We start from the raw sequence: 72,089 nt of genomic DNA, 5'->3' as shown, positions 1-72,089 counted from the left end.
GTTACTAATTGTTCTTAAAAAAGTAAAAATGGTCACATGCTGTTAAAGGCCAAATCGACAGGGGGAATATCATGCACAAGTTTGTCATCATCAAAAAAGGGGAAATTGGTATATTGAAGAGTTACGACATTTCATAGTTTTGATGATATGACAAACATGCCAAGGACCAGTTCCTCCATCAGGTCCCCTACACTGAACGACCATGACAATTGTAAAGTAAAGCATACTGTTTCGAACGAGCAGAGTCACAGCCGAACAGTAGCTGCATTTTGGGCAAAAAGCAAAGGACTAAAGCAACTTTCCTTTCACAGTCACATGCCACCCACATGAGTCCTACAACTTATATGAATTTGCGAAAACTCATCCTGCTAAAGCTGACTATAAAGAGGAACCTTGTTCTCAAGGGGAACATCTCTTACAAGTTTGTCATCATCAAAAAGGGGGAAATTGATGAGTTATAAGATTCCATAGTTTTGATGATTTGACAAACAAGCAAGGGACCAGGTCCTCCACTGGTTTCCATGAGAGCAGCACAGCATAATAACAACTGTAAATCTACTGCACTATTCACGCAGAACTGCAGCAGAACAGTTGTGTGTTTGCCAAAAGGCTAAGGCTTCTGTAAGGCCACTATCCATGGTCACATGTTCCTCACATGCTCATTGATTGGCCTCATATATATACAAAATGTTGAGATCATTTGACCTAACACTTGAAAAACAAAAAAAGGGCAAAATCTTTACAAGTGAAGCCGCCACCTTTCTCAAAGTGCTCTAAAGAACAAAGTCTCAACAAGCCGAAGGACCAGATCCCAGAACTTAAGATGCTTAAGTCTTTAGGTTTGTTGAGAGTCTTTGTTCTTTGTTCTATATATTGTAAACCTACATTCCTTTAAGAAGGGTTTGTAGGTATTTTCTTGTTCTTTGTTTTCAAACAGTGTGTTAACACTTTGGCTAGAGTTAGTCGTTGTGGTTTGAATTCTCAAGGGGTGCCCTTGAGTAGTACACTATGATTGTACTATAGTCTAGGTGTATTAGTTTCTCGGCCTAGAGGAGTAAAAAGGGGTGAAGATTGTAGAGTTATTTGTGAGGGGAGATTAGTGGTCTAGATTCACCTACAATAGAGGTGTTGTGAGGGGTAGAATTAGGAACTAATTCCGAGGACAAAAACTTGTAATCTTACACTTTGCTCAGTCTAGTGAAATTGAAATCCTATCGTTGTAGGTCGTGGTTTTTAATCCCTTGAGCAAGGAGTTTCCACGTAAAACATCTTGTCTTATTTACCTTTCCGCACTTAACTGTTAAACAGTTCAGGGACCTAGTCCCCTAGACTGTTTTGGTGGACGCATCGGTTCTATCAAAAATATAATACAAACAGAATCTAACCTAATACATAATCGACAATACATTATGACATAAGCATGCTCCGTCTCCCTGTTTTGTGATTTTACTTTTTACGTTTTAATTAAATGAAATTGATAAACTTAATTAAGGCTTCTCTTACTAAGGATTTCGAGTCATATAACCATTTAAATAAAGTTATTCAAAAGTGAATCTTTTTTTTTTTGGTCGAAGTGGAAAATTTGTTTCAACCAGGTAAATAATTACAATGCTGTCATTTTTTTTGTACTCTAGAACTGGTCCTCAAAATTAGCCTCTTACTACTAGGATAACCGTTTAACTATCCAAAAATCTTCTTCCACCGCTGTTTTTGATTGCCCCTGAGGTGTAATTGGACCACAATATCTCAAACTCTATCCATTCTATCCCTCTATTTGTGCTGAAATCTTATGGAATTCCGCTCAATACAAATGTGATATATTGAGAATGAGAACTTCAAAATGTTTGTCTTTACTCCATTGTTGTTCACTCGTTTAGCCAGCCAAGCAACTTCTGTGCTCCAATCCATTTCAAGAAGGATTTCCAGACACGTTGTGCATGTAAACAGTCAAAGAACGATGTTCCAATGATTCATCTGCCTCTCCATGGCATAACACACAGTTTTTGGAGAAATGAATCCCCCATTTTTCAAGTCTGTTCACAGTTGCCAGTCTCCTATTAATAGCTAGCCAAATGATGAACTAGTGTCTTGGTAAAGGCCCTAACCTGTGGTAATGCTCTTCCAAGGCACCTTAGCACTTTGTGGTATAAGTGATATGTAAGCCCTCTTTATGCTGAACTTTCCTTCTATGCAATAATTATGCGATTGTGCTAACTGAGTGCCATTGTTTAGCCATTTCCTTGCATCAAACAACTTTTTCACAACCCAACTTGCCTGTTTTTGAGTTGCCATATCCGTGATGTCCCTATTCTTTATATAAAGGTTTGCACCCGTTTTATCCACAGTGCATCCTTTTTTTTGAAGCCAGGGACCAAAGTAACTCGCAGATAGTTGGCTTATACCATTATACACATCAATAATGTTTAGACCCTTACTGACCTTGGTATACACACTCTATCCAAAGCTATTAAAGCTTTTTTTGCCAGTCCTGCAAATACTTGTAACCAGCTTAGTAATCTTCTTAGAAAGAAGAAAAATATGTGCTCGATAAGTTTACATTTCAAACATCACACTCTTGAAAACTGCGATCTTCCACCATATGATGAGAATTTTGTTGTTCAACACTTTACCCCGGCCATTATCTTCTCTACAAGAGGCATACACCATTGAATACTAAGTTTCTTTGATGAAAGAGACACCCCCAAATATCTAAAGAGAATCTTTACTCGTCTCTTCCGTAATTTAACATTCAAAAACACTTTTGAAAGATTAACAGATTATTTTTATGACATTAAGAAGAACACTTAACAAATAATTTAACAAAATACAAGATGTTACAAGTCAAAAGTACTTCTTGAAACTCAATTTGACCAAAAATATATTTTAAAATAAGTACATTTTAAAAACACGCTCATTTTTTAACAAATAATATAACTTTAGATAAGAAAATGTATCTAGTATTTCATCCGTCTCAAATTATCTTTCGTGATTTCTAAAAATAATTATCTCAAATTATTTTTCATCTTAGAAGTTCAAGACAATTTCTTTCCATTTTACCCTTAGTAGTGAGAGTTTTTTAAGACATAAACAACTCAAATATGGGGGTGATGTTATACTTGTTCAAATATCAATAAAGGGTAAAATAATTAAAAGTTCCTCTTAATTAATATTTTAAGAGGTGTGTAAAAAAGAGAACTACGACAGATAACTTGAGATGGAGGGAGTATAACTCAAAAAAAGAAAAGAAAAAAAGGAAGCATATTTTCAAATCGGAAAAGGCCAAAAATACCCCTAAAATATGGGAAATGGCTGGGTTGGACTGAATTTGAGCGAGTCAAAATGGGCTGAATTAATAAATTAACCAGCCAAAAAGATACTTGGGCAAAGATGGGTTGGGTTGAAATGGGCTATAAAGCGGGTCATAACCCAACCTGTCCAATTTTTACTAAGTTTAATTCCTTTGCGTGTTCTTTTATAATGTTTTAGTACCTAATAAAATTGTGTTTATTCTTTATTATGGTATATATAACATATCAAATAAAAAAATGTATCTTTGAAAATATTTTGACAAGATTTTTCATGGGAAAATTTTGGCTCCTTATCATAATATCATCCCGATTTTTAATGGGCTGAGGTAATAATCGGGCACAACGATCAGCCCAAACTTGAGTGGGTTGAGCGGGTCATATTTCATGGGGTGATTTTACCACCCCTTTCTCCATCCACCTATTGATCTAAAAATAGCCAACCTATTGATATTTGTGAGTAGGGGTAGGCGTTCGGGCCGTCGGATTGGATATGAAAATTTCGGTTGGATTTTCAGTTTTCGGATTGAAGAAATTACAATCCCAATCCAATCCAAATAAGCTTGAATTGGATTGGATTTTTTATGTTCGGTTTCGGATTAATCGATTTGGATATTTCGGATTTGACTTTTGAGTCTTTAAGACAGGATTATTTGTAACTAAATTCATGTGTCCAGTTACCAAGTTACATGTCTTATGATAAGGTGAAACCAAATTTGAACTAGAAACCAAAGCAGTCAATATACTTTCTACATAAATTCAAAAGTGCATCTTCCTCTACTTCAACAGAAGAATATTCTGCAAGTTTGAGTTCGATAGAGGAAAATCTAAATCTTAATTACTCTGTAATAGTAAGAACAATAGAAAAGAATTTCTTTAATAACTTGAGCTAATACGATCACCTGGCATAGTGGCATTTGTTGCGAAAAGCATTCTGGGCAATGCAAAGATAAAAGAATTATAAAAATGTATCCAAATGTAAAGAGAGTCCGGAACCAAAATGACCCAAAAAAAAAACTTATGAACCAAAATACCCCAACAAAAAAAAGGTTACATAAGTACCTTTATACTGCGCTAAAGCACTAAACCGTGACAGAGCCGTTAACTGCTTTAGCGCAGTATTTTACTGCGCTAAACCAATTTCTCTCCCCCCTATAGCGCAGTAAAATATTGCGCTATAGGAGTCCACCATTTTCCCAAAACAGCCACTTATTACATTTTCACACATTTTTACATAGTTTAGCCGTATATTAATCGTGCTTTGAGACTCCGAAACTTCAATATTTTATATAGAATCCTACTTATATTTGTACGATTAATAAGGTAGGCTCAATACTTCAAGGATACGCAAAAGTTTGGATTGTCGTTTTAATTGTTGAAAAGTGCTCGAAGTCCTTTTTTATTTTAAGACTTGTAGTCATTAGCTTTACGTTATTTATCTTTTAGGATTTCGCATTATTTTCAAATTAATGCTTAACTTTATTTCGAATGTGTCACGTTTTTTTTTTATTATCAATTTAGGATGTGAAACTATAAACAATAATAAAGACTAAGATAATATTTATAAATATAAATAGATATGCAAAAAATATATAATATTTACGATAAACTGTACAACACTAATATATATACACTATCGTGGATGGGTCCCACATGTGGTATGCCTGAGACTATCCTTAGGCCTAAGGCTCATACCATCCCCACCGCCCTCGCCACCGTCTCCATCGCCCTTTTTCCTCTTAATAACCGAGCGCTCCAAGTCATGATCATCTCCTCTTCTCCTGGCCCGTGTGCCCTTGACTAGAATGTGCTTCTTCTTGGGATCTGGTCCCGCTAGCACGGGCAGAACCTCATGCTGACCTGGGTCTGGAAACTCGACCTCTTCCTCGTCGGGAGTCGCCACCGCAGGCACCGAAGGCTGAACCTGAAAAGTATATAATAATTAGTACCATTTCTTATTTATATTGAATACATTAACGTTTGTTGAATAATCAAACCGGTGTATCAACGGGCGCCTGAGTAGGCTCCTCAGATGGGTCTGGTGCAGACTATGAGGTAGTCTTCTGGACGAGATGCTGTTCGAAGTCCAAATAAAGGCTATAAAAATTAAATAAATATTTACCTTATATTGAATAAAATTTATTTTAAGTAAAAATCTTACCTGCACCTCAATAGTCTCATGAGAAGACACCTCTGCCTCAGCAGGCTGATGAGAAGGCTCCTGAATGGGTCGCTCCTGTGGACCCACTGGCATCGAATCCTAAAATATGAAAAAAAAAAAACGAAATAATAAGTAACATACATATTTAAAATAAGTACTTTAAATAATCAAATATGTATTTTAAATATTGACCTTATATTGAATAAAACTAATTTTAATAAAAAGCTTACTTGTGGCTCGACAGTCACATGGGAAGACACCGTTGACTCAGCAGGCCCATGAGAAAACGCCTGAGTAGGTGACTCTGCTGGACCTGCTGGCGCCGAATCCCAAAATATAAAATATTACTAAATAAATGAGTAACATATATATTTAAAATAAGTAATTTAAATAAACAAATAAGTATTTTAAATACTAACCCGGATAAAAAATCTATCGAAGTCAAGAATCCTGGCTCCCTCTAAATTCCTCACAGGCCGCTCATCAGCTAATGAAGCGCGTAACGCCGCCCAATCGACGTTATCACGCTCCTCCATGTATGCATTCTGGCTCGACTGTGATGAAGACCCAGGTATCTCAACAAGTAGAAGCGCCGGCGTAAACGTAGGTGAGTCCCCAGGTGAGCTGCCACCGGCCTGGAACGGCTACGGATGGACTAGACCGGGAACGTCCTCTAGAATGGGATCGGCCTCATCTGCCTCATCTACCAGATGGTGTCCTCCTCCACCAGGTCCTCTAGCAGCAGCACGGCGTCCTCTGCCAGCACGGCCTCCTCCTCTGGGAGCACCCAGTCCTCCTCCCGGCGCTGGCTGATACTCAGCCTCTGGAACAGGATCCTCCATGCGCCTAATCTCTCCTTCCTGCCGGATACCATCCTCGGATATCCGTACCAGCTCCGACGCAAGCCCTGCAAGCCCGGGGTAAGGCATATGCTCTAACCCCAACATGCGTAATCGTTGTACAGCCACCAGCTGCATTTGTGTTCAATAGTAAAAAAAAGCAATTTTTTAAAATGTAACAATTAATGCAATTAAATAAATTTAAATACGATAAACTTACCAATGCCTCATACTGCCCCGCGAGTGCTGAGTATCCTACATCCCTAGCGGGACGCAAAGCTGGGTTGCGGATCAATCTGTGTGTGATCTGATGATACCAGTGCATGTAATCCTCAATGGGAGTCAAATGGCCAACCACCGCTAAAGTGCCCAACCTGTTCTCCCAACGGTGGAGCTGGACAACCATGAAAGCCAGAAAATCATCATCAACGGCAGCCCGATCGTTTCGCTGGTAGTGTCGGAGCTCATGGCATACGTCAGGGGGTATACTCTGTGTATGCCATAACTGTCGTAAGACACGCTCGGTCATGTGGTCCTCTACGATGTCCAGGTGTATCAATGGACACTGCGACATCCAAACCCCCTGCCCTGCCCTGCAAAAGGCTGCAAACCATCTAATATAGCAGTGTATGGCGTCCATATAAATAACTGCATAACATATCAATACAAATCAGTGATCACCAAGTAGAAAAGACGTTTAATTAAATTAATAATGTAAAGTTAAATAGTTTTACCGCATCGTTCGTAATGTGATCAAGCTGGTCCTGGAATGGAAGAATACTGTGGTGCGTATCCACATCCCGGTCAAAACCCGCTATCCACCTCCTCGCATAAGGCATGTCAATCTTGAGGTGATGCTTATGTAAGGGCTGAAAATCCAGTATCCTCTCCCACGCCCATAACTGTACGCGATATTAGAAAATACGATGTTTTAATTGTCGTTTCAAGAGGTTTATTTACATTAAGGAACACACACTTAAAATATTACCTGAAGAAGAGCAAAAAATCCACACACATTTCTGCCAGCACCAATAGACGATCGGCATAGGCATTTATAAAGATACGCCAAAACAGCACCGCCCCAGCTGTAGTCTCCCAAGCAGTCCAGATGTTCCAAGAAAACAAAATAACGTAAACTGACAAAGACACCCGATGAGTTCAGGAACAAGATGCCCCCGAATATAATAAGCAGGTACAAACGGACATGACGATCACTATCGTCCTGCTGGGTGCCGTCCACAACCGGATCCAGACCCTCCAAATAAATGCAGAGTGCACTAAGCTGAACCCGAGTCTGTCCCTATATATGGGCCGCGGCATCAGGCACGAAGTGGGTGATCCTAGTCAACTCTGTCACCCATGTCCGACCAGGAGGAGTCTCGTACCGAGTGTATAGTGGCTCTCCATCTACCCGCAATCCAAAGAGGACCTCCACATCCTGAAGTGTAATCGTGGCCTCACTAGTGCGAAGATGGAAGGTATGTGTCTCCGGCCTCCACCGCTCAACCATGGCCGTAATGAGCGCCCAATCACGCTGTACCCGACCAACGGACACGCAACGATAGGTGCCGCCCCAAAACAATATCTCTAAGACGCGAATGTGTGGGGGGCGCTCGTGTAAAAAAGTCCATGTTGTCTGCAGCCTATGGGGACGGAGCCTAGTCGATATCTCTATAGTACCAACCCATAATAACTCTGACCTATGATTGCCTTGCAAAGACAATGCTGATCTATCAGCGGGCCCTGGGTGAACAGCCGGCCCCGGGTGATCATTGGGCCCTAGGTGATCATCAGGCACCGGGTGATCATCGGGCCCAGGGGGAACATTCGGATCCATGAAAGAGTCCGGTCTGTACAAACTAAATTAGTCATTATTCTTGAAATGAAAGTTAAATTATATTAACTAATTAAATCTTTATTAGATAGTTTTTTCCAAAAATTATTTTCACTCTCCAACCAAATATTGGAATAAAAATAATTATTTTCAACATAATTTTCGTCATATTAAATGTGCAGTAAATTTAATATGTGATAGTAAGGACACATATGTGATGGCAAAGACTTTTAAGTTAATTAGTTTTGAATTATGTGATGGCAAAGATTTTTAAGTTAATTAATTTGGGAATCAAAATTCAGCAGTAATGTTTGTTTAGAACTCTATTTTGAATATGTGATATATTTTTAGTTGACCCAATAGCCAACACAACTATGATAAAATTAGATTAAAAGAGTATATTCTTCGACCACATATTTTTCTACAAACTTTACATTTTTATCGTTAACTTATGTATTTATGAAAAGAAGAACTTTAACTATTCTTTTTTTAGATAATCTTTTTTTATTTAACATATATATTCATGCTTTAAAAATAATATAGATTAACAATTCATGATCATTTACAACTTGTTTGGATGGTTGTTGCCTATTGTATTATATTGTGTTGTTAGTTTAAATACAATGTTTGCTTTGATTATTACTTTAATTTTATTGTATCGTATCGTTAAATCCATCGTTATGTAACGACGAAAGGTTCTATTTTATGTAATGATTGATTTGGTCTTATACAGTACAACACAATACAATACATTATGAAACAATACATAACAATCATCCAAACAAAGTGTTAACAAAATAATAATTCATTACCAATCAACTTCTTTCAATTCATAACCAATATTTAACAACTAATTAATTCATAATCAATATTTAACAAATAATCAATTAACAAAATAATAATTCATTAATAATTAACAATTCATAAACAATTAACAAATTAACAACTCATAAACATATAACAACTTAACAATTCATAAACATTTAACAAATTAAATTCATACACATTTAACAATTAATGAATTTCCCAAAAAAAAAAAAAAAACAACGGAACAGTGGCAAAAGACACTGCCCAGCTGATCAAACCAAAAAAAAAAAATTGACTTTTTTTTTGGAAATTAACGACGATTAAATGTTAAACATGCGTACAATATAATGTATATAACAAATTAATAACAAAAGTTCATAGTAGAAAATCTTAATCAAAGATTTTTTGTAGAGTTGTGTTAATCGAGTTGTACGCCGCTTTTTCCACAATTCGAGCTTAGAATCTTGCTCCTTGACTTGAATATACCGAGATTCTAAACTTTCCCGACAAAAATTAATAGAAAACGACGTATTTTGATGTGGGGACCACCTTGAAATCGCCTCCAATGGCGTTTTTGAATTTTGTTTTTGCCACTGGAGGGACCAGTGGTGGAACCTGATGGGTTTTTATGTTGGGTGTAATAGCGCAGCATTTTACTGCGCTATAGGGGAGAGAAAATATTGTTTAGCGCAGTAAAATACTGAGCTAAAGCACTTAACGGCTCCGTCACGGTTAAGTGTTTTAGCGTAGTAAAATACTGCGCTAAAGGTACTTTTGTAGCCTTTTTTTTTGTTGGGGTACTTTGGTTCAAAAGATTTTTTTTGGGGTCATTTTGGTTCCGGACTCATATAAAAAAACCCTATACTATATTTGATTTAGTAGAAAATTTTATATTTGGACTTATTACTATAATGAGTAGGGTCATAGCCCGTAGGGCTTAATCTATCAGACCTTTCGAAATTGGATTTATTAGTATTATTGGCCTATTGGACACATATGACATAGGCAGGGTTGATTATAACGTATAAAAATTTTGAATTTTCGAATATCCAAATATCCGTAGTACTAAATCCAATCTCCAATCGAAAAGTCATAAATTTTAAAAATAAAATCTGAAATCCAAAAATCCTAACCAAAAATTCAAAAGTTTGAATTTTGCGTTGGCCCAAACTATGCCACCCTTATGAATTATGAGCCATTTTCTATATATTGGGTGGGGGTATTTTTGGCCTTTCCCGTTTTCAAGCATTGTGGGTTTTTTTTTTTTTTTTTTTTTGTACTGGAAATCAGAATCAAGCATTGTGGGTTCAAATTTAAACTTTATTGTGTTGGTCAATCAAACCGTTATAACCTGCTGAAAAACAAAACGCAAAAGAAAAGTGTACTCATGTTGTTCACCCAATTATTATTGAACAAACAGAATATATAATATATACCCTTTTTGCCTCCTATTTGAAAAAAAAAAAAAACAATATTTTAATTTTTTTAATTTTCTCCAAAACAAGATCTTCAATTATTTTTTTGAAACTCAACACCTTCCCGCCCACAACACACACACACACTCTATCCTCTCTCTTCATTTCCTCACAAATCTCACTAAAAATTCATCTCAACTTTAAATCACTAAATCTCTGTAATTTAGCAAACACAACAACTATAATACTTTTAAATTTCAGATTCAAAAAAAAAAAAAAGTAAAAAAAACCCTAGCTAAAATTTTGGAATATGAATCAATATCATATATACGAAGCTATTGGTCGTGGAAAGCATTCGGTAATGGATTTATCTTTTTTAGTTTATTTTTTGGGTGAAGTATGTTATTTAAGTGATTGATTTTTTTTTTTTTTTTTTTTGCAGACGGTATATAAAGGAAGAAAGAAGAAGACGATTGAGTATTTTGCGATAAAGAGTGTGGATAAATCTCAGAAAAATAAGGTTCTTCATGAAGTAAGAAATCTTGCATAAAAGTTTGTTTATTTTGACTTGTAATTGTAATCATTTCAGACGACAGAAATTGTTTTCTCAGAAATAAGTGGTTTCCCTACTCAATTTCTTTTGTTTGGTATGCTAAGTTGGGAGATGGGGGTCGAGGGGTAAGGGTAGGTGGATAGGGCGGGTGTGGGTGTGGGTGTGTTTTTGTTGATCCGGATTTTTTTTTTTCCTTAAATTCTTAAGGATAACATTTTCTCCTATTTTTGAGGAAAACGTTTTCCATAACCAAGATGATTCTAGGAATTGGATTGTTGAAGTTTTGAATTTGCTTTCACCTCTCGCAATAAAATTGTGGAAATGTCCGATTTATGCTTTATATTCCAAGATATAGAATTTATTAGCTCTCTTAGAATTTTGGCAACTTCATAATATTGATTTTTAGAGGAATAGACAAAAAGGAAAAATGTGTATGCATTAAGGGTGTGTTGGGTATAAAGGAAAATGTTTATTGGGAAACAAGTGAGTTTCTTACTTATTTTCTAGTGTTTCGTATGTAAGCAATTTTTTTTATTTTTATTTTTTTTATATCAAACACATTTATATGTAATATAGCTAACACTATGGGGTGGGAGGCAATTTTTATTTTTTATTATCAAACACATTTATATGTATAGCTAACACTATGGGGTGGCGGGGGGGAATGGGGTGGGCAGGGAGGAGACATGAACTTGGAATATCATGTATGGAAACTTGTTTTCCCTATTTCCACTAGGGAAGTCATTTTCCTCATTTTTAAGGAACTTTTTTTCCTAGAGAAAATATTTTCCAAAATCTTTGACCAACCAAACGTGGAAAAGCCAGAAAATATTTTCCTACCAAACACCCTCTAAGTATTATAGGGGTTATATTTCATGGACCCTCCTCAGTATGGAATTTAGAAACCGTCTGCTGGCTGAATATAGTTAGAACACGTTGTTGTGTAAGTTGTTATGCATTGACTTGCTAAGTAATTCTATTGTTGCTGGCTAAGCTACAGTTGCTCAATGGATCTACTCAATTGTTCTGACGTTATACGTAGTTCTTGCAAATCTTCAAAAGCAGCTGAACTACTTCATAAGCTGAATGTCTATGCTTTTAGTAAGCGTGGTCTTAGAAAAGCAACTTGCCGCGTCATATTAGCAGATGTTTAGGATTGTTGATGCTTGTGACTATTGAGTTGTGAGATTATTGGTAATTATAACGTAGAGTCATAACAAAATCTGTTTATTCTGTGTTATTAATTTGAAGTCTCGCGACCAAAAAATCATGAAGCACAGCTTTTTCATTATTTAAATCTATTTCCTTTCACTTTTCTTTATGCCTCTATATAATTCTTCTGTCGGCTGCATTTGGTGCAGGTCAGAATTCTTCATTCTCTGGATCATTCAAATGTGCTGAAGTTCTACTCCTGGTAAGATTTATCTTTTTCCTGTCTTGCATACAACTCCTTTTTTTTTCAATTTCGTTTCTGGGGGTGAATGTCCTTTTGGCGTTTAACAAGAAGATTTCTCTGACTTATTTTCTAATTCAACCGATCCATAGGTATGAAACATCCGCACACCTGTGGTTGGTTTTAGAATATTGTGTTGGAGGAAATCTTATGAGCTTGCTGCAGCAGGTAAACACTGGCAGGTCTGCTATATTTTATAAATAAATTTCATTGTTCCAGTGCTATAACTGCTTACCAAGTTAGGTGCGTGTTGCATGTGTTGGCATATAGGACGCCTCATGCAGACATTAGACATGAACATCCAAATTTGTGACGTCACTCTGATTCTTCTTGGTCTCTTTTTCAATAGAGGCATGGGATATTGAGGTTTCTCGGTAAGTTTGTTGCACGCCTACAGTGGGGATTCCCCAAACAGGCACTAAGGACAACAGTGTCATGTGCGATTGAGCACTTTAATTTAGATGATTGTTTGTAGTCTCACAAATAAAGTTTGCCAGACTTGAGACTAGTTTTTTGTGCCAGCAAAGTGAGGTGAAAGAAGTAGGATTTTCTTTTTTGATTTGTATTTAAAGAGTAGTCAAGATGACCACAGTGGACTGTAGTTGGTAATGTCACATCTGCATCACCTTAAGGGGTCGTTTGGGTCAAAAACAAATTACGCTGGGGTAAGTTATGCTGGGATTAGTTATTCTGGAGTTATTTTTTATTGACTGTTTGGTATGTTGGACTAAAAGTATTATATATTGGATAATTTCTAAAAAGAAGAGGTTTCTTCCTTATCCTGGGATAAGTTATCCGGGGATAACTTATTCCACCCTGTGGCAGGTATAAGTTATCCCAACACTATTTTTACTCCTGGGATAACTTATCCCATGATTACTAACCAAACAAGGGATAAGGAATTGCTAAATTCTTATCTCAGGACTATTTATGTTTTTCCTTCGTACCAAACGACCCCTAAGTCCTTACCTGTATTTTAGTTTTAACCACACCTGGGAAAATTTTGACATCATCTAATTTCTGAGTTCAAGGATGGTAAGCTTCCTGAAGATTCAATACATGATCTTGCTTGTGGCCTTGTTAGAGCTCTTCTGTAAGTAACTTTAACCTTCATTGTTCTTTTTTAACGCTTGTTGTTTGGGCATGAATTACCTTTTTGGTGTTGTGTCTACTATACCAGATACTTGCATTCAAAGGGAATAATCTACTGTGACTTAAAGCCATCAAACATCCTATTGGATGAAAATGGAATCACAAAGGTATGGTGATCTTTATGTTGTGACTTTTCCACATCATGATGAGTGCCTTTGACCAATTAAATGACGTTGAAGTTTAATTTGTTTCCTGGCAGCTGTGTGATTTTGGATTAGCAAGAAAATTGAGTGATATATCAAAGACACCTTCCTCCCAGGTAGTTCCCCTCTCTTTCCCCTCCTTTTTGCCCTAAAATGAATAAAAAGGAAAAGCAAAATTGGTGGCATAATGGTTTGGAGGTTCCTTAAAGGTAAATGCGCGAATGGTGCATAGTGAATTCATTTTTTGAATAACAGCAGTGTGCGGGTTAGCTTGCGTGCACCTCCGCTATTCCATTGGGTACGTGCTGCCTCCCACCAACATAGGTATCGGGTAACTCTATCCACCACAGCTTAGGAAGATGAGAAGAAATCACCAACAACAACATACCCAGTGTAATCCCACAAGTGGGGTCTGGGGAGGGTAGAGTGTACGCAAACCTTACCCCTACTTTGGGAGGTAGAGAGGCTGTTTCTGGTAGGCCTTCAGCTCAGAATAAAGCAATAACAAAGCAGGTCAAATAGGATGAGAAGGAATCAAAGAGTGTTTTTATTGCTTTTGAGATTTGAACCCTGATCTCCAAGGCTTGCACCCACTTCATTGAAAACTAGTCCACACCCTTAGGTGATTGTGCACAAGTCAAGTCTTAGCAGCTTTTACGTTTGTATAAGTGGTTAATATGCATCTGTGAAGGTTTGTCATCAAACCTTCTATTGAGCCGAGGGTCTCTCGGAAACAGCCATCCTACCTTGGTAGGAGTAAGGTCTGCGTACATTCTACCCTCTCCAGACCCCACGATGTGGGATTTCACTGGGTTGTTGTTGTTGTAAGGTTTGTCATCAAAAAAAAAAAAAAATTGCATCTGTGAAGGCTTTTGCAAGTTGTTGGTTCTTACATTTGACACTTCTTTATTTATCTATTTGACGTAGTAAGTATCTGAGGCTGTGCTTCGGGATTAGGAAGCTGAACCAGAAAACATAAAATGAAGCCAGAAGAGATAGATTTTTATTCTTCTGGTGCAGGGAGTGGGGAAACCTAAGAGGAAGATGGTTTCTGTTGTTTGGGCATTGAGAAGAAGCAAAATGAAACATCTTGCATGAGCTAGTTTCTCGTCATTTCTGCAGAAATTCTCTAAAATGTTCTCTTTTGGTCTGTCTAGAGAAATTTTGTAGTGAAGAGGATGCACAAGTTCCCTAAAAATCCTACAATTAGCTACCTTCTTCCTTTCTTTACTTTTACTTTTAATTCACAAACCAAATACGGAAAGCATATATCTAAAGTTTTTGCATTTTTCCTTTCTTCAACTATCAAATGGAATATAGATTTGTATAAAGTGGTACTTATTGCTTTGATTGTGATTCGTGTCTTTTTCCCACCTGCGATCATTCATCTGTGCTATTTTTATTTCATGTATGTTTCAGTTACCACAAATAAAGCGAGGAACCCCCTGTTACATGGCTCCAGAGCTCTTCCAGGATGGAGGGGTCCATTCCTATGCCTCTGATTTCTGGGCTCTGGGTTGTGTGTTGTTTGAATGCTATGCTGGGATACCTCCTTTTGTTGGCAAAGAATTTACCCAGTTAGTGAGATCAGTCATTTCTGATCCAACTCCACAACTTCCTGGCACCCCAAGCCGCCCCTTAGTCAATCTGATTAATTCTCTTCTAATAAAAGATCCTGCTGAAAGAATGCAGTGGCCCGAGCTTGCAGGACATGCTTTCTGGAAAACAAGATTTGCTCCAGTGCCTTTACCTCCTCAACCTGCTTTTGATAATATGATAGAAATTTCTTCTAAACAATGCCTTTCAGAAAGGAACAGTGAAAAGCCAATACAAAACAAGACCCCACAAAAGACTCGTGAAAAAGATTCAAAGGCGTCCCTCAAGCAGGATGAAAATTCAAATACTGGATCCAGAGGTTACGTGACACCAATCAAGGGCATATCCAGTGGCCGGAAAGCTCAAATGAAGGGTTCTGGCAGGACAACTGATGACAAGCAGAAAGACAATTCTAAGGGTGTCAATCTATTACGTCTTTCAAGAATTGCAAAATCAAACTTAATGAGGGAAAATGAGAAGGAGAACTACCGCAGGCCATTGCCTAATAACTCTGAGAATGATGCTGAACTTAAGGTTGAAAATACTGACATGGAACTTGACTTTAATGAGAATAATGAGGATGATACACAAGATGAACCTGATGAAACTGACAGCACTCAGAGTCTTGAGTCAACTCCGACTTCAACTAATCAGACGGAGGGTAATGTGGAAGAGATGGATAGTGACAGCAGAAATCCAGATACACCAGCGGGGTTTAATACACCTTGCTCAGATTATTCAAGGACATCTGACCACGAACAATCTTCTAAATATGAAGATAGCCCTCAGCTAAAGACTCCTGTGATTAAAGAGAATTCCACGAATGTCTCTGATATCTCAAAACCATCTACAAACCTTTCAGATATTCTCTGGCATCCATCTGATCTCTCAGTCAGACCTGTAATGCCTAGCAGAAAATCAGATAAAGGTTCAGATACAATTCCTTCACTTTCATTCGATGCACCTCAACTGTCTGATTTTGTCAAAATGTCAAAGAAGCAATTAGACACTTTTAATAGTAGAATCATCAGTATTGTTAGTGGGAATACTGCCTCAGGGGAGAAGCAAAATGTGATCAGATATCTTGAGCTTTTGAGCAACAATGCTGATGCAGCCAACATCTTGACCAATGGGCCTATTATGTTGGTTCTAGTCAAAATGCTTCGTCACTCCAAGGTTTCGCTGTTGCGTGCTCAACTTGCTTCAGTTATTGGCTTGTTGATTCGTCACTCTACTTTTATTGGGGATGAGCTGGCAAATTCTGGAATTTTAGGTGCACTAACTGATGGTCTCAGAGATAGGCAAGAGAAAGTGAGAAGATTTTCCATGGCTGCTTTGGGAGAATTACTATTTTACATATCTACTCAAAATGAGCAAGCTCGGGATAATAAACCAATGGAATCTCCATCTAAGGACAGTCGACCCTCATCGTGTTGGCAGGTATCTTTTGTCGCTGTAACTTCTATTCTAGTGCAGCTTTGTCAAGCTAATAATTATATTTTGTTAAAATTCCTTTTCACAATAAATTATTAGGCTATATTGCAATGGAGTTTTTAAGTATTAAGTGTTCTATGAGCGTTTCTTAAAAGCATAGACGCTGTCAGAAACACAATCCAAGCACCAATGCAGCTCTTATGGGTAATAATGCAAGTTGTCACTAGGATATAAATGATACTTATCAATGGGCTAAGCACCATACAACAACAACAACAACAACCCAGTGAAATCCCACAACATGGGGTCTGGATTATCTTGTAGTAAATCATGTATACATATCTGCACATGCACATATTTTTGACATGAAAATTCTAAAGAATAAGATGGATGACAGATGGCAACTTGGCATAAACCAATATTTTCCTGTAAGCTATCTATCCCACGTCACAAAATATTGTAGAATCTGTATATACGAGATTATACAAGTTTTCCTCTGTATTTTACCGGAAGAACGAATAAGCTTGCAATCCTTTGTAATGCAAAACTATATAGCAATAAAATGAACTAGAATGTTAAGAGATTTCTCTTGGAGTTACGGGAAAAATAAGGTAAAATCATCCACGCAGCTGTACTATCTTTACATATAGCAAAGTGTTGCATTCTGTCTTTACGTTCCTTTCTGAAAATGTTAATGTTGTAGGTTACAAGTCCAACAATTTCATTGGTTTCATCAGTTCTACGAAATGGAGAGGATGATATTACTCAACTTTATGCTCTGAGGACAATTGAAAACATCTCCAGTCAAGGAGGGTACTGGTCAGCTCGTTTCACCAGCCAAGATGTGATTACTAACCTCTGCTACATATTTAGGGCTCCTGGAAAGCAGGAGAGCATGAGGCTGACAGCAGGGTCTTGCTTGGCTCGTCTTGTTCGTTTTAGCCCTTCTAATATTCAACGAGTCATGGAAAAACTTTCATTCAAGGATATGGTTTCAAGCCTGGTCAAGCGCAATCCACGAGAGCAACAAATCTGCTTAAACATTCTGAACCTGACCCTCCTTGAAAGTCATACACTTCCAAGTGTTGGAAGGTACCTTCTTGCCTTGGTCGAAGACAAGAATCTTGTTCTGAACCTTGTGACTCTAATTGAGCAGGGAAGTGAAGTTTTGAAGGGAAAGACACTCATATTTGTGGCTCTACTTTGTATGAATGGGAAGAGGTGGCTGCCACTATTTTTTTGCAATGCAAAACTGCTCTCGACCGTTGATAGGTTGGTAAAGGAGAAGGACGACTTTGTGAAGCAGTGTTTAGATGCACTTGGAATGGTTGTTGCATCAACTGTACCAAGTTTGCTAGAGTCTATATCCGGGGACATTCAGCAACTCAAGGGTGGTAAACGCCGTGGGCAGATGATTAGCCTCACAAGTCGAAATTCTTCTAAGAATAGTATGCATTTATTTCCTGTTGTTCTCCATCTTCTTGGGTGCGCTTCACTGAAAAGAAGGGTTGCTAGTCATCAGGTTCTGCAACAGTTGGCAAATCTGCTTAAACTGGTGGAGTCTCCTTTCCAGGTAATCTGATGATATCTTTATTACATTATCTAATTGAAAAATATCTAGTATAAGATAAGGTTCTTATTTAGAAGAAAAGCAAAAGCCAAGTATTCCTAAAACCCACATACAAGACTATTTATATATCCTTTGTTCTAGTTGGTACCTTGAATTTAACATGGTTCATTTGCAAGACCTCCTAATAATTGTCATCTGAGCTGAGTGTTAGCTTAAAACACTTACAGCACGGCTCAGAGATTTAGCTTAGTTTGCTCAAACGTTTGATCCATGATAACTGAAGATGGGTGCAGAAGATTGGGTTTCTTGTTGGTCTACGAAGCACTCACATGATTCTTCCTTTCGGTTGCAGGGTAGAGATGATTTTCAGATAACACTTTTACGGGTTCTTGAGTGTATATCGGAGGAGATTTCACTGGTTCAAGAATGTTCTAGCATTTTCGTTAGTCAGATTCTACCTAGTTTATCTGTTATTTACAGAGGAAATAAAGACGGAGATGCCAGATTCTTGTGTCTGAAGATTTTGTTTGATGTGATGGTCATGTTACTGGATGAGACGTCTGAAAATGAACAGAAACCGGAGAATTTGAAGTCCATATCTAATTCTTACTTCCTCCCTCTCTACCCCTCTTTGATCGAGGATGAGGACCCAATACCTGCATACGCTCAGAAACTTCTCGTGATGCTCATTGAGTATAACCATATAAAAATTGCAGACATTGTCCACATGAAGATAATCTCGCAGTGCTTTGAATTTCTTCGTGGTGATTTCTCAACTGCAAATGTCAACAATGTACTTCTCTGCTTGGCTCTTACATCTGCTCCAGAACTGGAAACCAAATCCCTCTCCCAACTAAAAGTTGTTAGAAAGATTGGAAGCCTTTTGGAATTCGTATTTGCAAAGGAGATGGAAGATTTCATTGAACCTACTCTTCGTCTGTGTAGGGCTTTCCTTTTACGCTCAGTAGGCAGTACGAGAGGCTCTATGTTTGCAAAAGAACCTGTTCTTTTATATGATGATGGAGCTCGTGGCTTTGATCAAAATGAATGCATCAGAGATATAACGGACTTTGGTGAAAATGTTGGGGTCTTATTAGAACTCACCCATTTGAACGAGATTAATGTTGCAGACTTAGCTTCTGAATGCTTAATTTTATTGCTCAAGGCAGCTCCGAGGGAAGCTACCACCGGATTCTTGACAAACCTTCCCAAAGTCAGTCTCATCCTTGAGTCGTCATGGAGACAAAACATCTCTCACTTGCTGTTGCAACGGATTCTGATCGCACTTGGTTATTCTTGTAGACAGTATCTGTCACATGCAATGATATTGTCAATCCGTTTGCCTGACATATCAAAAATCGAAGGGATTGTTTCTCAGGTCAAAAGCTCCAGTATACCATCTCTTGCTGACGCTGCTTCTCGTGCAGCATTGGAGCTTCAGAGACTGCCTCGTTGCATTTGAGTTTGACAGGTTAGTTGTTTGCTTTGACTGTATGCTACTTTCTCATCTGTAGTTTTCCATTAGGAGTTATTGGGTCATAATAAACCTTCTTGAGAAAATGATAAAAATGCTCCCTTATTTGAGGGTAGGTTCAAAATAGTCCTTTAAGTATGCACTTAACAGTTTTGGTCCTTTAAGTTTGTCAAAAGTTAACACTTTTAGTCTGTCAAATATTTACCAAATTAAGTATGTTAGTTTTGACGGGAACTATAAGAGAATGGAAATCACTCAGAACTCACATTTAGAAGTACACTTTTTATAATGTCTGCAATTTTTGGATTTATTTCTAGAGCTTGGTGCAGCTTTTTGAGGTGTAACTTTCGCTATTTTTTAAATTTTATTTTAGTATCGAGTGTAATTTTTTGTGTTGCATATTTTAGGATTTGATGATACTTTCTTAATGTTTATGGATAGAAATTTTCCCACCGATTTTGTCAAATCTAACGAATATAAGTTGTCAAATATTCGTCGGAGACTAGAAGTGTTAACTTTTGTTGAACTTAAAGGATCAAGTTTGTTAAGTGCATACTTAAGAGACTACTTTGAACCTACCCTCAAACATAAGGACCATTTTGTCATTTTCTCAAGCCTTTTTCATCGTACGGATTTTAACTTATTGAAATCTTAAACCTTTCCTTTGCTGTGAGTGCAGCCAACAGTGTGTTGGAGCATGTTATATCTCCCTTTTGGGAAAGATACATAAACTGCAGCTTGGATCAAACGGATATTGTGCCTGGGGAGAGAACTGTGGTTGTCATCGACCTTTTGTACGATCCAGTGTATGACTATCATCCTTAATATATCTTCAATTGAGTGATATTCTTTGTAATACTTCATGCACATTCCAGTCAATTCTTGTAATCAATGGTAGCCATATTAGTTCAATTTATCCCCTTCTCCAGGTTCTTCATTTTCTTTCATTTTGAGGTTGACCTTTACATGCCAAGCTTCTCCCAACAACACCCCCCTCCCCCCCCCACCCAAAAATAAAAATAAAAATTAGAGCCTTTGAATAATTTAAGTGTCTTAGATTTGAATCCTCACTAACAAGGTGAAAGTTCATGTAGCCAACCAACTGAGTTACTAGATTTGTACTTTACAATTTTTTATTTTTTTTTAAATTTTTCACCCGATGTTCGGTACACGCATTGGTCCTCCCTACCAAGAATTTTTCTATACTCAAGGGCTTGAACCAACATTAATCAAGTATAATTAGAAAAAACTTCAGTTGTAAAACTAGAAAACTACTCCAGAAGTCCTCTCAATTTTTTTCCAGAAACTAAACTTTTCTATTATGGTATTTGGAAGAAAAAGAATCCAAGAAAATTTAAACAGCTTTTGTGAAAAATGTCGTAACACCTTTTTAGAACAAAAGCGACAAAAGAGTTGCACCAAACACTAGTAAATTGATTAAGTGGATCAATATGAATTGGAAACCTGTGTATCCCAAAAAAAAAAAAGGCTCAACTTCACAGTATTTATTCCTTCGAGAAAATAGGAAAGCAAGTCAAGATTGGAATTTAGAGTTGATTCGAATGTGAACAAATCCAATTGACTCTTAAAAAGGAAAATCTAATAAAGAAAGTTGTCTTGTCCTGGACTCCTTTAAAATTCCACTTACCATATGGTCTTCCTTTTATAGAAGATTTTCTTTTTCCTTCTGTACATGGATGCTCTCACCAACATGCTTTTACTTCCTCTAAAAGTATGAACTATTTATTAAGCAAAAGACATAAATTGACCCACTCCTTTAAAATTCCACTTACCATATGGTCTTCCTTTTATAGAAGACTTTCTTTTTCCTTCTGTACATGGATGCTCTCACCAACATGCATTTACTTCCTCTAAAAGTATGAACTATTTATTAAGCAAAAGACATAAATTGACCCTTAAACTATATCTCAAAAGTTATTTTCACACTTAACTATTCTGGTGATCCATTACACACTTAATATATTTAAAAGTGATATTATTTATCCCTCCAGAACTGATGTGACATAAAAAAGAATTATATTTAAATAATATGAGAGTGAGGTCAATTTTTTTAAAATTATATATATATATATATATATATATATATATATATATATATATATATATATATATATATATATATATTTTAACTTCTTCTTTATTCAACTACCCCCAACCCCTCCCCCTTCTCCTCCACATTCCCGCCACCCCCAACCCCACCCCCTTATCCTCCACCTTCCCGACACCCCCTGAAACCCTTCATCTTCTTCCTCTCACTACCACCCCACCCCTCTCTTCTGCCACTTTCACGCCACCTCCACCTCCACCCCACCCCCACGCCCACTTCCCAAACCCTTTTTCTTCTTCATTTCACATCACCACCACCGCCTTCACGCCACCCCAACCCTGCAAAACCCTTATTCTTCGTTTTCATTTCATAAACCTAGCAGCCAACATATTAAAAAAAGAAGGATACATAACAATACAATAAAATAAAAAAGAGTAGTGTAGGCAGAGCAGTGGTACACCTCGTTGCCATTCTCTTTTTTTTTTTCTTTGAAAATAGCTTAATGAGTTTAATATCGCACATAATAAAAAATAATAAAATTTATTTTATAGGTAGATTAGATGCAAATTTGGTGACCGAAAAATAAAGAAGATCGGAAAAAATGGAAGCTCACCGAAAAATATTGAAGCTCACTGGAAAATATTGAATCTCATTAGAAACAATGGTGGTTATACAATAAGAAAGGGAGTAGGGATGAAGAAGAAAGGGATGGTGGGGGAGGAGGGGAAAGGAAAAAATATAAAATTAAAAATTAGAGGATTTTTCGACGTGGATTGACGTGGCATTGATGTGGGGAGAGAGTGTGTACACTCTCCCCTAGTGTAACTGGTCATATTGTATCAGGGAGTAAAAATATCACTTTAAAATATATTAGGTGTGTAATGGGTCGGCAAGATAGTTTAAGTGTGAAAATGACTTTTGGGGTATAGTTGAAGGGTCAATTTATGTCTTTTGCCCTATTTATTATAAATGTTCTGAAAAAGTTTGCAATCTAGCAAGTAGCTCATTTTATGTGACTCGACTTAGTGTGTTGATATCAATATGCGTGACTCAGGATATGTTCAGACTGTTATGCATCTTACGATGTTATTGCACTGCATAGTATCTCTTATGTGCTTTAATGTGATGGCTTGATACTCAGTATCATATTGCTTGGTCTAACCGTTCTACTAACGAGGACCCATGGATAATTTTGTCTAGCCGTTCTATCAACGAGGACCTATGTTATGATCTAGGCTTAATGCATATGCAGCCCCCTAAACTTGTCCTTTTTTATTTTTTTATTTTGGCATCTCAACTAAGTGTTGTTCCTATTTAACTCCTGAACTCAATCTCAAGTGTGTCTATCAAACCTTCTAAATCTGATTTTTATTAGAAGCAAAAATTAAATTGGAGAAATAGGTGGAGTAATATTTTAGACATGTGGTAAGCTCTTCTTTAGGTCATGAATGTGTCGGTTTCTGTTGGTTCTGCTCTTTCATTACCAGCTTAATTAAGAGCTACTCTTTTTTCCCCCTCTCAATTGATGCTAATCTTAGCTAAAAGATAGGATAATTAAATTAGAATATATATTAGCATGTTGTCACATTGAAGATGGAATACTATGTAAGTCGGATTATGTTTGATAGACACACTTGAAGACGAATTCGGGGATTTAATAGAAAAAACACTTAATTAAGGTGCCAAAATGAAAAAAAAAGCAAGTTTAGGGTGCCTCATATGCATATGCGTTAAGCCTATGATCTAACATGCTGCAATTATGAGAGGCTTCTCGTTTTGGTCTGTGGCTTGCCACGAGGGCCTATTGTGCACGTGTTGAAGTATTGTTACTTTTATGCTTTTGAGTTGATTTATCCGCTAAGGTTATTTATTGTGTACGTGTTGCATTATTACTTCTGTGAACAATATATTATAGACTTCCTCCAAGAGGTATGATAGGGGCTGTCAATTTTTCAGTGATTGTATGTACCGTATTTATACAAGAAGTTCAGCTGTAAAGAGGAATAAAAGTTATAAAAGTGTCCTATCTACTATTGGCTAAGAAATAACAAAAAAAATAATAAAAAAATCCTATTTACAGAGGAATGATGACTTCGTGCGTATGTTACTTTTTACTCCAGCATAAGCATTATTTAAACCAATGAGAAATTGAATGAGTCTTTTATCCTGAAATCACCATTTTTGCCTCTCCACCACATGAGCATTCACATGTACACTGAATAGAAATGACTAGAGCATCAAGCTCATCCCAGCAACATTTGATTTTTGTGAAGTAACCTGCTACATCATTGGACCTTGTACTAAATCACTTAGCTCTTTTGAAGTGGTATAATTTGGCTCTGTTAGATTGGTCAAATCTGTCCTATAAAGCAGTTCAAAGTTCATGTGCTGATTTGAAATAGATGACACTAGCTACTATCTCCTTAGACATAAAATTCAACAACCAGGAAGTGATCATGTCATTACTTCTATTCCACACATTGAAATCAGCAGAAGTAACATTAAGAGATCTGATACTCCTATCAATAAAGTCTAACATATTTTTGGTTGATAAAGTTATCAAGACTGACCTTATCCAACCTTTATAAATCTTTCCTTCAAAAGAGGGGTTCACTAACGTCATTCCTAGTGAATAAGGGTGAAGAAAGGAGGAGTTACTTGGATTAGAATTTCTAGATCCGACAGTAGCAGGTGCTACTTCATCAGTTGAAGATATTCTGACTTAGGAGGAGAAAAAAAAAAGAATATATGACCTCTAATAGAGCTCTGATACCATATAGAAAATAAAGAACAAAGCAGAGATGAAAAATGTGAGAATTTTTTAATGTATTTTTCATTGATTGTATTACCGTATTTATACAAGCATTTCAACTGTAGAGAAAGAATAAAAATTATACAATTGTCCTATCTACAATTGGCAAATAAATAACAACCAAAACAAAAAAAATAATAAAAAAAAATCATATATTCTATTTACAATAATGTGCTTCTCACGTGTGAAGAGTGTGAGAAGAAGCTTCTATTTCCTTCCACTTATCCTAATGAACGCTCAAGATTTGATCTTTCATTAAATGAAATTGTGTTCATAATCTATCCACCTGTCACACTTGACACTTTCCCAAACAGGCAACTAAATTGATCTTTTGGAGATTTGACCTTGAAATTATTTAAATTATCAACAAACTTCAACCCCCTGCTTCTTCTTATTGTTAGCTTGAGATGGAGGACGACGATCACCATTATTACTGACACATAGTAAATTTTTGTTACCACATTCCGTTGGCTGACCTTTTTCTTACAGATGTAGCGCTTTTCATCGACTGTGTCGCGTGAGTGTTTCAGTGTCGCATCAATACTTTTTTTTCTCTCCCAATCAACCTGTATTTTCATCAAACAATTTCTGCATAAGCATTTCACGTTTTAAGCATGTTCAAATACTACGAGGGACTTGTGGTACGGAGAATTCGACAAATATGCTATATTAGTAACTTTGCTAAGCTCTAAAAAAGATTTTCTTTTCATCCAGTTGTAACTCCTTTTAGTTAATTAAAAGTCTATTGCACATACTTATAGTCCATTTGTACTTTCGTAAAAGTTTTGCTTATTCAATTTCTTAGCCAAATTAATAAGAAGTAAATATATAACCTCTCTATAACGACATCCGCATATAACAACACCTCTCTCAAACAATCAAGTTTTTTTTGAACGATTTTTTATGTTATATTTTAATTCTCTATAACAGCATTTCACCTATAACAACAACAACCAACTTTATAACAGTACGCTGTTTGTAAAATTACCCCTCGTATAACAGCTATTTATTTTTTTGGTAATATAATAATTAACCATCTTTATAAAAATAAAATATCTATGATTAATAATAATAAGTGTAGAGATTTTGACCAAATATTTTATCATTTAATACACTATCTATGACAAAAAATATCATATGATATATTTTCATCATTAAACGATTTTCCTTTGTTATACAAAGTGTGATTAAACTTGGAATTTGGCAATTAAAAATGAAAATTAGATTTTATGCATTTCCCCCCCTATAATAGCGAAGTATTATTTAAATGTCAATGCTGTTATAGGCGTATAACCGTCATTCTCTGTAACAATTGAAAAATTTCGAACCTAATGATGCTATTATAGAGAGGTTTGACTGTATATTGGAAATTGCTAGGTTTAACACGTTATTTTCTCTTTACTAAGCAGGGGCGTAACAAATCGATCAAATGAGAGACTAACAATTTATAATTAGATGAATTCCAACCATTGTCTGTGAATAGGAAGAGAAATAATAACCAACACTGAAATCAATAAACAAATGATCCATTCTGAGACATGCATTTTCTTCAATTGTATGTATGATAGTTTGATTAGTTATGAAGTTCAAGAAAATAAGAGAGACTTTTAAATTATGTATTTTAAAATTAAATATATGTATAATTCATAAGCAGAGTCAATTTTTTTAGTTTATGGATTCTGAACCATAATTATTTTGTTTTACTGGTATTTTTTTAACATACATATAAGATTGAGCCAAAGCTATTGTGTCCGGCCAAATCCATATCCTGATCTATGCCTCCGACTATAATATATCAAAATCCCTTTTGAATCTTGTGATCTTTAGCATATGATGTGGATGTTAAAATTAAAAAGTTACTAAATATAAAAATAATAATATTCTTTTTTAAGTAAAAGTCCATCAAATCTCCCTTAACATTTTTTATTTAGAAAAAACACTCTCTTCACATTTTGTATGCGACAATAAACCCCCTTATGGCTCTAGAAATGAGTTGGATCATGAATTGTTTCATTTAGTAATTAAGGACTCAATTTGAAATTCGTTTTTCATATTTAACAAGATACCTTTTTTTTTTTTTTTCTTTCTCTTTGTGTAAAGCTTTCATTCTCAAAAAGAAGAAGCTTTGGCTTTAAATGCCTTTTAAAAAGGGAATTCAGAAGTGAATGAGAAGCTGTCAGTGCGTCAGCTTCCACTTCCCTTATTTCCTTTTAGGAAAATCTTTTTTTTTTTTCTAAATATATACTGACAATACCAACCCCCCACCTCCACGCATGTTAGAGAACATAGGTTGTAATAATTTAAATATTTTGTTTTCTTTAATACCGGTACAAGTTTTGAAACAAAGTGATCATTAATTAATGAGGTACCAGAGTGTGCAATTCCATTAACAACAAAAATTCTAAGTTCAAGTCTCATCATCATTCATTATATTTTTTTTTCATATGCTTAGTATAAAATAATCATGAGAAATTGTGGGTTCAAGTCATCATTTATTATAGACACAATACAGAGATAAACATCTTAACTTGACCTTAACTGATAACTAAATACTCCAACTTTGAGAATGCACATTTAGACTCCTCAACTCGTTTTGACTGTGTCTTGTGGATGCCGAGTGTGGACATGACACATAATGGAGACGAATTGAGATGTCAAGATATAAATTTTCAAAATTAGAGTGTTTACTTGTCAGTTGAGGTCAAATTTAGATGCCTATCAATGTATTATGCCTTTATTATAAGCAACGGCATAAACAAAATTTTACGTGTATTATCGATTTATTGTCACAATTTGGCCAGTGAGTTGGTTTATGTCTAGGACTATTGTATTGATTTTTGATACTTTAGTTTATGTCTAGGACTATTGTATTGATTTTTGGTACTTTAGTTTATGTTTCAAGCTGATATTTACTTTGTTATTTTTAAACAATGAGCCAATTGCATGTATATACGACTTGCAGAGCTAGTAAAAGGGTAAATGTACTTTGTCGAAAAATTATACTGAACAAAGTAAAATTATTAAATTATTTATAGACCATTGAAGCCGTCGACATAAAGGGGAAACTATTGTTCTCAAAAGTTACTTTAGGTAAGGTGACAAGCTAAACCAATTAGAACATTGTAATATTTTTTGGATTCCCAGACATAAATTTGACTCCGGTATTGATATACTCATATTGCTTTTTCCATTCTAAAAGTGGAGTATATATTTATACAAACATACATATATACTTCATTCGTCCCAATTTATGTAATATAGTTAGAAATAAAGGAAGGCTATTGGATCTTGTGGTCTAAAATAAGCCAAAGATATTTGTGTGGTTATAAATTATCTAAAGGTAAAATTTAAAGTTAAATTATTATCAAACAAGGAAATATAACATTCTTTTCGAAACAGACTAAAAAGAAAAGCGTAACACATAAATTAAGGACAAATTAGGATAGGGGGAGTATATAATACCTCCCACAACAACCCTTTCCTTTTCTTTCATCAATTTTATATTCACGTAAAAACAAACACAGAATTACATTAAGCAGTTGCATTGTTTTTTTTCCTTCTTTTTTTTCAGTTGTGTATCAACCAAACTTTTTGTCATAACTAAGTGTGATCCTTCATAGATTCCCTCCTTTTTCTCTCTGCTTTCTTTGTTCCAAAAAACTCTGCAGTAACTTTGATTTATTTTTTTCTCATTATTATTGATGCCCATGCATCTATCAAAGAATAATCTCACCATAATATCTCTCATCAACTCCATCTTCAAAAACTTCAACTCCCCTTATTGGCCTTTTCTTTACTCCTTTATTTTGATTTTTTTTGAGTCTCCAACACTCCAAATACTTCATTTTTGGCACCTTTTTTTGTGTATAATATAGTTTTTTTACACAAAAACAGAGGAAAAAACAGAGTTCTCTGTTTTTATTTTAAAGGAACTTTCTATTTGTGGTATATGATTGATGGAAAGTTCATCTAGTATGAATATTAAAGAAGGGAATATGAATGCTTCAAATTCATGCAGTGTGAATAATTCAATAGGGGGAAGAGATAGTAATTCTTCGCCTACAAGTTTCCAGCAAAATCAGGTTTCAATGGATTGGACTCTAGAAGAACAAGCTCTCTTGGAGGAAGGACTAGTAAAGTAAGTTAATCTTTTTAAGTCTTGTTGTAGTTGATTTCAGAAGCGAAGCCAAGATTTGAAGCTTATGGGTTCTAGATTCTAATCTTTTTAAGTTACTGGTTTCTAAATTTAGTAATATGTACATATTCGATGAATTTTTAAGACAAATACAGAGTTTGAAATGAAGTTACTGAGTTTGACCGAACCTGTAGCCAACACTTTGAGATGATAAGTTTGTTGTTTATATTTGTGGGGTTGTCTATTTATGGTGGCTTGTTAATTATTTGTTTGTTAGTTGTGTTTGTCTAAGCTTTGTGATTGCTATAATGATTTAGTCAATTTGATGTTTTAAGATGATAAGCTGTTGTTTCTATTTATGGGTTGGCCAGACAGCCAGTTATGGTGGCTTGTCAATTATTTGTTTGTTGTTGTGGTTGTCTAAGCTTTGTGACTGCTGTAATGATGAATTAGTCAAATTTTGCATGTGAAATTTGTAAGGGTAAAATATACAGTCTGTAAAGATTAATGTAGCTTATTACAACTTGCTTGAGATTCATTTGTGTGGACTAAAGCAAATCAAGTACAGTTGTTGCTGTACAAATAAATATTTTTTTTGGCTCTTTCCTTGCTTGAGATTCTAATTTATAAGTTCCTTGTTTTACTTCTTTCAACAGTTAAATGGTACTTCAATAGTTATTTAACAAAGCTGTAATATTTTTGTCTGTTTCCATTTGATTGAAACTGAGAAATTCAGGTATATTTGCTCTAATGAGTAGTGTTCTCTGGTTCACTTTGTCTCATAGAAATACCTGAAAACACCTTAAATTTATTAGTAGTACCTAAAAAGCTGCTTATGAAAATTGTATAAGTACTCCCTCCATCAATTTTTACTTATCCTGTATACTAAAAATAGATGTCCACTTTTAATTGTCCAGTTTGGAAAACCAAGAGATAAATTACCATTTCATATCTATTTTACCCTTATTATTAATTATTGAGTTAAAAACTTTAAGGAATTGTTAGTGGTTGCACAACTTTTAAAGTATGTTTAATTGATTTCAACCATTAGATGACTTACTAATAATTAGGGGTGATTTAACAACATTGTCATTTTATTTATGGCTCCTGAAGAGGTGTGCCAAGTCAATACAGGACAAGTAAAAATGGACGGAGGGAGTACTTCCTTACAATCTACTACACTCCCAAACACCTCATTGAATCTTGGTTGGGTGGCTACTTCCATTGTGTTTTATTTTCTGGACCACAGTTCAGAAAGTTGGCAATGGTTCAATCTTTTGGTTTTAAGGGAATATTCAATCAACTTGTTTCCTAATTGATGTTGCTTATTAGTTTTTGTAGTATTGGATTGTAAAATACTAGTTAGGAGACTTACGGGTTTCTCCTGAGCGAAAGCATTTACGCAGCAACCACGACTTGTGTTATCAGTAGCAGGAATCCCCACAAGACGGATGAGCTCCTTTGTTTCCACAACCTAAAACTCCTCTATATTTTCTCTTTGTAAACCCTAACCGTCATAGCAAAACTTATTTTTCCAACACCACATAATGATGTATCTATACATTATAGGTAGGGTTTAGGAGGAGGACAAGCTAATGGGATAACAGGTTAATTAGTTTTCAATTTAGAGTTCAAGTGACACCCCCTCCCCCCGCGCATATGAAGTATAAGTGATTTTGGACCATTCTGGAGTGACTTTTGCTTACCTTCTAAAAAGTCTTTTATCAAAAAATGTAGCCTCTGTAGTAAACATGGAAATATAGCATCCAATAGCACTACTACTTGGATCATTCCCTTGAGAATTGCTGATCACCTAAGCCACTTGATCCAAATCACTGGTTTGCAGCAACTGTGTAGTTTGAAAGCCTCGGACAAAAATGACAGCTTGAACGTAACAAGGTTCTGAAAGAAGACAAGCCTTAAGGCAACTAAATCTCTAAAGTGTATCTTATGGAGATAGAAAATGCGAGACATGAGAGAAAAAATGAGAGCACCACGGAAAATCAAGAACATGAGGATAATATGAACTAAACCTATTATTATCCTATCTGTCCAGAATAGCCTCCGGCTCCTCCTCAGATGTCATATTCTGATCAAGCTTTACTGTGTCCAACTATAATATGTGGGACCTATCCTCATGGTATTTCTTCAGCATAGAAACATGGAAAGCCGGATTAACACCTGTCAAGCTAGGTGGAAAAGCAAACTCATAAGCCACCTCCCCAATACGCTGTAGAATCTCAAAATAAAGTTCTTGAAGTTAAGAAAAGAAGCTAAATATCTCGGTCATCAACATTTCTAATTACTACTAGTTGGTTTATAATACGATTTGAACCTAGTTTTAAAATCTGCTAACATCTAGTATTAGAAACAAGGATAAAAGGATGAATTTCAGGCTGATGTTTCTTTACCTCCTATTCTTTATCTTGTCAAAGTTGTTGGACTCTTATTTCTTTTTTAAGTTACTTTACTCGAGGATTTTAGAGTTTATTTGTAAGCTCTATTCCTCGGATAACTAGTGCATCCAGGCAATAACTCACAAATATCTGCAGATATGCCTCTGAGACGAGCATATCCCGTTATGCAAAAATTGCAATTATGCTGAAGAGCAAGAGTGTTCGTGATGTGGCATTACGATGCAAATGGACCACGGTAAGTGTTCCTAGCTGCTGCATTTTTGATATATTAGCTGAAAAGGCTACCTGAACTTGATACTTGACGAAAATATAACCAGAAAAAGTAAAATTTTTGAATTTGTTACTTTGCAATAAAAAATATAGACAAGCATACATCAAGCAATCAACTACACCTCAGTCCCAAATAAGTCGTAGCTACTACTAAAAGCATAGAAATTCTTAACCACAATATAGTTATCCTCTTAAGTGAACTCAAAACTCATTTTATATTGGACATAATCTTTTTTCATCTGCATCTGTTACAAGTTTCACAGTAAAATGCATTGTTTTCTGCATATTGACAGGCATAAGAATTTCATTTCTAAAATCCTTATAGTTGTAGTTATTTGGTTTAGAAGAGTTAACATATAGCTATCATATTGTTTAGCTATAATTCTCAAATTCTTTGGAGCAAGTTTTTCTCATTCTAGTGTTGTTGTTGACTCTGTTATTATCCCTGTAGAAAAAGGAAAACAGTAAGAGAAGGAAGGATGATGCAAATCTATTGAAGAAAAATAAAGATAGAAAGGTAAGCACTTGATTTCATGTTTTTTCATTGATAATGTTTTCCCTATCTGTTTGAGCTCATTTTTGCATAAGTAAAATATATTAATGAAAACACCACCATGTGAGTCCAGAGATCTGTACAATGATGAAGGACTAGAATTCCTCTCTATGATAGGAATTCATAAGTCCAAGAATATATTGCGCTCCAAATAAGTTTGAAAAGATAATCCAAATAATGCAAAGAGTTTAATGTCTATACTCGGACAATGTAAAAAAAACTTCAATACTATCAAGTCATCTAAAAGATAAATAACTACAGGTAACCATCCATAATAAGTGGGATTAGGAACTTGGAAAATAAGGTACGTAACCTACTACAATAAGTTAAAAGTACTATGATACCGCAAAAATTCTTTATGCACGCCGCCAGTGTATATAAGTTAATAGGTGTAGGAATATCCGGATGCCCCTCTGCTTTCTCACACTCATAGAATCTTATGGATTGTATAAGGGAATGCCTCATGCCTGCTGCATTTCACATGTAAAACACATCACTTCTAAAGTTACATTATTCTTCCACAAAGCTTCTCTAGGCTACAAAAGTGTCTTTCTGAACGATTATTCTCCTCACTGTGCTCGTGGTTTAATGAGAGTAATGGAGAAAGGTTCTCTGAGCACAAAAACATTCTCCTTGGATGGCTATTCACAGAACAATGTTGTAAGACTTTCAGCAAGAGCGGCGTCTTAGATCCTCTAATTAATACTTAGTTCCTTGTCCACCTGTGTTAACAATAAAACTTTGTACTTGGATATTGTGAGTGAAAGGATTTTCAAGGACTCACTGCTTCCTGCAAGGTGAACCTTGCATTAGTTGTGGCAACCTCAAAAGTTCTGTCCTCTTTTGTCAACTCGCTTCTTTTCAGATGTTGACATGATTTGACCCAAGAATTTTCTTCCTCATTGAGGAGGGGGACTATGAGCTTGTTTGGCCATATTTTTTTTTTGTGTGTTTTTTTTAAAAAAAAAAAAAAGAATCCAAATAGCGTTTGGTCATACCATTGGACTGATTTTTTGAAAAAAATAAATTTGAAGGGAGTTTTAAGTTTGAAAAAGTGGTTTTGATCATTTTTGAAGTGAATCTTTTTTCCCACTCACAAAATCTCTACCTTTTTTCAAGTTAAATGTACGTCCAAACACAACTTCAACTTCCAAATACTCTTTTTCAACTTTTTTCAACTATAGTTTTTTTTTTTATGTCCAAACGCGTGCTTAGAATGTTAAGTTGCTAATATAATTCAATGAATGTGATGTAAGATCCATGCTTAGATATGATAGGAACGATGATTAAATTCATCTGCTTATAATGAGTCTAGAAGCCTAAATATCATAGTTAGGTGGCTTAAGGCAAGAAAATGGTCATAGATCTCTCAAGCTAAAGTTGTTGTATCCTGGTGATCCATTTGGCTGCCCTCGGAGCTGCGCATTATACCTCCCTAGTGGGTCTAAAATTTAGAGTTCAATCCTTAAAAGTTCAACAACTTTCCCTACAATACTAGCACCTCCATTGTCACTCAACAAAAATTTCTCGAAATTATGAAGATCATGTTTCAGCTTGGTCTTTTTTCTCTTGCATGTTTTTAGAAAGTTGTCTGTAATGAGTCTGTGGGAATTCATCACTGCTGTTTTAGTCCTTTTTGTTTGGCTTACTTTGACGTGTACTCTTAAGGCTCAAGGAACGTGTTACATTCTTTTCTCAGGAAAAAATGACTGATCCTACTGCAGTGTCGTCATCCCCCGTTGTAATGCACCCTGGTTATGCTCCATATGCTCAACGAGTGGTTTCTAATAAGAGTGAAGGTTTCGCCTCGTACCATGGTCAGTTTTGCTTCTCAAGAATAGCCAGTAGATTAACATTGCTCAAGAATTTTCCTTTTAAGCGGATATATGAATTATGTCTTGTTGGTTGTTAATCATAGCAAACACAGGACTTTGCATTTTAAATTCTTTCTCAATGTTTAGCTCTATACTAGAAGCGATGGAAACTTTGACGAAACTTAAATCTCCGAAGTATTAAGAATTTGAGGCCCCCTACTAGTATGGGATTGAAGTATAGTTGTCTAATTGATTATTAAGAATTTGATGCATTTAATGATACATGCATTTCCCTGTCATTGAAGATTTTTGTTTTTAATTTGCTTTTAAGTTTGATTATTTCTTGTCTTTCAATAGAAATACTGTGTAGCGTTCTGGATACTGTTCTTGTCTTTCCAACGTTTTCTCAATTTAAAGTTTTGTTTGTTTTGTCAATAAAAGAAGGGAGAATTGACATACAAGTGAGATGTGTGAAGATACCAACATAAGTTTTAGACTATCTTTTTTCCTTGGAGAAGGGGTAGATGTAATATGAATTTTAGAACTTCTCTAACTAGGTTGTAGTATTACTAGGCCCTGTAAGAATTAGTTCAACATGAGATGACCAAAAAACATTTATGAGGAAGAAATTATGAGGAACATACATGAAGCCCTAACTGTCAAGGCTTAAGCCTCATATTATGGAGCAATTCCTTGCAAAGTCTAACTTTTAAAACATAAGAATAGGATCTGGATGTTGAAGTTAACTAAAGAAAGTGATGAAAAGACAAAACATAGGGTGGTGTTTGGTATGGTATGTTTCCAATTTTCCCATGTTTGAAAACATTTTTTCTAGGAAAATAAGTTCCTTAAAAATGAAGAAATAGACTTCCTAGTTGAAGTAGGTAAAACATGTTCTATAAATGATATTCCACACTAATTGTCACCTCCTACCGTCCAACAAACACCACCCTTCCCCCATAGCCCCATCCCCACCACCCCATACTTCTATTCCCAACCCACCCTCATAGTGTTTGTTTAGATCATATACAAATGCTTTAAAGACAATATTTCTACGTACTTACCAAGCACAAGAAAATAAGTTATTTTCTAGGAAAACATTGTCCTTCGTACCAAACACGGGGGAAAAATACTAGGCCTAAAATCTGGTATGAAAAACACATATCAATCATTACAGGTAAATATTATCATCTTGTTGTAGAAAAAAGAGCTATGACTAGAGGTCTACAAATTTCAAGGACAAACCCCTGATATCTCAAGTTAAAGCATCTGATAATGTTCTTCTCATCTAGTTAATTCCAAGCTCTTTATTCTGAAAAAAAGAATTTTGTTCTTTGCAGCCACAGTCAATGTGACCACACAGCTTATTCATCAAAATGCTCGGATCTTCGAACAGATTTCTGCAAATCTTGTGACACATCAAGTAAGTATGCAACTTATCCTATATAATTTCAGTTTTTTGCTTAGAACTGTCACATAACAACTACTTTGCACCTGGAAAAAGTTAACAGTCTCGACTCTCTTTGTTCACAATTTTCTCTTCCAAATACCAACTGATGTTTCACAGTCAAGCTATTTTAACAGAAAGTGCATCTCTTAACTAGGACGTATTGCCCTTTAGAGCCAGAGATACGAGTTTTCTTTACTTTTCTAACAAACATTTAAGACACAACATCTTTCTCTTACTCTGGAGCATCGTAAATTAAGTTTTTCATGATTTTATGGAGATCGTGAATAACCTTGTGCATTTTCAAAAGTTATAGAGATCTTGATAGTCATATTGACTTTCTTTAAGTAGTAGCTATTCCTTACCTTACCTCCCGTGTTGAAGGGCTTGTCTTCATAGTCAAATAGTCTGCAATTTGCCTCTTGATCTTAGGGGTCATTTGGTTCAGATGCTAGTAATACGAGGATTTGTACGGTTAAAACTAAGGAAGGGATTGTTATCCGTTGAATAACAATACATGAGATGTTATGTAAGGATGACCTACTTTAAGGATATTTTTGTCTTTAAATATTTCATCTCTGAAGTGCTAATACGATATTCTTATTCCACATTCCGCCGCATAAAATAGATAGATACTCTCATAACTTAATACAAGTATTATCTATTTTTATGGTCAACCAAACGTTGATTTAGGAAAACGGGAATTATTTATTCTAATACCTCCAACCAAACATTATACTCCCTCCGTTTCAATTTATATGAACCAATTTGACTGGGCACGACATTTAAGAAAGAGGGAAGACTTTTGAAACTTGTGGTTCAAAATAAGCCTTGAAAATTTGTGTGGCTATAAATCATTCATAAAGTGAATTTGTTTCCTAATTAGGAAAGAGGTCATTCATTTTGGCACGGACTAAAAAGGAAATAGGTTCAAACAAATTGAAACAGAGGGAGTATTATTTTATGCGGGATTTTATGCTGGCAAACGACCTCTTAAGGTGTTTCCTTCCTAAAACCTATCTGCTGTTTCAGAATTTGTTCATCTGAAAATATTAACCAAACTTAGGATACCCCTTTTACATGGAACCTATGTTCTCAAGATTCAGAAAGACAAGTTGTTTTGATTCATTTTGTCTCATCTACTGGCTAGGTTCTTAGTTTTCTCTAAGGGAACCAATATCTTGTTCATTTCGTGCTAGATATTCAAATGTGTGAAACTCACATGAAGCTACAAAAGATAAATATGTCACTTGGTAATTACAACAAAAAAACTGGAATTAGAACAAAATTTTCTAATATCTGTCGCTAGCTAATCCTTTGCTAAATAGGATTAGAGACAGAATTTTCTGTTTAGCTCCAGAATCTGTCTGTCTCTAATTCCTATCTTTTTAGTAGCATATATATAAAGGTATATAAAAGCAGGACTACTGATGTAACTTGAACTTTTCTCATGGTAGCATTAGAAGTTCCTTTGTATATCTTGAACATGCATTCTCAAAGGACCTCCCTCTCCCTAATAGTCCCCCGCTGTACACGACATAACTCTACCCTTATTCTTTCCCCTTCTTTCTTGCAGATACACGAGAACACTCGACTTTTGTGTCAGGCTCGAGATAACATCTTCAATATTTTAAAAAAGTACGTTCAGAAGTGCTCGATCTCTTGAGTGTGCCTGTTCCTTTACATCTTTTATATTGTTTCTGCAGCACTGCCCTCATTCTTGTGATTATTATGATTCTCATGGATGTGCTTCACGATGTTCAAATTTTCCATGGGAAATTAAGAATTTGGATTATTTCACTTCAACTGGTTCTGAGTTAATTTGTTTTTCAGTGCCTATTGTCCCATTTATCATGATCTTCTAATAAGAGTTTAACTTCTCTACACGACTATCTACCATAAATTTTAGGCTATCAGCTCGCCTAAAAGATTACTATAAATAACCATCCGTAAACAGTAGGAATGATAAACTGGAAAATGAGGCAAGCTACATACTACAACAGGTTATATAGATAGCATGAATTCTTTACACGAAAGTGTGTATAAGTTATATCCTTCTGATAAATCTCATTTTTCACTTGGGATCCCTCCTAAAAGGCAAGCATTGCATAAAACTCATACACGATCATTGAGTGAACCAGATACTCTTTTTTCTGGGATCACTTGAGAGTTTTGCATTACTTGGATTCTATAACTAGTTTTGTTCTTTACTGGCAGATTGAATGAGTCATCCTGCACGCTGAAGCAGATGCCACCACTCCCAGTTAAGTTGGACGAAGAACTCGCCAACTCCATTCTTCCCCGCTCAACTCATGCATTGGGGTGATGGTCGATCTCACCATAGAAAATCGGACGTCCACGGCTATTGATCTTTAGATTTTACCCAGGGAGAAATGTCATCTCCACTGTGAGAAAGAGAGAGAGAAAAAAAAAAGGAACAAAGAGTCGACTGAATCATGTACAATTTTGGGCATACTGTGTAGTGTGTACTTGCCTTGTTGCTCCCTTTCCTTGGTAAAGACTTTGTACAGTAATAAAATAGAGTTTAAGTTTTATGCACAATTTTTCATACCATCAGATTAAGTTTTTGGCCCCATCATCATTTAGATGCTGAACCTTGCTTTGTTTGGTGAGTTAATGTCAGCTAAACATCTGCCAATTCTCACTTTGTTTTTGTTTTTTTGCCTACCTTCATCTATTTAGACAACGTTCTTGATATTTACCTACGAGTACTTTAAAGGATACCGATAACTGTTTATCACATTACTATTTGTTGGTAGTTAAGACGGACGAGGGCCCTCCACCATATAGCTATATATAAAAATATAAATCTGAAATGCGTTTCCCAAACACCAAGATAAAAATAGTTATGAAATAAATAAAAGCATGGGAAAAAAGAGCTTACAACTCCTTCTACAGTGGAACCAAAAATATTACTATTATTGACTAGATCTTACATGTCATTGAGCCGAAGATGTGGAGAATGTATATATCTGTGAAAACCAATCTTTTCATTTTGGACACAGCCAGTAATTGCTGCAGTTCGAGATTACAATTACAAGATTAAAAGCAAACAAATGTCCGAGGAAATTCGCTAAAGGGACCTCCTTCAACCAAGTAATGAAAAGAAAAACGCACCCATCAGACACCGATAAATACAAACAACTAAACGAATACAAAGAGAACCAAAATGATAAATTCATGGAAATGGGGATAAAAATATCACCAGCATGCCAAGATATTGATACCATTATCAGATGTTCTTAACTGAAGGAGGCCATGACAATCTCCTTTGGCTCATACTATCACCTTTTGCAATTTCACTAACTTCTTGCGGCTCACTTTCTTGCCTTCTCAAGCTTCCAACTGCTAAATCATCGAAGCTTGATTCTGTTCTCCACGGGGGAGGAGTCACACAATCAGAATCTCCAAGTGTTGTTTGAGAAGGATCGTTGCTTGGTGTTGTAGACAGGGAAGAAGAATGACCAACTCTCAAAGCATGCAGAGTTGCAATTGACTCTCTCATAGCAGACATGGCTTCAAAGAATCGGGTGCTAGATGCCAAAGCGACAGGAATTGGGCGAAGCATTTCCTACATTAATTAAAACATCAAACTTGAATATCAAACGCAACTTGGTATCTTACCTAAGATTATTTAATCTTGCTTTTCCTATCCATAAATGTGGATTCATGAATTTTTTTTTTTTTTGATAACCGTGGTGTCCCGGCTAGAGCGCGTACCTCGACTAATTCCATGAGATACCTGCCACCTCTCACCAACAACAGGTACCAGGCAACTCTATCTACCAAGGCTAGGACATATAGGAAGAAATGACTTTGTGTTTTTGTGAATACATGAAGTTCTATTACATGCTTAATGCAATAGATCCAAGCATACCACAGAGTAAAAGCTAATTCGGGGCCTTGAGAAGGAATAATTTTGTATCCCATGTGTACTTATAGAGGGTTCAACTTACCAGACATGCAATCAAACAAGAATGCAACACTACACTAATGATTTCATGGGTTCCTAGTTCCTTTAATCCTTTTGCAGTTGCAACATCTAAAATCAGTCTTACCTGAGCGCACATACAAACACGTTTTGCTTCTATACAGATTCAAAGACACTGACATCTAGCTGCATCATACATCTCCGTGTCTAATTGACATAGCTCCAGCTAACTACACCACACATCATTTTTTTTCTTTTCCATATTGAGTTTTACAATTTTCTTTCCCTCAAAAGTGTATGTAGAACTATAGTGACATGCCTTCCACACAACAAAACTCAATATTTTCTTGCATCAGACAAATAGGGAGCAAAATATGAGCAATATCAAGGACCTGACTGTCACCAGGACCGATATATGGTAATGTGACGAGGCCATTTACTCTTACTGATTCATGAACCCAACATAAAATATAAAATAATAGCTTCCATGCAAAACATATTACTTTTAGTACAACATTACGAATAATACTTCCAACTCAAATCATCAAAACAAATTAGTTTTATTTTGACATGTGAAGAAAAAGTTAATCAGCAGAATTGGAAAAAAGAAGTGCATACCCCCCATACTGTTGGTGGTTCTTTAAAATTCTGACTCCATTGAAAATCTGTTACAGAGGCCGTTAAAGCACCATAGTCACTAGCAGCCCTCATCAGCAATTCTGAAAATTGTTTCTGCACAATTCAATTACATTAGGCATCTATTGGCTCGTCATGTGTCTGAATGATTAAATGAACAGTTTTAAAAGCTAAAGACTGGTACAGAAGCATATCAGTTCCTTCTCTCAGGGATACTTAGAGACATATCAGTCGAAACTGTAATTACTGTGAATCAATGTTTTATAAGGTAACTATTGAAGAGTAGGGTGTTTTAGAGGTGAAGTGTTTATGTAATTAAGAATTTTATGATTCGTATCTAGTTAGTTCCTCGTCAACTAAACATAAGATCTAGGTTGCATCCTTATTTTGATAAGGTAATTTTTTTTTATTAATGATTGCGGGAACCCCGTATACAAGTACAGGCAGTATACCAAAACAGAGAGAACCTACACCAAAATATGTATGTATAGTTTTCCATGGAAGAAACCCAATCTATACACATAGGAACCTCATGGATATACCAAAAAGAAATAAAAAACAGAGGACTACTTTGCAATTTAACAAAATCACTACCTACTCCTTCAAATGCTCACATGTTTCTCTTTCCATAGAACCCACATAATGGCTAATGTAGATTGCATCCAACAGCTATATAGGTGCTCTTGTATTCCACTACCATCCTGTTATCAAAACATCTGCTCTTTTTTTTTTTTTTTGATAAGGTAAAAGTTTTATTAAAAGGGTACCGAGAAGGTACTAAGGATTACATAAACAAAACAAAAAGCACCAGAAAGAAACAAGCTACTAGACTTTCCTTCCTAATAAGTCTATAAAATCCATTAGTTGGTCCAGACTTCCTATTGAACTACTCCTACACCAGAAGAACAAATTCTGCAAACAACTATCTTTTATTCTAGAAATAGGAGATCTAAGTCCTTCAAAACAGGCCTTGTTTCTTTATAGCCATATTGTCCAGAAAATGCATAATGGAATAGTCCTCCATATCTGCTTGTTCTCTTTATGTGTAACCTGTTGTTGCCAACTTTGTAATAAGCCTCTCACATTCTGAGGCATAACCCATGTAATTCCACAGATACTTAGAAATATTTCCCAGCACTGTTTGACAACTCTGCAATGTATAAACAGGTGCTCCACTGTTTCTAGATCTTCTTGACACAAGTAACATCTATTACATAATACAAAACCCCTTTTTTGCAGATTATTTTGTGTTAAACATGCCCCCCTTGTAGCAATCCACCCAAAGCATGCTACTTTAGTAGGAGCCTTAGTCTTCCATAACATCTTCCATGGCCACGAAACCTCCCCTTGACTTGACTGCTTTGTTAACTAACTGTAACAGTTCTCAACTGAGAATTTATTGTCCTTGCTTGCTATCCAGATTAGGAAATCCACTTTACAATGATCAATATGAACTGATTCTATTTGTTGAAGCAACTGGCAAAAGTCCTCTATCTCCCAATCATTTAAATTCCTTCTAAACTCTAGCTGCCAACCAGAATTTGAGTGAAAATCTGCCACATTGCCATTCTTTTTTGTTGAGCAATTGAATAGAGTAGGGAATTTGTCCTTCAGGCATTCATCTCCAACCCATAGATCTGTCCAGAAATTTATTTTAGCTCCATTGCCCACCTCGAATCTGGTGAACAGCTTGAAACCTTCCCAGAACTTACATATGTCCTTCCATAATGCACTCTTCACATTTCTCCATTGATCCTTCTTTCCATGGATTGCATTTATCAGCTCTTTCCAAACTTCATTACCTTCCATACAGTACCTCCACAACCATTTGAATAGCAGACTTCTATTGTGAAGCTTTAAATTCCTCACACCCAGCCCACCATCCTTCTTATCTTTCATAACCGTCTGCCATTTGACTAAATGAACCCTTCTCTTTCCTGCATTACCATCCCACAGAAACTTATTTCTAATTGAGTTCTTTTTGTTTTCTCCATTGCAACTGGTATTGAAAACATAGACATTAGGTAAGTAGGCATGCCATCCAATACACTACTGATGAGAGTCACATCCGCCCCCAAAGGATAAATATTGCTTTTCCCATGGAGTGAGTTTGTTAGTACACCTGTCCAGAATACCTTGCCAAGTACTAAGATCATTTCTTTTTGTCCCAGGTGGAAGCCCTAGATACACAGTGGGAAATCTTTCCACCTTAATCCCAGTATGTCAGCAAATTCTTCTATGCATTCATCCACATTAATGCTGAAAATACTGCTTTTTGTCAGATTTATCTTTAGTCCAGTGACGGCTTCAAAGGTTAGTAAAATCCCTCTGAGATACAACGGATGCTTTCTCTCTGCTTCACACAACAGTAGGGTATCATCAGCATATAGAATATGAGAAATGGTCACATTATCACCACCAGTTCTTCCAAAGCTCATTCCTTTTATCCAGCCAAAACTTTCTGCCCTCCTTATCATCAGGCTAAAAACTCCCATCACCAAAGTAAATAAATAAGGATATAACGGATCTCCTTGCCTCAATCCTCTTTGAGATTTAAAGAAACCATGTGGGCTCCCATTGATCAAAATGGAGAATCTAACAGTGGATATACAAACCTGATCCATTTATCACCAAAATTCATCTGTTTCAAAATATTCAGCAGACACGACCAATTGACATGGTCATAAGCCTTTTCTAGATCTGCTCCTCTTAGTTTTTTTCACTCGGTATTTCAAGTTTCAAAGGGTTACAAGACAAGGACTACCCAGAAGCTCTCTGGCAAGACCTCCACAGATATGTGTGTGTCAGAGTGGGTGTTTCATCAATTGTCGTTGTCTTATAATTTTTAATTTGTGTGTTGTCAATACTAAAGTGCTTTCAAATTGGGAACCAATGGTGCACATAATAGCAGATGAACAAATAGTTAGAGATTTCATAGAAAATAATATTCATTTTTGTTGATAAATCAAAAATAGCAATAACAAGTATCAAATCAGGGAAGGAACAGATTTATTTTCAAAACATAATAGGACACTAAAATTGGTTTTACAATTTCATGTTTGTCCAACATCGCAGCTTTAAGTTCTCATGAGGTGATCTTAACATGACGTTAGATTAAATTAAGAGTATTTAGCAAACTAATTGGTAATTTTCAATCTAGAGAACTAATTAAAATTGTAAAAACAGGTATACTAATACAATTTTTACATTTTTGATAAGTTAGCTTATACAATTTTTGGTGTGCTCAAAATCAGAATTAGGACATGGTCCTTTAAAAGAATTATACCCATACTTGTTCTGTTTGGCCTCTACACCTGAAGCTACAGTTTGAGGATGCATGGAGTCAACAGGGATGAAATCTCTTTTTTAGAAGATTGTTGTATGACTGGAAGATTGAAAGGTGGCTGTAATTCTGAAGACATTAGAGGTCTTTCATGGTACACGAAATTTTGAGGACTCAATGGATTGGAATGGAAGCAGCAACAGAAGGTACACAATCACTCTCTATGAGGTATTGGTTACATTGACCCTGACTGGCCTTGGAAATTTAATTGGAAAGTCAAAGCTCCATTAAGTTGTCTGTTTTACATGGTAGGTTGCAAGGAAAGCTTGTTTGACACACGAAAATCTTCAGAAAAGGGTGATACAGTTGAGCTCCAGGTGATTTTGTGTCAGGAGGCGGCAGATAACATTAGCCATTTATTTCTGCATCGCAAGGTCACTGACATTTTAAGGCGATTATTTTTGCCTTTGGTTGGGGTTAACCTAAAGATACAAAGGACCTTTCGCGGACTTGGAGCAATGCAACAGGAAGTATCAGATAGAAGAAATGGTGGAATTTGTTTCAGCTTGCATATGGTGGACTGTGCGGAAAGAAAGGAATGATAGGTGCTTTGAAGACAGGAGCTGCTCAATACAGGAAATTAAGACCTGCTTTTTGTCTTTTATATTCTGGTGTAAGGAAAATTAGTTTAGAGGACGCAGAAACAATTTTTGATTTTTTTGACTCCTAGCAGTTTTTGGACTAGGCCTTTTGTAATTGGAAATACAGATACCAGCACCATTCTTGGTGCTGGTGAAGATAATGCAACCTTTTTCAAAAAAATATCCTGAAATATGATATAGGATATAATATAATGAATCTAATCCTAAAATATAATGAATCTAATCAAATGATATTTGACAAAAATTCTTCCACATACCTATGTTGTTTTTTCCTGATCTCTTTAGTAGTCAGTATATGTATGAACAAGCATCTATCCAAGTTCTAGATATTCATGGAAGATAAACTGATCTTATATTAAAGTTGGAAAGTAACAAACCTGATATTCAGCTTCAACAGGAATGCAATCCAATGAATATGGTTGTTGAAGGCGAGCAATTATGCGGTCCTAAAAAATCCACAGATCTTTAAGCTAACACAGCAGCAAAATAAAGCAAATAAGGAAAGAAATCATAATTACAAACAAATAAATCAATAAATAAGAGGATTCTATCATGTAATTCTGCAATTGTATGAAATTTGCTTAACTACACACCAAATAAAGTTGGCAATGCTCTTTGCTAGACAATGCAAGTTTTCTTAACTCAATTTTCTGGTCTGGTCTCAGGGTAGGCCTCACTTTCTTCCCGTGCATTTCAATAAAATATTCTCCATATTAATATTTTGAAGGTTTTCACATTACAAGGAGCATTCATGTAAGGCCACGTAACGTCATATAACTAGTTGAGACTCACTTGAGTGTATCAAAGTGCTTTGGGAAGCATGAAAGCATTGACAAATGGAACAACATCAATCAATTAACGGAAAGAGGATTGATGCCTCCCCATGATACGAGGGAATTTATTTTAATTTCAAAAAGGCGGACAAAGGAGATCACGATGAAATACATGAATATTACCAAATGTAAAACAATGCAGAAAATAGAAGCTAACATTCAGATTAGGTCAATTACCTTATTCTGAATAACGTCCTTCAAAATAGTAGTAATCCTTTGCAATGTTTCAATCTTCTTTTCCATTTCACTGACATGTGTCAGATGAGCAACATTTTTGTCCTCCTAAAGTTGTAGCACAGTGCTATGTTAGTTCATGATATCATCTAAAAGGCTGAATTTTCAGGTAACCAAGTGATGAAAATAAAATATCACTATTGTTAGTCCTTGTAAACTCAATTTACAATGTCCAATGTAGTACTCTAGGAGTCCACTATGAGGAGACACGAGGTGAAGACCCACAAAAAGTACAGATTGAGCTTAACTTATAGCAAGGGAAGTGGCAAACCCTCTCTGTGCACAATCAGGTCAAGATGCTTTCTAGTGTTAAATAATTAGGCTTTTCCTGAATGTAGTATATCATCCGGGAGATTGAGAGATTGAACTGCAATGATCCTCCCTCAGATTCATGTTCATGCAGGTCCAAGTCAAATCTAGAATTCAGTAAGTATTCTGCATTTAAGTTAGACTTAGACAAGTTATACCACTGAACTTATGTTGTCCCCCAAATGAAACGAGTATAATTTTAGAGGTACATGCTTATCAGAAAACTCATTGCATTTATAACAGTCACCCATCTTTACCAAATCACCAAACTATTAAACTAAGCTGCCAACCCAATGTGAGCTAGTCTCTAACTATAATGTGAAAGCTATTTATGCACCTGAATGCACGGATGAAATAGTAAACGATATCTAACAGGTATTAATTAATACACAAACAGATAATTGTATATGCTGCGAGCATTTGTTAGCATTGTTCAACGATAGAATGATCTTTTTTTTTTCTTGGTTAAGTCATATTGATAGAGCGATTTCCAAACTCAAATTGGTCAGACAAAATACGTGTTCACACACAATTACAAGTTTAAAACCTAGTTTAGGAAGTTCTCGAATTAACTTGAACGATCTGGTATCCATGCCCTACCTAAACGGATAGGACATTTGTATATTAGGGCCAACTGAAAAGTCCAATTTGGTATATATTCACATTGTCAGGAAGGGCGCTCACTAGATTTAACGCACTACATCGTGTTGGATAATTTTAAGGAACATGTAAAACCTTAAAATATAGATGAAATTCATTAGAATCTCAACAATGTCACCTTTCGACCTTGAAGTTCCACTTGTAAATCTGCAATCTTCCTTTGAACAGCCGTAAGTTCCTTCAAGACCCTTATCAAATCATCACCATTTTCGCCAGTGGTGGTGGATAAGTTTTGGATCTCCTCCTAAACAAGGGGAATGTTGTTGAATTCCAATCAATAAATCTCAAATTGTGAGAGCAAACAAAGTGCAGTAAAAATATAGGGATGAACAGAGAGAGAAGCAAGGACATATTGAAAGCCACTCAAATAAACACGCAACAGAAAACAAAAGAGCAAGGAAAAGGAAAGCAACCTGCAATGATGAAAGGTCATAAACACGAAAGCACAGTTAAACTGAAGCACTAAAAAGCACCTAAATTGAATTTTTCTGTTTAAGCAGCATGAAATATTCACTTTTCCAGCAAGAACGAACTAGACTTTTTATCTTTCTGTTTGAGCCAGCTTATGCACACCACGACTAATCCACTGAGTAGCATGTCCAGCCTACAAGCACAGATTTCCCTGATAATCCTGCCCACCAACAAAGCTGGATCAAGAAATCGTGTAGAATCTTGAGGTAAACCATGTAAATTTCCCCCAATTCCAAACATTTCTTTGCAGCATTCTACAGTTGCATCTCATTTTGACTTGAAGATCTTTTTAACCATTTTCTTTTCCCTTCATCAAAGCCTAAATGCCTTAGGGTGTGTTTGGTATGAAGGAAGACATTTTCCAGAAAATGTTGGAACATGTTTTTCAATTTCTCTCGTTTGGTAGGTCAACAAGTTCCATAAGTGACATTCGAAGTTCATTATCTCCTCCTTACCCACCCAACACCCGAACCCCCACCCATTGACCATCCCACCTCTCGCCACCTCCGAACCCCAACTCCCCACCTCATCCTATCCCCATGGTATTTTGCTAGACTACATATAAATGCTCTTGGCCCAAAAAATTTTGCTTACTTACCAAACACTAAATAAGTAAGAAATCCACTTATTCTCCAAGAAAATATTTTCTAGGAAAACAATTTCCTTCATACCAAAATGCCTAAGTAGCCGTTTGGCCATGAATATTTTTTACATTTTCCTGGAGTTGAATTCCGGAGTTTTCCAGAATTTGAAAAACACCAAAAAGTTGTTTTCACTTTTTACACTCCAAATCACTCACAAAAATTAAAAAACAACTCCAATTTGTATCCATGGCCAAACACAACCCCAATTTCCAAATACCATTTTTCACTTTGAAAACAAAAACTAAGTTTTTCAAATTTAACAATCTTCATGGCCAAACGGACCCTAAATGTAACTTCCAAAACCATTAAACTTGCGCACATCGCATCAAAATCGATCTGCCGTAAAATGGGAATTCAGCAACAAGTTTTCAATTGCAATTACTACAACAATCAAATTATGAACTTCTAAATACATACAGAATTCCCCCCAAGAAAATCAACAATACAAGTCCCAGTTAGGCAGTAAATTCTATAGTAGTAATTAAGAAACTAAAAGTAGGGAAGTCCTAAATGCCTAAATGTAACTTTCCAAAGTGCATCACTATCAATTCAATCTGCAGCAAAATGGGAAATCAGCAACAAGTTTTCAATTGCAATTATTACAACTATCAAATTACGCCATACCCCACTTGTTGGGTTACACTGGGTATGTTGTTGTTGTTACCTAAACCTTGGTGTTAATGGAAGATAGCAGGTACTATGTGATTACTAGCTTTTGATTTCTTGATTAAAAAAATAAAAAAAAAAACTATGTGGATTAGTCAAGATACATACAAGCTGATCCAAATACCACTGTTATCAAGAGGACAAATCAGGCATTTCTCACAATTTATTGTCAGAGGTGAAAGCAAATTCAAAAATTCAACTATCCAATTCCACTTCACTAGTAATTTCTAGAGTTAACGGTAAAAACAAACCTGAACTATCACTTTTTCATGAATTTCCTACCTGAACTATCAGGTGTGCTAGTTTCAGTTTCCTACCTGATCTATATCCAACTATTTTTCAAAACACACCTCAACTACTAGCTTTAATCATTATCTCTAAATTCTACATAAAATAAAGTCTCAAATTACAATTACAAGTGAAATGTAAAACAAAATAACGAAACTTTTTTTCCACGGTATGTTGTTGTTGTTATAACTATCAAATTACGAACTTCTAAATACATACAGAATTCCCCCAAAAATGGGCAATAAAAGTCCCAGTTGGGCAGGAAATTTTATAGTAGGAGTACTTAAGAAAGTTAAAAAAAAAAAAAAAAAAAAAAAAAAAATCTTTATGTAGTCTCTAAAGATGTAAATTTTACATCTTTAGAAGTTGGCAGAATATGTAAAGACTTCGATGAAAAACATTTTGCTTCATACCAAAGAAAACACACCCTAAAATGTAAGTTCTAAAACCATTGAACTTGCGTGAATCAAATTAGGAAGTTGTAGATACCTGTGAATTGGGAAGAGAGAAACCGAGTTCAGAAGCAATGGAAAGCGCATCAGACATTCCACCTACTCTTCTCATTGGTTTCCTTCCTACCCATGTTGTTGTCGTTGTTGTCGACTCGCTTCCCATCATCGGTTGTTGTTGGTGTTTCTCTCTTTCTCTACAACGTTTACTATATTACCAAACTTCAAAATTTTCAACTTCGAAGTTCAAACAACTCCGATCGGGTAGATCGTTTCAACGATAAAGTTTCCTTCTAATTATCACTTACAACCCCCCTGGGTTTGGGAAACAGCACTGAGCCCCCCTCGTTGTTTGGTATGTGCGACAAACACAAGGCGAAATTGTGTATCGACATTTTGGCAAACAATACATAAATATTAACTAAAATGACCAAAGTGCCCCTTAAAGGAACTTAGAGTGTGTTTGGATTGGTTTTTTAAAAGTAACTTATGAGCTAAAAGCTAAAAGCAAACAACAACAACATACCTAGTGTAATCTCATAAGTGGGGTTTGGGGAGGATAAGGTGTACGCATACCTTATCTCTACCTTAATGGGACATAGAGGTTGTTTCCGATATAAAAAAAGCTATAAGTCATAAGTTGGAAATACTTTTGTACTTTTCTTGCCTAAAAGTATCTTTGCCAAATACCATTAAAATTAAAAAAGAATTTAAAAGTCAATAAGCACTTAAAATAAGTCAATCCAAACACCCTCTTAATTACTCTATGCAACCAGATATCCTCCGAAAGCTCTTCTTTAGATGGCTTCTAGATAGTAGTAAAGTAAAGTGAGACTCAGTTTGCTGCATTTTATGGGACACCATTACTATTTGAAGAGTCAAAAGAGTTTTCTTTTGATCACAATTTTTTTCATATACCAAATATTTTGAATAATTATTTATTATAACTTATGGTAGTATTTTTGTTTTGTAGTTTCTAAATAAATAGTAAATTTTATTTTAAATAATTTAAGAGTTTATGTCCGAATTCATACCGATCAAAAATTAGAGAGTAATATACTTCGAATAGTTATGCTTAACTAAAAGTCTGCTGGAGGGGGCAGACTTTGCCTTGAGGCATATATTTTATTTTTTTTACTTTTCAAGGAAATTTTTTAGTTATGCCTTAACTAAAAGTGTGCCCCATAAGACATAACTAAAAGTATGCCCCATAAGACGGAACTTTTCCTTAAGGCATAACTAAAAGTTTGTAGTAAGGAAAAGTTCTGCCTTATGGGGCATACCTTTTTTGTTATGCCTTAACTAAAAGTCTGCCCCATAAGGCATAACTAAACTATGTCTTAAGGAAAAGTTCTGCCTTATGGGGCAGACTTTTAGTTATGCCGGATCCGGCAGAACTTTAGCTTTTCCTTAAGGAGTGTATGTCGGATCCGGCATACACGCCGCCTCTCAGCCCTGTCTTGCGAAATTATTTTTTTATTTTATGCCTGAGCGGAGGTTCGAACCCAAAACCTCAGGTATTCGCCCACCTTTCCAAACGAAGGGCAAAACTTAAAGACCACAAGTATGAAGGACAAAATTTAAAGACCACAAGTATGAGGGTCAAAATTTAAAGACCACCCCAAAAGAAGGTTAATCCGCGCAAAAAAAAAATGAAATTATTTAAGGATCTCCTCTTGCTCCTCATTAGATTATTTATCCGGTTCATATTATATATTATTTTTTAGTTTTTAAGTTTAGTTTAAAATAAATATTTTTTTATATAATCAAGAGGGTGTTAATATTCTTATTTTAATTTTATTTTATTTTGATAAGCGAATTTTACATAACAAAAAAGGGAAAATACATTAAAACCCCCCAACGTATAGCCAGATTAATTATGACGCACCCAACCTTTGCGGGCGACCTATTACCCCCCAGTATTAATTTTTCTGTATTTTTGTACCATTTTTTAACTGACGTGGCAAAAAAAAAATTGAAGCCCAGTTGCACAGTGGAGAGTGTTGCACACTCACCGCCACGTCACTGCCACTTCTTTTTTTTTTTTCATTTGATTTTTCTTTTATTAATTATATTTACACTAATTAACCTCTAATTAACCATTAAACCATTAATTTTGTCTTCTTCATCACTAAACTCTTCTTCTTCATCACTAAACCCTTCTTCTTCTTCTTTTTCATTTCAAGAAATCCATCAACCCATTTTATTCCTCCATTAGCACACACACATTCAACCTATTTTCTTCCTCCATTAACAACACACATTCAACCCATTTTCTTCCTCCATTGCTGCTGCTGCTGCGGTGGCGGCGGTTGCTGCTGCTGCTGCGGTGTTGCTGCTGCTGCTGCGGTGTTATTGCTGCTGCTGCGGTGTGGCGGTGACAGCGGTGGTTGAGGAGAAAGAAGAAGAAAGAGAAAAATAAGAAAGAAGAAGAAAGAGAGGGAGGGTGGGGGTGGGTGAGAGGATAAAATATAAATAAATTTTTAAAAATTAATTTTTATTAAAATATCTTGTTTGGACCATTTTCACTCGCCATAATTTTTTTTTGTCACGTCAGTCGAAAATGGTACTGAAATACTGAAAAATTAAGACCAGGGGGGGGGGGGGGGGGGTAATAGGTCGCTCGCAAAGGTTGGGTGTGTCATAATTAATCTGGCTATACGTTGGGGTTTTTTTTTTTATGTATTTTCCCTAATAAAAAAATATACTAAATAAATCTATTTAATTAAGTATAATTTAGTAAAAAATACTTGTTTACTTTATACAGGTGAGTTATTTCTTAAGAGATGTGCAAAACATATTAAATTATTTATGCGGTAGAAAAATAATTGAATTATGTGTCTTTATATTATGATCAACATTTATAAATCTACTCAAGTAACGTATTGATTTTCGATCTCAATCTTAAAACGTCATTGAAGCACCTAAGAACCTAATATTAGATAATCAAGAAATTAAATATTTAATTTTATTGTAGATCTCCAAGATTCATGAACGCAATATTACGAAAATAATCATAATAAATATCTTGAAACATCATTCATGGTCCTCGCATATGCTCTATCCCACGCTTGATTTTATTCCCTTTGCTCTCTCCTTTTTTTTTTTTTTTTTTTGGTATTGCCGGCTAATGACATATTACAATACATGCTTCTAGAGAAAAATTTGAAACTAATTAGTATTTTTTAATAACTGTATCCTGAATCTTAGGAGAGAGGATTGACCAACAACATATAAAGAAATTAATTTCACATATCATAATCGATCTCAGACAACTTAACACTACCGCATGTTAGGCGCGTCAACTAAAGTGTTCCCAACATCGAATTAATTAAGAATTGAGATCGAGGCATTGATACCATATATATATATATATAAAGGAGAGTAGTCTAGCTTAATATTAAGCCAAGTGGCGTAATATGAACAACCCACTTGGCAACAAATTCTATTTGCATTAATTATTAAAGAAGTTATTAATTGTAGTTCAAAATATTACCTAATTTAATAATCTTCTACTACTACTACTACTACTACTAATAATAATAATGATAATGAACTCACGTAATATAATCATACGATATTATCAACACATCAACACATAATAGTAGTAGTAGTTGTTAATAATAATAATGAACTCACCTAATATACTCATACGATATTATCAACACATAGTAGTAGAGTTGTTGTTAATAATAATAATAATAATAATAATAATAATAATAATAATAATAATAATCTATATTCTATATATATAAAAGGAGAATAGTCTAGCTTAATATTAAGCCAAGTGGCGTAATATGACAACCCACTTGGCAACAAATTCTATTTGCATTAATTATTAAAGAAGTTATTAATTATAGTTCAAAATATTACCTAATTTAATAATCTACTACTACTACTACTACTACTACTACTACTACTAATAATAATAATAATAATCTATATCTATCTATCTCTCTCTCTCTCTCTCTCTCTCTCTCTCTATATATATATATATATATATATATATATATATATATATATATATATATAAAGAGAGTAGTCTATCTTAATATTAAGCCAAGTAGTGTAATATGAACAACCCACTTGGCAACAAATTCTATTTGCATTAATTATTAAAGAAGTTATTAATTGTAGTTCAAAATATTACCTAATTTAATAATCTTCTACTACTACTACTACTACTACTACTACTACTAATAATAATAATACTAATAATAATAATAATGAACTCACATAATATACTCATACGATATTATCAACATATAGTAGTAGTAGTTGTTAATAATAATAATGAACTCACCTAATATACTCATACGATATTATCAACACATAATAGTAGAGTTGTTAATATTATAATAATAATAATAATAATAATAATAATCTATATTTTATATATATAAAAGGAGAGTAGTCTAGCTTAATATTAAGTCAAGTGGCGTAATATGAACAACTCACTTGGCAACAAATTCTATTTGCATTAATTATTAAAGAAGTTATTAATTGTAGTTTAAAATATTACTTAATTTAATAATCTACTACTACTACTACTACTACTACTACTACTACTACTACTAATAATAATAATAATGAACTCACGTAATATACTCATACGATATTATCAACACATAGTAGTAGTAGTTGTTAATAATAATAATGAACTCACCTAATATACTCATACGATATTAACAACACATAGTAGTAGAGTTGTTAATATTATAATAATAATAATATAATAATAATAATAATAATAATAATAATAATCTATATTTTATATATATAAAAGGAGAGTAGTCTAGCTTAATATTAAGCCAAGTGGCGTAATATGAACAACTCACTTGGTAACAAATTCTATTTGCATTAATTATTAAAGAAGTTATTAATTGTAGTTCAAAATATTACCTAATTTAATAATCTACTACTACTACTAATAATAATAATTAATAATAATAATAATAATAATAATAATAATAAACTCATGTAATATACTCATACGATATTATCAACACACAGTAGTAGGAGTTGTTAATAATAATAATGAAAATAATAATGAACTCACCTAATATACTCATACGATATTATCAACACATAGTAGTAGAGTTGTTGTTGTTGTTATTATTATTATTATTATTATTATTATTATTATTATAATATTATTATGATAATAATAATAATTATAATAATAATATTGATATTATCTATATTATAATAAAAGGAGGGCAGTTTAGCTTAATATTAAGCTAAGTGGTGTAATATGAACAAGCCACTTGGCAACAAATTCTATTTGTATCAATTCTAAAAAGAAATTAATTGATATTATTAAATGAACTCACCTAATTTGGTATATTGATTGGAGAAAATTATTAATTGGTATTCTTGGATTCTAATTTGTAGTCAACAATGCTCCTTTAAATGGTAAGATATAATATTGTCCTTTATTACTTTCTGCAATTAAGATAAATTCAAGCCATATGAAGAGCACCCGTACGATTAAATTGAATGCAATATCAAAATTAAAATGTATCATAAAATCATGATTAAAATTCACTTGTTTAATATTTTCACTTTAAAATGTTACCGTGTAAGTAATCTATTAGGAATATAGAAAATGATAAGTCTAAATGAAATTGAGATATCAACAATTAGATTTTATCACCTTTCATATTAATAATAGAACGAATCAAATTAGCATAATTAGCAGGAAAAAAAATATATAATGCTACTTTGAATTTTAAACCAAGTTCATACTATATATAGATGTAAAACAATTTAAACTTAAAATAAATAAATAAAAAATAGGATTTGAATTAAATTGAAAGACAATTACCTTTTTTAAACTAATCAAATGACTATCCTTCCTAAAAGTACAAAAATGGAACACATCAAAAAAAATTTGGTACTTCCTTTTAAGAGGAAGATTTTCTTTCAAGCTAGGGTAGTAACAGAATCAAATCGACAAGTTTTATGGCTCTGATGAACTAAATTTTATAAATAAATATCGATTTCCTTTTCTATATTTCTCTTTCTACGTAGAGAAAATATTCTAATACAAATATTTGAACTAAAATAAAAAATTTGAATTTGAATTAAAAGTTAAAATATGTGCAATTCAAATATCATCATATAAGGAATATTAGAATTTTTTCCTCCGTAGATTGGGTTATCTTTGTAATGAATTTATAATGCAATAAAAAATTAAAATTGATTATACCCCCTAAAATTTAGGCAACTGATTATAAATTCTAAAATGTTTAATTCAAATTCTGAATTTGAAGTAGTTAGCCATATATTTCTGTGGAAAAATGGTTAAAACATTATCCCCTTTTCCGGCTTTTCTCTATTTATATATATTTTTATTTTGCATTCTCTCTTATTAATCTACTATATTATTTAAATAAATAATAAAAAAAACAATCGCTAATTAGAAAAAACAACCGATGCCTTATATGAGTCCAGAAAATCTTCCCGAAATTTGTGGAGATAATTAAGTAATCAGTTACATAAAATTAAGAGAGATTTAAGGAGAACTTCATTAAGAAGGATTTGAGTGGAAGTTACAAAAATGATGAAGCAGGCACATAAATAAGGTATGAAATAATAGAATATCAATCAATAATGATACATAATTATGGTATATTTATTTTTGTGCAAATTATTAAGCAAAAAAAAGGGTGATAAATTTCTGGAGTCGTTCTATTTATGCTATCAACCTACTCTCCAAACATCCTCCTTGGTTTTGCTTTTCATTGCTTAAAATTTTTAGTGTTTATAATCTGTATTACATGTGTAGTTTCTTGATTTTATGTTGTTTTGCATAATTATGATATAAAGGTGATTGACTTTCTTGATCTTTTTTTTTTTTTATCCTTTCAACACCAGGTTTTGGTGGAGTCGGAGATCAAGAATGTTGATGAGAAGTTCTCAAGGACATCAATAATTCAAAATAAGAGCTAATGGAGGTTGAACGCCGAATTCACAACGTATGTTTGGAAGAAGAAAATTATTTGTCGCGAATGATTTGAATTATTCATAGTGTTGATAGTTGGTAAGTTTGGTGAATGCTTGATTTGGATACAAAAGTTTATACTTCCTCTATCCCAATTTATGTATACTTTTCGCTTCCCAACATTCAAACTGCACGAATTTTGATCATCATCTTGAGATATATTTTTTTACCAAATTGATATGGTAAAAGTTATAACTTACTTTTCATGTAGTTTTCAAATAAAATATTAATTTTCAAATATTGAGTTAATCTATTCCAATTTAGCCTCAAAATTTAATCAAATTGACCCTCGAAAAGTGAAAAGTATCTCATAAATCACATTTTAATATAATTAATATGCTTTAATTTTGTTTGCGCATCGCGCGGGTATGAATACTAGTTGTAAAAAAATAAATCTTGAGTCTAACTCAATCACAAATTTAAAAATAGCTCATGCGGTAAGAATTGTCCAAGACCGTAAGAGAAACCAACTCAATATCTCACAACTAATTGGGGATAACTTAAACTTCCATGACAAATTTTTCCTGTAATTATTGTCCACAAATTAATTTGGAAAAAGACTAATCTTCAACAAACAAAATCAAGACCAAAACTAAACGAGCTGATTGGGTAGATATAGTGAATTGGCATGGAGTTGACCAAATGAAAGGGACAAAATTATATGAAGGTGTTCAAAGTTCGAGGATCAATCCATTTAATTTTGCCCATGAATTTTGAGTATAGATTCTTTAAATAATTTAAAATAAAATTTACATATTCTAAAACTGAACGAAAAACACTACAAGTCCACGTAACTAATGATTCAAAATATATTTTTTTAAATTATAATCAAAGGACACCCAAAATAGTAACACCTTCATATAAATTGAAACGAAGAGAGTACTATTTTTCTATCTTGAGTTTTGAGCCCGGGCCTCATGCAACTAGTATATATATATATACCAACTTCAAATTTTTTAACTTTGAAACAACTCCGACCGGCCAGATTGTTTCCACAATAAATGTCTCTCTTAATTATTACTTACAACCCCCCAGGTTTGGAAAACAACACTTAGCCCCCCTCGTTGTTTGTAATCAATGTAATGTGCTGTAAACAAGGTGAATTCTCCGAAATGCCCCGACATTGTCTATCGACATTGCGGCAAAGAGGATAGAAGGCCAACCTTTCAAAAATATAGTACAAACAAATAATACACAAATATTACCAGAATACCCTTAAGATGAACTTGATTGCTCTAAAAGCAACCAGTTAACCGAAAGCTTCTCTTTTTCTGGCTTCTACATAGTAGTAAAGTAATACTCCATCTATACCAACCACATTCGGCGATATAGTTATTAGTTAGCAAGCCAAAATGAATATTTTTTTATCGCAATTTATTCAAATGCTAAATATTTTAAATTGTTAATTATTATGACAAGTAATACTTTTTATGTCGTCTCTAAAGATGTAAATTTTATTTTAAAAAGTTCGAAAAAATTTATGTTGGCAGAATACCTAAGACTCCTAAATTTGGTGTGTTTTATTTACATCTAGATCCTGCTTTAATTTCTGTAAGAGAATGTTTTCCTTCATTATTCTGTTCCCTTGAATGGGTTGATATACATGATTTACAACCTAATTGTAGGGTACAAATTAGGAACTAATTTGACTAAATAATTCTAACATATGCTATCCTAAAATAGAAGATTACAAAATATATTTGACTAAATAATTACATAATCTAACACACCCCCGCAGCCGAAGCGGGAGGTTTACGAACGGTTAGACTGTCCCGAAAATCATCAAATAGTAGGCGCGGAAGACCTTTGGTGAAGATGTCAGCAATCTGATAACGGGACGGAACATGTAGGACACGAACTTCGCCTCGTCTAACCTTTTCACGAACAAAGTGAATGTCCATTTCAATATGCTTGGTACGTTGATGTTGTACCGGATTTCCAGACAAGTAAATGGCAATCACATTATCACAATAGACCAAAGTTGCTTTACGAATAGGACAATTGAGTTCAAGCAACAGATTACGAATCCAACAAGACTCAGAGACAACATTAGCAACCCCTCTGTATTCTGCTTCAGCACTTGACTTAGATAGAGTAGGTTGACGCTTGGAAGACCAAGAAATCAAGTTATCCCCAAGATAGACACAATAACCCGATGTGGAGCGTCGAGTGTCTGGACATCCTCCCCAATCAACATCTGTATATAATAGTAGTGACTGTAGAGAGAACTTGTATAAATGTGTGCCAAAGTCAATCGTACCTCGAATGTAACGCAAATGCGTTTTAATGCTTCCATATACTGAGCTTTGGGGTCATGCATAAACAAGCAAACCTGTTGGACGGCGTATGATATGTCAGGCCGAGTGAATGTCAAGTATTGCAAAGCACTTGCTAGATGACGGTACTTCATAGGATCCTCATACGGGGCGCTTGAAGAAGCGCTGAGTTTGCCTTTTGTGTCAACAGGAGTGGGGCAAGGCTTACACTGGGACATTCCTGCCCGGTGAGGAATATCCTCTGCATAAGAACTCTGAGACATAAAGAGACTATTTTTGTCTCGGGAGACAGCAATTCCCAAAAAATAGCTCAACGGACCCAAGTCTTTCATTGCAAATTCCGTAGCTAACTTGGACATAATACCGAGTCTAAGAGAGTCTGAAGATGCAGTTAGAATAATATCATCCACATATAACAAAATGTAAGCAATATCTTTTCCACGACAATAAGTGAAGAGAGAGTTGCCAGATGTACTATGCAAGAAACCAATGGTTGCCACATATTCAGCAAAACGCTGATACCAAGCCCGTGGTGCCTGTTTCAAACCATAAAGAGACTTACGCAAGAGACAGACATGATCAGGACGAGCTGGATCCCGGAATCCCAGAGGCTAATACATATAGACGGTCTCATTCAAATTGCCATGTAAGAAAGCATTCTTTACATCAAGCTGGTGAATGGGCCAAGAGTGAGATAAAACAATAGTAAGAACCACACGGATAGTTGCCGGCTTGACCACTGGACTGAAAGTCTCGTCACAATCAACACCTTCCCGTTGAGACCTGCCATCACCTATAAGACGGGCTTTATGCCTCTCAAAAGAACCATCAGATTTCTTTTTATGCCGAAAAATCCATAAAGACCGAATAATATTAGCATTTGGAGGACGAGGGACCAACTCCCAAGTCTTACTATCAATAAGAGAATTATATTCATCTTGCATAGCATTTTTCCAATTCGGGTCATTAAGTGCACCAACGGAATTCCGAAGAATGGGGGAGATGGAATTGTTGGTGACACTTAAGGCTTGATTATGGTATTTCAAGTTCGGCTTAAAAATACCATGTTGACTACGTGTAGTCATGGGATGAACGGGTGGGGGGCTGGCAGGGGGAGGGGCGCTGCTGCCGTGGTGGGGCAGCGTGGGAGAGGGATGGGCTGGCAGTGGGGGGACTGGCGTGTGGACCGTGGCAGAAGGATGAAGAGGCTGGCGGGCAGCTGGGGCAGTGGAGGTGGACTGCTGGGCAGTCGACGATGAAGGGGAGGAGGTGGGGGAGCTCGGGTGGTGGGTTGCACGAGAGGGATGGGGCTGCATTGGTGGAGCAGTGGCCTGGTCATGCAACAATTGGATTCTCAATGGGGAATTATCATCATCCAAAAATTCATATGAGGTAGGAGATGGAGTATTTATTTGTGAAAATGGAAAGGAATTTTCATCAAACCACACATGCCGGGCTATGATTATTTTTCGGCTCGATAAGTCATAGCATTTGTACCCCCGATGATTGGAAGGATATCCTAGGAAGACACACGGAGTGGACCTAGATTGCAGCTTATGAATTTGTGTGGAGGGAAAGAAAGGAAAGCATAGACAGCCAAAGACTCGGAGATGAGAGTAGGATGGATTCTTTTGATAAAGAATGTGAGTGGGTGTCTTATATGCTAAGAGTTTAGAAGGAAGAATATTGTGTAGGTACGTTGCCATGGCCAAGGCGTGATGCCAATAGGAGGGGGGCATAGATGCATGGGCAAGGAGTGTATGAACAATATTATTGATGGATTTAATTTTTCGTTTCGCCTTACCATTTTGGGGGGAAGTGTGGGGACAAGAAAAGCGGAAAAGCATCCCGTTTGTTCACAAAACTTATGGAAAGGACCATTATCAAATTCACGCCCGTTGTCACATTGAAAAGTTTTGATTTCTTTTTCAAACTGAGTGCGAATGAAAGTCCGGAAAGACAAGAAGCAATTATAAACTTGGGACTTTGTTTTGATGGGAAAAGTCCAAAGAAAATTAGTGTAATTGTCAAGAAATAAAACATAATATCTGTGACTTGAAGAGCTAAGAACAGGTGAAGTCCATAAATCACTGTGAACAATGTCAAAGGGTATAGTAGTAGTTGAAATAGAGTCATAAAAAGGCAATTTAATTAATTTCCCCAGAGGACAAGAATGACAAACATTGTTTCGAGCCTTATTACATTCAATCAAATTACTACTACGTAAAGAACTAAGAATAACATCCCCTGGATGACCTAAACGGGAGTGCCAGATATGAGGAGAGATGTCACTAAAAGCAGATGGTGCGGAAGACGAGATGGCTCGAAAATTTTGGAAGAATGGATAAAGATCACTCGAACTCTCACATCTCATGAGTTTGCTCCCCGTCCGTAAATCCTTCACATAAAAACCAAAAGGATCAAATTCAACAGAAACCATATTATCGATAGTAAATTTACGAACGGAAATAAGGTTTTTGATGAGTTTAGGTGCATGTAAGACATTTTTCAATTTTAAAGAGGGATTTTCTTGAAGGGACGTATGACCATAACCACGAATTGGAATCTTGTTACCATTACCAACAATAATGCCATTATTTTTGCTCAATTGATAATAAGACGAGAGAGTACCTTGGGAGTTGGTCATGTGAGATGTGGCTTCGGTGTCCATGTACCAACTCTTGTCATTGGGCGGATTCAACGACATTGTGTGCATAGCTTGATCAATATCGGTGGGCGCATACCCACCATGTGATGACGAGGCTGACGAGTAAAACGACTGTGGAGGACGAGGACCAAGAACTCCCTGCTGCGAGGGAGCTGGACGCACTGCTGCCAGCGCGGGGCTGCTACCACCCAGCCGTGGGGTACGGGCACGGTGGGGTGGCCCACGGATGTGGCCCCCAAGCTGCCCATGGTGGAAAATACCATGACGGGGTAGTGGGTTCCTGCTGCTGCGACGCGGCGGGCTGGTATGCCTGGGCATTGGTTCGGCTGCCCCCGCCACTGCTTTGTCCATTCCCGCTGCCACCGCGGTTGTTGCGGTTGCCGCTGCTGCGACCGCAGTTATTTTTATTTACACGATTCTACGAGTTTCCACGATTGTTGAAGTTATTTTCAGAATTATTGAGCTGTCCATTGCCTGAGAAATTCTGAGGATTAACCTTGTGGGAAACACGAGCAGCATTCGAGCCGGAATCGTGAACGGCGTGCTCGGCATGGCTATCTTCCTCAAGCTCAAGCATTGAACGGACAACGTCAAAAGATGGGATAGGAGTACGGTGCTGCACCGTCGTGCGAAATGTTTTATTTTCCTCCGACAACCCTCGCAGAAGACGAAGCACAAGTTGTTCGTCGGAAACTTTGTGACCGACGTTGGCAAGGTTGTCTGCAAGAAATTTCAGCCTGGTGCAGTATGCTTTCACATTTGGAAAATCCACCAATTTGGTGTTGGTGAATTTTGCATCAAGAGCAAGAGCCCTAGCCGATTTGTTGTCCTGAAAGAGATGAACAAGGCGATCCCAAGCCTCGGCTGCGGTGTCCTCTTGATGAATAATCGTGTTGAGAAGATCATTCGATATCGTATCATATATCCATTGCCGAACTATGTCATCTAGCCGTTCCCATAGGGCCTTAGCAGAAAGTTTTTCGGCTGCAGTTGCCGGTGGTGGCACGGTGGGGGAGGCAGGAGGTTGGATATGGTCGATCACCAAGTTTGCACGACAATGGAGCTTGAAGAGGGTAGCCTAGTTATTGTATTGGCTTCCTTCGTAGTCAAGCACAATAGGAATGCATGATTTGATATTGGTGACGGTAGTCGCAGGATGCAACTTGGAGACGTCAGCCATGGAGAAGATGAGGGGGAATAGCTGAAGGAGAGGAAAACGAAAGGAGGGGGGGGGGGGTCAGCGGCCGGGGGGGGGGGGGGGAGGGGGGGGGGGCGGCGGCCAAGGGCTAGGGTTTTTAGGAGAACCTAGTCTGATACCATGTAAGAGAATGTTTTCCTTCATTATTCTGTTCCCTTGAATGGGTTGCTATACATGATTTACAACCTAATTGTAGGCTACAAATTAGGAACTAATTTGACTAAATAATTCTAACATATGATATCCTAAAATAGAAGATTACAAAACATATTTGACTAAATAATTACATAATCTAACAATTTCGTCTTAGTTACCAACCCCTCTCCCCTCGTACTTTACATTTCTATAATCGTTACCCCCCTCAAACAATAACTGGTCCTAATTATCCGTTGTACTTGGCTTTTCTATATTCATTAACCCCTGGAAAGAAAAATGGGAAAAGAAGGAAAAAATGGTAGTTGTATTGTAATGGAAGAATACAGAAGATATATGGAAGGAGATAAAATAATATCCGTTGGAATGGCTAAACATAAAAGGAAATAGTATTTTAGATTCTTTTTACACATCAAATTAATAAAATGTGGTTGTCATTTTACATTCTCACACGTCAAACATCATTTGAAATCACTTAGATTATAGAAAAGTCAAGTACATGAGGATAATTAGGACCAATTATTGTCTGAGGGTGTAACGATTATAGAAAATTCAAGCACGAACGGGCGGGGGGTAATTAAGACCAAATATAATTTAAGGAGGATTGAATAAAACACGTCAAGTGACATATAATAACCCAACCCCTGTTTTTTAACATTTGTGTTTCAAGTTTAAGATCTTAATAAGTTAACAATACTATTTGAGACTTGCCGGCATGGTTTGGATTGAGACGCGAAGGCCCGAGTAGGTTTTAGAGAAGTTTTCCACTTTTAGTTGTTGTAGATTTTTGTTGATGCCACGATCGTGCTGAAGCCTGCATGAGTGTGGTCGTGCTTGCGCAATCACGCTGAAGAAGGACTTGACTAACCTTTGCAATCACGGGCAGCCATGCATTATATATCTCGCTGAATAGTGGGGTCTAGCTAGGGAATTTGTTTAGCACTATCGCGACATAGGGTGTGTGATCGCCCTAAAGGAATTCCTTTTTTATTGCATTCACGAAATTTATCTCGTGCACTGAAGGAGCTGACAACATATAAATTGTTGGTTTCACGAAACCAACATCCGTTTTCTCTATAGTTTGGCAAGGTGCTCTCGGACTGGGGATCCAAAAGGGTGGAGATTCAACCTACAATTCATGGTAATGATTCCCCACACTAGTCTTGAGATTATTCTTGATTTTTGGTTGAATTTGAACCATTAAAGCATGAGTTTTCATGGTCCAAATTAGGTAATTTAGACATAGGAAAGAGGTAAATTGAGTAATTGGATCGGTAAACTAACTTGGATTAGGAAATCAATTATATATCCAGAATTCTTAATTTGAGTAAATAAACAACAACAACATATTCAATGTGTGGTCTGGGGAGGCTAGGATGAACACAGACCTAACCCCTACCTATGTAAGGTAGAGAGGTTGTTTCCAGTAGACAATCAGCTCAGAAGAAAAGTACCTGGCACAGGAATGTAAGAAAAGAGACAGTAAAATAGCAAGTACAAAACAAATGTATGGCAATATATGGTAATACATATCAAAGAATAAGAAATTACGCGATAACTGAGTAGTACTATCAGACTATCAGTGTTTTAAAAGACGGGGGTGTGAGGCGGGGCATTTTACTTAGCACGGGGCGAGACTTAAGCCCCGATACATGGTTTGTAAGCTTCATGGATCTTTAAATTTGTAATTTATAATGTAGTAGAACAATATAAGGACATAAAAATTATATTAAAAAAATACGTTTAAAAATTAAAAACATGATTAAAGAAACCCATAGAAAAAAAAATTCTAACATGATTTTAATTTACAAGTATAAATAATGCAATAATATAAAAGCCACTATGAGATACAAACCAACTCTAGCATCTTAACTTTCAAACAATAAAAGAATCACAATTTCTTAAAATATTTGTTTTCTAAGAAATTAAAATATATTATTATTATAGTTTGTAATTTACCTCCCTAAAAAAATAATTAATCAAGTTTATCAGTATTATAATTAAGCACCACTCCTTCATGAATAAAAATAAAATTACTTTCAAATAGAGAAATAATAAAATATGAAATTTTGAGAGGACAAAAATATGAAAATCAATGATGAGTGAAAATGTAAAATTGGACTATGTATTCGTAAAAGAAATGTTAGTGATATTCACCCTCACGATGTTCTCAAATAGTAGTAAATATACAATAATATGGCTTGTTATAATTTAAGTTACTTTCAATCTTCTTATTTTTATATATGAAAAAAAATTATTAAACATAATTCATTTATTAAATAATTATGAAGGTCACTAGAGTTAACTAAGAAATTTGAAACATAATTTGTGTAAGAATTGTTAGGCGAGCCTCGAGCGTTAGGCATGTTTAGGGCATACAGTCGGGCGCTTAAGGCATAAGTCTTACAGAACTAAGCTCCACACGTGAACCTCAAGGCGTTTTTTTTTACATGATCGGAAATCCCCCGTCGGTGATGAACCAGTACGCACTTAGGATAGCACTTCGGGAGAGTGAGATTCGGGTGGCATATCAAAAAAGACAACTCAAAAGTGCCACCGTACGAGACTTGCAGGGCATGCCTGCCAGAAAGTGAAGAGAGGTTTATAAGCACCCCGACTTAGGAATCATGACCCACCAAAGAAAAGAAAAAAGTATAGGTTCGAAGAGAATCTCAAAAATTCCCTTTAAAACATTGACTACTACTAAAAGGAAAAGAGGGGAGGAGGAGACTCATCCCGTCCTCCCTACATATAAGGCGACAACAGCTACCTACTAACCTTTTTCCCTAATTATTGACCTCCACATCTTCCTATCTAAGTTCATGTCCTCAGTCAGCTAAAGTTGTAACATGTCTTGTCTAATTACCTTCCCCCTGGTTCTTCTTCGGTCTACCTCTACCTCTCATTATTCCTGCTACAGCCAACCTTTCGCACCTCCAAACTGGCGCATTCTAGCACCTTCCCTTCACATGATCGAACCACCTCAGCCTCGCTTCTCTCATCTTGCCTGCCATTGATGCCACTGCCACATTGTCCCGTATAAATTCGTTCATAATCATATCTCTCCGAGTATTCCCACACATCCATCTGAGCACTATCATCGCTGTTACCTTCATCTTCTGAACATGAGAATTCTTGACTGGCCAACACTCTGCCCCATGCAACATTGTTTGGTCTAACCACCACTTTGTAGAACTTACCTAAAGCCTTGGCGACATATACTTATTGCATAGTACTCCGGAGGCCAACCTCCATTTCACCTACCCCGCTTTAATGCGATATGCGATATCATCATCAATCTCCCTGGAAGCTCTGAGTAAATCAAATATGAAATTGATTTTGGTTTTTAGAATGTTGATCGAGGGTTAACTTTTTAGTTGACTTCCTGTTGACTTTGACTTTGGGTTATCCTATAAACATGGGTCATAGTCTAATGTGTATGGTAGCGCGGAAACGATAAAAATACAGTAATTAACATGGTTCGAATTGATATGATCCTAGTCCACGGAGAACGACCGACACTTTTATTAATATCAAGGGAGAAAGTAAGTTACAAGATGGAATACTCTTAGGTTCTATGTTCTGTCTTTAATAAATCCAAGTTAGCATGTATTTATACTAATAGATCTAATCCTTTCCTAGAAAGGATCTAAATCCCAATAACACTCGAAAACTAACAAAGAAAAAAAGTTTCCTTTTATTTCTTTCCACTTTTGAGTAGGAATTGGCTTGAATATCTTCTCAAATTCATAGTGTATATTTGTCTTCAATAATGCATATTTTGAATAAATTTGGAGTCTTTGAGCAATGAATACAAGAGGCTTGAGTATTCGACTTTGAGTCAAGTTTGATCGGTAGGTAAGTGAGACTAGCTTTAGCTTCTTACTATGCTTGCTTTTCATTAGAAGCATACTGCTTGTGATGTGGGTTCGCATATAAACTATCTAGTATATATGCGAAGCAAGTATGCGCTAGATTAATTAGTTTAAAGTATCAGGTAGCCACGAGAGCTTTAGCATAGTATGTTTACTTTGTTTCATGATACTTACAGGAGTTGACGATGTTGAGAATGATTGCTAGTATTTACCCCTAAAAAAGGTAAAATTTGAATTTGTATGTGGTTTAAAGGATATGCAGCTTGATTTTTTTATAGAACAAATGGATAACAATAACAAAAAATAAGGATTACTAATAGAGAGGTAAGAAATAGCCTGAGTGTCAATTGCAACAAATGGCCTGGACCGAGGCCTAAATTACTTGAACCAATCTGTAGGAAATTTAATACTTTCATGCTTTATCGAACTTTAAGAACAAGTTGTTTTTGTTTGATCGTGTAGAAAATAGTAAAGAGGTGCCCATATGAGGATTTACTCCCCTATTTATAGTACAAGAATTTGCATTTAACATGGTAACTAAATCAATCAAGGATAGAGATCCCCGAAATCTCGAGCTTGACAACTGCTCGATGCGCCGTGTGGAGTGAAATCCGTAACGTACTGGATTTCTCGCACTATCACCAACTAGAAACGCACCTTTCGTGAATTGCTGGGTTCGAGTGTATGAGTCCAAAATATTGCTGTCCGATTAGTCGAGCTTTATTATCCACTGTCCCTCGCTTTTCTTTCGGGCACTTAGTTGTTGGGTCGGGAACGTAGACCCTGGTTTTTATCGTATACAGATAGTCCCAACATTTTCTGAAGGAAAGTATTAACTCCAAGAAATGAATCCGAACAAAGCCGAGCAGTCCGTACCTAGCCACCTTTGAAAAGACATTCCATCAGTCTTGCACTCTGCCCGATGCCGGTTTTTCATTATTACTGCCGCCTAATCAATCTCAGAATCCACCCCTAGTCAGAACCTTTAAACCCTTCAACTTCTTACTTTTTACTATATAAATCCCATGCCACATATTTTTGTCATGCATTTGACCAAAACCCTAAGCTTCAACCCTTTCAAATCCCTTGCTTGCAACTTTTTGGTTCTAAATTTCTAAGTTTCAAACCCTTTCAAAATCTTTGTTTGCAATTTGCAACCGCTTGATTCTAGACTTCCTTCTCAGTAATGACTTCCATACCGTTGCTAACACAAAATGCGGATCACCTTTCATCACCACCACATTCTTCGCCGTTGACAGCGATGGGAGCGACCAGACCCGAGGAGTTGTTAGAGTTCCTTGCTGCAGACATCCTCCCTGCCGGCTTTAAATATGCGAACGACTGCAAAGTTTCTTCCCACCTTGAATCCGTGAAAAATTCGAGTCCTATATTGATGCCACCATTATTCCTACAGTTTAGTATGATTTGTAACTTGGGAGCGGATGATGACATCTGCCCTGTTGAACGAGGGGTAAGAATCAACCACCATATTACCGGTTATTCATTGGCTTACACTTACCCTTTTGCTATTGGGTTTTCTCTTCCCATTCCCTAAGTGATAGAGGACTTTTGCCACCGATACCGTGTCTATATCGGCCAAATTGCTCCGCATAGTTGGAGGCTCCTATACTGCCTCGATATTTTAGCCAATATAGCTGGGGTTTCTTTTACCCTCGACCAACTGATCCATATATACGTTCCCCGAGTGATCCGAGAAGGCATAATTCATCTGTACCGTCGTGGGGCTAGAGGAATTATAGAGCCCGAGGATGATTTTGATAGGGGATGGCTACATCGGTTCATTATGATTCACATGGGCCAACTCCATTGCTCTATGTCTGTAAACTTTCCCGAGAAAGGGAACCCTACCCCGGTTCCAGCCGAACTCGAGTTCGTACTCACTATTTTTGAGTGGGTTGTTGCCCTATTAGGCGCCTCTCGTGACGTGGTCCGCTCTTGGAGGAGTATGGCGCCCGAAGGATTGAGAGGAAAAAATCATGGTAAGTTTTAAGCTACTTGTGAAATTACTTGTTCATTTTTCCAATTCTGTATTCTAAGCTCGAACCCTTGGTTTTCAAGGCTCTTCATGAAGAGATATTCTTTAAAGGGGAAAAGCATTAGTGAAGAGGATACCAGAGATGCCGTTGAAGGAAAAGTGGCAACACCTGCTTCGGTGAAGGTATCAAGTAGGAGAGTCCCTGCGGGCTCCCCGGCTATTCCCTTAGGGGGAGGTTCTCGGGTCAGATCACGTCGTATCTTGCAGATTCGGGGGGAGGTCTCCCATGGTGGACCACTAATGTGCCGTGAAAATATGGCACTTTCGATGCACGTTGGCTATAAGTTTTACTTGTTTTTGAACAAGTCTTGGTCTTTTTGATGTGTTTGTGATATGTTGCAGATGTTTAACGTATTTCGGGAGCAAGTCGTGGAAATGGAGTAAAAAGACATTCAAAGAAAGAAAAAATAACTGAAGCCTGACTGATACGGAGAAACATACGGACCGTATAATATTTACGGTTCGTCAAAGCCATCGTAGAAGCATAACAGTAAGGCCTTAGACCTGAAGAGGAAGTCAAAGCAGAAGTACGGACCGTAAATAAGTCAAGGCAGAAGTACGGACCGTATATTATTTACGGTCCGTAAATCCCACCGTAGATTGGTTTCAGCAAAGTCTTAAAGGGAAGAAGATTGTACGGATAAGTTATACGGACCGTAGAATATTTATGGTCCATAAAAGTGGATCGTACAACTAGCAACTGAAGAAGATTTTACAGAGAACTGTTCACTGATTCTACGGACTGTATAAAATGTTGGGTCCGTACATTGGTCCGTCGGGGGAAATTTTGTCAATCATATTTTGCACGACTTAGACTCTTATAAATACCTGATTTAGGTTTCTTATGGAGGATAATTCACCAGATTTCAGTTTTTATTTTCCTTAGCACTAAATACTCATATTTTTGGAAGTCTTTTGGGATTACAAACAATTGAAATTAATTTCTCTTCAATTCCAAGCAATCAATTGTAAGCATTATGATCTCCATTATTTCTTATTGTTGTTGTTCTTCTTCTATGAGTAGCTAAATTCCCTTACTAGGGTTGTAAACCCAATTGTGGGTGTTTTGTGATTAATATACACATAATGAATTATTAGAGTTTATTTATTCTTCATTCTTCATTCATAATTAATGGTTGCAAACATTAATTAAAGCCATAAACCTTGATTTATTTGGGAAAATAATTAGGGTTGGTAAGAATAAATAACAAGGACTCAAAGCTTTAACCTTTGTTTAATAAATTCACTTAGTAATAAGAAGAATTTACTTGGCATAATTAACCGTTCTTCATAGTTACTTTCTTATATTTGGGAAAATCATAGAAAGAGATAATCTTTATTTATTGGGAAATAGTAGAGATTCATATAGAGGTTAAGTGCATTCAAGATCAATACCCATAATCATACACCCTATCTAAAGGGGACACAACCTTGGTCTCTTTTACCATAAATTACAACCCAAAGAAATTAGTTAGCAATTAGTCATAAAAACCCAACTTTTACAGAAATCATCAGATTAAGACATTAGACCTCAATTAAGCATCGTACGACTTTAGTAACCTTTTGATACCATATTCCCTGTGGGATTCGACCCGAACCTCATTGGGTTACTATATTTGACAATGTCCGCGTTATACCATTAATAGGTGTAATTTGAGCGCATCAAATTTTGGTGCCGTTGCCGGGGAATACTGTTTTGAAATTACTAAATAGTATTTGCTTTTATTGAAGTCTTTTGCTTATTCCATCACAGCTTGTTTGATATTCCTTGTAAACCAGGTGAACATGAATCAGAATCAGCAAAACCAACGTGTTGGTAATCAGGGGAATCGATTGAATAATCAGGCAAATGAATCAGATGAAGAAAATGTCTTAGCTGATCTTATTCTAGAGAAGGAATATGCATTTGCTATTGTTCATCCTCGATGTAGAGCTACAAACGTAAAAATTGACTCCTCTCTCTACCAGTTGTTGAAGCTTGAGGGCTACTTTCGGAACTCTATCGAGAATGACCCTCAATATTATTTGCAGAATTTTGTGGATGTGTGTGCTAATCACATTCAAAACAACGTTCCACAAGATGCTATTCGGCTGAGGTTATTCAAATATTCCTTAGCTGGAGATGCAACAGCATGGTTCGAGAAGCTGCCCCGGAATTGTATTACTAAATGGGCAGAGATGGTAGCAGTCTTTCTCAAGAAATGGTACCCTCCTAGCAAGAAGGCTGAGATTCGTGACAAGATCTATGAATTTAAGCAACGACCGGGGGAACAGCTATATGAAGCTTGGGAGAGATTCAAAGAGTATTTGTACAAGATTCTGAATCATGGTTTTCCGAAGAACATATTAATGGAGAAGTTCTACCGAGGGATGGATCCAGTGACGCAATAAGTTGCTAACAATGCAGCTGATGGCTGTTTCATGAATAATCTTACCGATGAGTGACCAACATATTTGATAGGCTGACTACTCACAATCAGGCTTGGCACTCAAACAATGACGATGTTGTGCCTTACGGTAGTGCTATGATCCAAAATACGGTAAAGGAAAATCTAGATACCCAGCAAACATTGGCTGAGCTTGCAACAAATATTTCCTTGCTAACAAAGAAATTTGATGAGACCCAGATTAAGAAGGTGAATGTTTGTGAGGATGGTGCAGGTATGCCAAAAGGAATGTACCAGACTCAAGAGGGTCCGTTTCATGATGGACCTCCCATGAAGATGGAAGATGCTAACTATGTGAATAACTCTCAAGGGGGTTATCAAAGACAAAACTACCAATGTGGTTACCAGAATCAGAATTAATGGAGACCTCAGCAAGGTCAAGGCATTTGTAACAACTCAGGGAACTACAATAATAATTATGGTGGTGCGAACCAAGAGAGCTACAATAACAGTAACAATTTTGGGAACAAGAGTTCCAATCCTTATATACCACCGAAAGGGCAGTCAACATAGCAAGGTAGTTCAAAGGTTGAAGCAATGCTTGAGAAGATTCTGGAAAATCAGTCTAAGTCTAAGAGGACTTTATCTGGGCTAACAGAGACAGTGGGTTCCCATACAACGGCTATTCAGAAGCTTAAGTCACAGATGATGGATATATCTAGAGAGCAGCACCCTCCTAAAAAGGAAGGACTTCCGAGTGACACTATTCCGAATCCGAAGAATGGGGGAGGTGGTGTAGACCGTGTGTTTGTCATTACTACTAGGAGTGGTAAAACACTTCAAGGGGCAGATAAGAAGGTTGTTGATCTTGAGCCGATAGATGAAGAGGAAGAGGTGCAATCTGAAGCACCAATTATTATTGATGAGAATCCTACTAACAAGAAGGTTGCTGATATTCCAAAGATTGTGAAGGAGGATGATAACTGGAGCAAGCAGACTGTAAAAGGGGCTCTCCACCGTTTGACTCAGATTTTCAAGTCTAAACCTCCCTTTCCTCAGAGGTTGGTAAAGAAGAAGGAAGATGCTAAGTTTGAGAAGTTTTATGATCAGTTGAATCAGTTATCTCTGAATTTTCCCTTCTTGGAGATATCAAGGAGATGCCCGATTTTGCTAAATATTTGAAGGACCTGCTGACCAAGAAGAAAACGGTTAAACATAAAACTGTGAGTTTGACTCACATTGTGAGTTCTATCATCTCAACTACTACTGTTCAGAAAAAGAGAGATCCTGAGGCGTTTACCATCCCTTGTTCTGTTGGGTACCATGATTTTTCTCGAGCTTTGTGTGATAATGGGGCGAGTACTAATCTGATGCCACTTGCTATGTACAAACAATTAGGTTTGGGGATGCCAAGGCCAACTACTATGAGGTTACAGATGGCTGATAGGTCTATAAAAAGGCCTGTTAGTATGGTTGATGATTTGCTTGTACAGGTTGGTGAATTTATGTTGCCCGTTGATTTTGTGATTCTTGACTGTGCTATTGATTGGGACATTCCTATTATTATGGGAAGGCCCTTCCTTGCTATAGGGAGAGCTCTGATGGATTCGGAGAAAAATGAAATCAAGTTTCGAGTCAACGATGAAGAAGTTACTTTTCAGGCTAGTAAGGGGATGAAGTTACCAAGTGCTTACGAGAGTATTTCGGTAATTGATTCATTTGATGTTGTTAATGAAGTGGTGGGGTTCAAGATAGAAGAAGAAAGTTTGGGTGAAGCTCTAGCCGGTATTCTTGTGAACTTTGACGCTGAAGACATGGATGGTTATGTGGAGACAGTTAATTCACTTGTTCGGTTGGGTTCATATTCTTACCACCCAAAGAAGCTAAATCTTGATTTAGAAAATAGTTCAACTCCTCCAGCAAAGCCATCGATCATTGAGCCACCTAAATTGGAGCTTAAGCATCTCCCATCATATCTGAAGTATGTGTTCCTTGGTCTGAACAATACATTGCCAGTGATTGTTTCAGCCCTACTGACTGAGCAACAGATTCTACAGCTTTTGGAGGTATTGCATGAATATAGGCGTGCTATTGGTTGGACTATAGCAGACATTAGGGGAATTCCATCTGG

The 72,089-nt window shown here is 35.9% G+C and overlaps 4 protein-coding genes and 1 non-coding gene across 6 annotated transcripts; 2 read left to right on the top strand and 3 right to left on the bottom strand.

The window, feature by feature from the left end:
• Positions 1-10,314: 10,314 nt before the first annotated feature.
• Positions 10,315-20,673, top strand: LOC132609350 (serine/threonine-protein kinase RUNKEL). Its single transcript, XM_060323292.1, has 11 exons — positions 10,315-10,719; positions 10,804-10,893; positions 12,276-12,328; positions 12,460-12,535; positions 13,399-13,460; positions 13,548-13,626; positions 13,719-13,778; positions 15,082-16,698; positions 17,396-18,265; positions 18,615-19,733; positions 20,416-20,673. The coding sequence occupies exons 1-10, from the start codon at positions 10,672-10,674 to the stop codon at positions 19,722-19,724; spliced, it is 4,065 nt and encodes a 1,354-aa protein (XP_060179275.1). The 5' UTR covers positions 10,315-10,671; the 3' UTR covers positions 19,725-19,733; positions 20,416-20,673.
• A 7,448-nt stretch (positions 20,674-28,121) lies between these two features.
• Positions 28,122-37,970, top strand: LOC132609349 (uncharacterized). Of its 2 annotated transcripts, XM_060323290.1 has the most exons (7): positions 28,122-28,754; positions 31,304-31,403; positions 31,890-31,955; positions 33,691-33,808; positions 35,146-35,228; positions 36,829-36,890; positions 37,470-37,970. In XM_060323290.1, exons 1-7 carry the CDS (start codon positions 28,573-28,575, stop codon positions 37,576-37,578), a joined length of 720 nt encoding a protein of 239 aa, XP_060179273.1. In that variant the 5' UTR covers positions 28,122-28,572; the 3' UTR covers positions 37,579-37,970. The 2 variants fall into 2 exon arrangements, with proteins under 2 accessions (XP_060179273.1, XP_060179274.1); XM_060323291.1 differs by lacking the exon at positions 36,829-36,890.
• Positions 37,971-38,244: 274 nt separating this feature from the next.
• Positions 38,245-48,719, bottom strand: LOC132609348 (AUGMIN subunit 2). Its single transcript, XM_060323289.1, has 6 exons — positions 48,380-48,719; positions 45,940-46,065; positions 44,796-44,900; positions 44,163-44,231; positions 39,823-39,936; positions 38,245-38,844 (listed from the first exon to the last, which is right to left on the bottom strand). The coding sequence occupies exons 1-6, from the start codon at positions 48,506-48,508 to the stop codon at positions 38,506-38,508; spliced, it is 882 nt and encodes a 293-aa protein (XP_060179272.1). The 5' UTR covers positions 48,509-48,719; the 3' UTR covers positions 38,245-38,505.
• Positions 48,720-60,707: 11,988 nt separating this feature from the next.
• LOC132612138 (uncharacterized) lies at positions 60,708-64,727 on the bottom strand. Its single transcript, XM_060326470.1, has 3 exons — positions 64,540-64,727; positions 63,600-63,603; positions 60,708-61,367 (listed from the first exon to the last, which is right to left on the bottom strand). Exons 1-3 carry the CDS (start codon positions 64,725-64,727, stop codon positions 60,708-60,710), a joined length of 852 nt encoding a protein of 283 aa, XP_060182453.1.
• A 5,071-nt stretch (positions 64,728-69,798) lies between these two features.
• LOC132612448 (small nucleolar RNA R71) lies at positions 69,799-69,904 on the bottom strand. Its single transcript, XR_009571808.1, has one exon. It is a non-coding gene; the product is annotated as a small nucleolar RNA R71 (small nucleolar RNA).
• Positions 69,905-72,089: the final 2,185 nt, after the last annotated feature.

The sequence above is a fragment of the Lycium barbarum genome, chromosome 9, assembly GCF_019175385.1.
Source record: "Lycium barbarum isolate Lr01 chromosome 9, ASM1917538v2, whole genome shotgun sequence".
Taxonomy (NCBI): domain Eukaryota; kingdom Viridiplantae; phylum Streptophyta; class Magnoliopsida; order Solanales; family Solanaceae; genus Lycium; species Lycium barbarum.
The sequence above is the reverse complement of the archived record's forward strand: the minus strand, read 5'-3'. Positions and strand labels throughout refer to the sequence as shown.

Excerpts from the sequence above, each read along its gene's own strand:
- LOC132609350 (XM_060323292.1), top strand. The coding sequence starts at position 10,672 with ATGAATCAATATCATATATACGAAGCTATTGGTCGTGGAAAGCATTCG. Across the intron at positions 10,720-10,803 it reads TTGGTCGTGGAAAGCATTCG|ACGGTATATAAAGGAAGAAA; the intron begins GTAATGGATTTA and ends TTTTTTTTGCAG. Across the intron at positions 13,461-13,547 it reads GGCCTTGTTAGAGCTCTTCT|ATACTTGCATTCAAAGGGAA; the intron begins GTAAGTAACTTT and ends CTACTATACCAG.
- LOC132609349 (XM_060323290.1), top strand. The coding sequence starts at position 28,573 with ATGGAAAGTTCATCTAGTATGAATATTAAAGAAGGGAATATGAATGCT. Across the intron at positions 31,404-31,889 it reads TACGATGCAAATGGACCACG|AAAAAGGAAAACAGTAAGAG; the intron begins GTAAGTGTTCCT and ends TTATCCCTGTAG. Across the intron at positions 33,809-35,145 it reads AGGTTTCGCCTCGTACCATG|CCACAGTCAATGTGACCACA; the intron begins GTCAGTTTTGCT and ends TGTTCTTTGCAG.
- LOC132609348 (XM_060323289.1), bottom strand. The coding sequence starts at position 48,508 with ATGATGGGAAGCGAGTCGACAACAACGACAACAACATGGGTAGGAAGG. Across the intron at positions 44,901-45,939 it reads TGGAACTTCAAGGTCGAAAG|GAGGACAAAAATGTTGCTCA; the intron begins GTGACATTGTTG and ends CTACAACTTTAG. Across the intron at positions 38,845-39,822 it reads AACCACCAACAGTATGGGGG|GAAATGCTTCGCCCAATTCC; the intron begins GTATGCACTTCT and ends TAATTAATGTAG.
- LOC132612138 (XM_060326470.1), bottom strand. The coding sequence starts at position 64,727 with ATGGATGTGTGGGAATACTCGGAGAGATATGATTATGAACGAATTTAT.